Raw genomic sequence first — 72,089 nt, forward strand, 5'->3', positions numbered from 1 at the left:
CTCCCATATATCTATTGCCAGTTCCTTTTGATTTGCATTGATCACTACAGGTATATGCTGGGCATGCGTTCCAGCTTGGGACACATCAATCCAGTATGGGAGCAAGTGATCTTCTGGTCCATGCGTTCCAGCGCTGGAGTGTGACACTCGTCACTTCAGGTCCAGGCGCTCCAGCAGTTAGGTTCTGAGGCGCACTGTTAAATGCATGTAATTTCCGAGCATGTGTTCTGCGGCTTGGCACGCCCTGCAGTATGCTTCTATCTATGAGTCCCAGCGTGGATCACATTCGAGAGATGGACCCGCGCATATCCAGTCATTAGCGATCTTGCAATGCGAAGAATGTGCAATACTATTGTATCTTTGTGTTTATTTAACAGGAAATGAGGGACTATTTGAGGAGTGGTCTGGCCAAGCAGCCTATTGAAAAGGATCCTCTGACAGAGGACATATGTACATCATATACCATGAGTCAACATCATTATATCGGGCCTCCTGATGAGCCAGTATTATAATTCACTCAACTCAAGTAAGGAGTGCACGAGCATTTTAGTGCTCGCTCATCACCAGTAAGGATGATTCTGAGAAAGGTCAGGAATCATCCTAGAACTGCATGGGAGGACCTGGTAAATGACCTGAAGAGAGCTGGGACCACAGTCTCAAACTGTACCGTTAGTAACACATTACGCCGTCATGGATTAAAATCCTGCAGGTCATGCAAGGTCCCCCTGCTCACGCCAGCACATGTTCAGGACTCTTTGAAGTTCACCAATGACCATCTTGATGATCCTGAGGAGGCATAGAAGGTCATAAGGTCAGATGAGACCAGAATAGAACTTTTTGGTATCAACTCCACTCACCGTGTTTGGAGGAAGAAGGATGAGTACAACTCTAAGAACACTATCCCAACCTTGCAGCATGGTGGGGGAAACATCATACTTTTGGGGGTGCTTTTCTGTAAAGGGGACAGGATGACTACACCCTATTGTAGAGAGGATGGACGAGGTCATGTATTGAGATATTTTGGACAACAACCTCCTTCCCTCAGTAAGAGCATTGAAGATGGGTCATGACTGGATCTTCCAGCATGACAATGACCCAAAAACACAGCTAGAGCACCTAAGCAGTGGCTTCGTAAGAAGCCTTTCAAGGTCTTGGAATGGCTTAGCCAATCTCCAGACCAGAACCTAATAGAAAATCTTTGGAGGGAGATGAAATTCAGTGGTTCCCAACGATAGCCTCAAAGCCTGAAAGATTTGGAGATGATCTGCAAGATTCTGTCTCTCAAAGTTGAACTGTACCCACGATAAAAATTACAGCCCGCTCAATTGTATGTAGGTCAAAAACTTGCAATATCGGTAGTGTATCAAATACTTATTTTCCCCACTGTATATTTACTGTGATGAAACATTAGGTTTTCAATATGGGTGCGTGAAAATCGGACAGCACTCGCATGGTCTGAGTACTGTGAGATTTTTTCTCGCACCAGTTCATTTGCATTGGCGAGTCTCGTCCGATATCCGGAGAAAAAAATTGCAGATGAGCAGGGACTCGTAGAATAAAATTAGTAAGAATGCGATATGATTTTTTTTAATCAGATTGCCCTTGTCAGTTTTTTCTCGTAAATGAGTATAAGCACTAACCATCCCGCTTCATTGTCTACTGAAACGCTCGCTGCTCACAATGAAAGAGGAAGCTTTGCACCCTGACCATGTGGAGATGGAATAATAAATTAAATAGGATGATACTACTCAGTCCAGCCTCATCTCATTTCAGTGCAGACTGAGTGATACTAAGGAGAAGGAGGCTGAAGTGGAACAGGAGATGGTTGCCTGCGCTACAGAGGGTACATGCCACTTCAGCTTCATCTCATCTGTTCAGCGTGGATGGGCTGAAGAGGAGAAGGAGGAGAGGGAAAAGGAAGAGAAGATGGATTTTCGTCCCCATGGTGTGGACAGGGAAGTCTTGCCTGTTGGGAGTCTGTCACACATGGCTGACTTTATGTCCCACTGCCTTTCCCATGACCCTCAAGTTATAAGCATTTTGGCCAACACTGATTACTGGTTGTTTTACCCTTCTTGATCCATGCTTCTAGGAGAACTTTCCATCTTTCCTTCCTACAGCGGAGAACGGCTAGTAAAATCGTGCAATACCAGAAGCCCCTAGTTGAACAAGTAGTACAAAAATTCCCATCTGACAACACTGACAGCAAAGGTCATAGTTCCGTGGACAACCAAGGAGTAGAAATGAGGGAGACACACACCAAGGCCAACAGAGGCAGGTGAAGATTATCAAAGGTCTGGAACTGTTTCATTAGACCCTCACAGTGCCCAGGCCCTGATGCGCGGGCTACTCTAACAAGGAGGGAAAAGTTTTTTGAAGATGGTGAAAGAGTACCTAGATGACCATAGCAGCCCCCTCAGTGATTCACCTGTGTGGTATAACTATTGGGTATCCAAGCAGGACAAGTGGCATGAACTGTCTCCCGCTATGTCTTAGAGGAGTTGGCCTACCCTGCCCCTAGTACTTTGTGAGAGTGGGTTTTTATTGTTGCCACGGGCATATTAACTGATAAGTTGCTGCCTGTCAACTGAAAATGCTTACAAGCTGACTCTTATCAAAATGAAAAAGGCCTGGATTGACTCAGACTTCTCAGCCTCACCGAATGACAGCAACGGAAGATAAATCCAATTCTAATGTTCATTATTTACTGATCCAATCCCATGCACCCCTTCCCTCCCAAAAAAGGGTATACGGTTCTTTTTATTTTGTGTCCTACTCTCCCACCATATCTTCATGCGACCCTCGCTGTTAATTTTTGCATCTACAATTGCATTATATATATATAGTATATATACACTGCTCCAAAAAATAAGGGGAACACTTAAACAAGAGAATAAAACTCCAAGTGAATCAAACTTATGTGAAATCAAACTGTCCACTTAGGAAGCAACACTGATTAACAATCAATTTCACATGCTGTTGTGCAAATGGAATAGACAACAAATGGAAATTATTGGCAATTATCAAGACACACTCAATAAAAAAAGTGGTTCTGTAGGTGGGGACCACAGACCACATCTCAGTACCAATGCTTTTTGGCTGATGTTTTGGTCACTTTTGAATGTTGGTTGTGCTTTCACACTTGTGGTAGCATGAGACAGACTCTACAACCCACACAAGTGGCTCAGGTAGTGCAGCTCATCCAGGATGGCACATCAATGTGAGCTGTTTCAAGAAGGTTTGCTGTGTCAGCGTAGTGTCCAGAGGCTGGAGGCGCTACCAGGAGATAGGCCAGTACACCAGGAGACGTAGAGGGGGACATAGGAGGGCAACAACCCAGCAGCAGGACCGCTACCTCAGCTTTTGTGCAAGGAGGAACAGGAAGAGCACTGCCAGAGCCCTGCAAAATGACCTCCAGCAGGCCACAAATGTGCATGTGTCTGCACAAATAGTTAGAAACCGACATCATGAGGATGGTCTGAGTGCTCGACTTCCACAGATGGGGGTTGTGCTCACAGCCCAACACCATGCAGGACTCTTGGCATTTGCCACAGAACACCAGGATTGGCAAATTCGCCACTGGTGCCCTGTGCTCTTCACAGATGAAAGCAGGTTCACACTGAGCACATGTGACAGATGGGACAAAGTCTGGAGATGCTGTGGAGAGCGATCTGCTGCCTGCAACATCCTTCAGCATGACCGGTTTGGCAGTGGGTCAGTAATGGTGTGGGGTAGCATTTCTTTGGAGGGCCGCACAGCCCTCCATGTGCTCGCCAGAGGTAGCCTGACTGCCATTAGGTACCGAGATGAGATCCTCAGACCCCTTGTGAGACCATATGCTGATGTGGTTGGCCCTGGGTTCCTCCTAATGCAGGACAATGCCAGACCTCATGTGGCTGGAGTGTCAGCAGTTCCTGCAAGATGAAGGCATTCAAGCTATGGACTGGCCCGTTAGTTCCCCAGACCTAAATCCGATTGAGCACATTGTGGATATCATGTCTTGCTCCATCCACCAACGTCACGTTGCACCAGACTGTCCAGGAATTGGCGGATGCTTTAGTCCAGGTCTGGGAGGAGATCCCTCAAGAGACCATCCACCGCCTCATCAGGAGCATGCCTAGGCGTTGTAGGGAGGTCATACAGGCACGTGGAGGCCACACACACTACTGAGCATCATTTCCTTGTCTTGAGGCCTTTCCACTGAAGTTGGATCAGCCTGCAATTTGATTTTCCACTTTGATTTTGAGCATCATTCCAACTCCAGACCTCCATGGGATATTAGTTGTGATTTACATTAATCATTTTTAGATTTTACTGTTCTCAATGCATTCCACTATATATTGAATACAGATTTACAACTGGAATATTTCATTCAGTGATATCTAGGATGTGGGATTTTAATGTTCCCTTTATTTTTTTGAGCAGTGTATAAAACTCCTGGCAAAAATTATGGAATCACCGGCCTTGGAGGATGTTCATTGAGTTGTTTAATTTTGTAGAAAAAGGCAGGTCACAGACATGGCACAAAACTAGAATCATAGAATGGTAGAGTTGGAAGGGACCTCCTGGGTCATCTGGTCCAACCCCCTGCTCAAAGCAGGATTCACTAAATCATCCCAGACAGATGTCTGTCCAGCCTCTGTTTGAAGACTTCCATTGAAGGAGAACTCACCACCTCTCGTGGCAGCCTGTTCCACTCATTGATCACCCTAATTGTCAAAAAGTTTTTTCTAATATCTAATCTGTGTCTCCTCCCATTCAGTTTCATCCCATTGCATCTAGTCTTTACTTATGCAAATGAGAATAAAGATGATCCTTGTCACCTTAATGAATAACATGGCGTATGATTTTTCATGTTCCCCTGTTAGCACACACGCTGTGGGTTCTAACCCCCCCTTCCTTTTCCCACTGCCTTCGCTTTGCCTAGGCACAATGCCTGTGTAACTGAAACCCAGCGGGGAGCCTTGAAACTCTTCTCTGCTTTCCCTCTCCCGTCAATTAACCCAGAGCTGGCTCAGTCCACAAGAAGCATGAGACCTTGAAACTCCTCCCTGCTCCTTTCTTTGTCTAACTCCATGTGGTTGCTGTGTATGGGAGAGATATTCAATAAGCCCTACAATGCCGCCAGTATATAACAGGAATATTCTGGAAACATATTCGGAATGTGATTTAATAGAGCTTCACAACAGGGCCTCTTGAATGAGTCTGGCACCAAGAGAACCAGAGAAACGGATTTCTACTGAACCGTGTGGGATAGTTAAATCACGTTTGGATTCAATAGAAAGCTAATTTCGATATAAGATGAAGGATGTGTGTGCCATGATTCTGCTAGGTTCGCAAGCACATCTAGGAGTTTTATAAGTTTTCGTACCAAAATGTGCACCCTGGCAGCTAGGGGAGGGCGCAGGCAAACCAGCCCCTTTAGTGATGTCACAAGCCTGCAGGTATAAGTTACAGCACTCAACCCAGCCTTTTTCTTGCCTGGGATTTCACTACAGAAAGACCCCCTGATGCACTGGGATATTTGGCTCCCCCTACCAGCATGGTTAGCTGAAATGATCTAAGCAAATGTGTGTTTTACTTTCTTTAATCCATTTTTTTTATAATTGTTGTACATATTTTAAATTGTCTCATATTGTAAAATCTTTATATACCTTTTTTAAACACTGCCTAGTCTTTTATGGAGTAAAATATATAAAAAAGGTGGGTACCGCTGGCAGCAATGGAACGGGGTTTTATAAGATATTGTCTGGCTGCGGCCTGAGCATTTATAATTCCCTCACTGCAGTGTGCCTGCCAGCCAGTCCACAGTGAAGCAGCCCGTCTGGCGACTAATTAGCCTAGATGTAGTTCCCTGACTGACCTGAGGCTAAGGGGGGCGCCAGAGAGCTGCAAGTTCCGAAGTGGAACTGGAAAGTGGGATATACATAAATCCCTGCTGTTTGTGATATTATAGCAGCAGTGGGATAACTAAAATAAGCCCCTGAGTTAAATTGATATGTCAATAGCCTTGTTTGTGTTTTCATCACATTGTAGCAGTGGTGGGATAAATAAGATAAGCCCCCCTGCACATGTGATAGCCGTGTGCTGGCCAAAGGTCACCTCCAATCTGTAATATATTGGTGGCAGCACGGCGGGAATCGTGACATTTTGGTGGCAGCAGTGGGATCATAGAGCATTAGTGATCTGGTTTGAGCAATCATTCCTCTCACTAAAACTGGCACGGTTCTCCCGGGGACCCAGCCTCAATAGTTTGGAGAACGAACTCAGTGTTTATTAGTTCTGAGACAATTATATGTACTTGTGATTATCCCCTACCCTTCTCTTCGTTTTTCTATCCTATCATTTATTTGGCAACCATGGCTGCAAAAGGAGAAGCCTGGTATACCCAGCAGAAAAAGGACACTCTTGTTGGAGTTTGCATGTACCATGGCCCGGACCCCCCGTGGCAAATCCAAGGCTGAAATGGTCACTGAACTGGTGCAATTCAAAGCAGACCAAGCCTGGCCACAGAGCCCAGAGGCCGCAGAAACCAGCACAAGCAGAGGTGGTGCTGCAGCAGGGGGTCCAACCACTAGCAACCTGTAATAATTATAGGGGTAACTCAGGAGACTCTTGGCGTGGAACAAGACAACTACAGGACACAGTTTTATAAGTGGTAAAGTCTGTATTATCACACGGTGATTCAAACAGGTGCAGAGAGAAACTCAAGTCCACAGCACTTGGTGCAAATAATAAACGCAGCTTAGCAGTCTATAGGAAACTTCAGAGGAAAATGCAATCACGCAGAAAGTCTATGAAGCACAATTATTCTTGAGGATACTTGACACGAATAAGTCCTTGCTTAGTCCACAACACAGATAGATATGCTTATAAAGGCAGTTCAAATAATATCTTAGCTCAATCAGGGAGGTCTGGGTAATAGTCTCAGGTTCTTGCAGAGCAGCAACAGCTTACATGTCCAGCAAATGCAGAAGGAAGCAAACACGAGCATCAGATGAAGGAGGATTACTGGAACTGGTGTATGCAGCAGGAACTCAGAGCAGAGTAGCAGGATAACCCCACAGGTTCACAGGAGCAGGTATATAGCCAGGGAGTCACTAGAGGTCAGGAGCTGGATGCAAAGCAGAATACTCTAGCACAGACTGAAGGCTGGGGTGGAGTTTTATAGCAGGAAGACACAGTGCACATGAAACCAAAGACGCCATCTTGGAAAAGGGCAGTAATGCACAAAAGCTAATAAAAAATGTTCAGAGTCCTGACATTACTCCCTCCTTAGAAGCGGCCTCAGGACGATCCTGGACCTGGTTTCTCAGGGAATCTCTGATGAAAACGAGAAATCTTCTGTTGGGCATTGATGTTTTCCACAGGTTCCCAAGAGTCTTCCTCAGGGGGATATCCCTGCCATCTTATCAGATATTGGAGCCGATTCCTGCGAATCCTGGAATCAACAATTTCCTCCACCACAAATTGTTCTTGCCCATCAATCACCACAGGCTGCGGAGGTGGCACAACACATCCCTGGAAGGTATTAGGAGATACAGGCTTTAGTAAAGATACATGAAAAACTGGGTGTACCTTCATAGTCCTAGGCAGCTTCAGCCGGCAGGCCACAGAGCTCACAATACCGTTGATCTTGAAAGGGCCAATGAATTTCTGTCCAAGTTTTTGTGAAGGAACGTTTAACTTCAGATTCTTAGTTGCTAACCACACGGAATATCCTACCTTGAACATGGGTGCAGGTTTACGGAATCTATCAGCCAATCTCTTATAACGTTCTTGAGCTGTGGTCAGGGATTCCTTCAGAACCTCCAGATTTTGCCTCATCGCAGTCAGCCTTTCCTCCACTGCCGGAACCGGAGAATTAATTGGAGACCTAGGTAAGATACACGGATGATAACCCAGATTGGCAAAGAAAGGTGTAAATTTAGTGGAGGCGCTCTGAGAATTGTTATATGCAAATTCGGCTAACGGCAGCAACTCCAACCAATCATCCTGGAGATGGCTGGCATAGCATCTTAGATATTGTTCCAGCGTCTGGTTGGTACGCTCAGTCTGACCATTTGTCTGGGGATGGTAAGCGGAAGAGACAGACATTAATATTGAGTGCAGAGCAAAACCCCTTCCAGAATCTTGAAGTGAACTGCACTCCACGGTCAGAGATGATCTCATCCGGAACCCCATGCAACCGAAAGACATTCTGTATAACCAAGTTCACTGTATCTTTAGCTGAGGGAAGGCCGGTGCACGGAACAAAATGAGCAGCTTTAGTCAGGCGATAAATTACCACCAGGATTGTACTCATGCCCCCCAATGTAGGCAGCTCCACAATAAAGTCCATTGATATAGACCCCCAAGGGCGGGACGGAACAGGTAATGGTTGTAGAAGACCCGTAGGTGCCACATGAGGAGTCTTGTAATGAGCACATACCTCGCAAGAGAGAACATGGTCCTTGGTATCCTTCAGGCAAGTTGGCCACCAGAAGAATCGGCTCAGGAACTCTTGTGTCTTCTGTACCCCCCTGTGACCAGCCAACTTGGAGTCATGTACCAACTTGAGGATCTGCAGACGGACGACCTCAGGGTTGTAGATACGTCGATCTCTGAACCACATGCCACCCTTAAAGACAAGATTAATATCCACAGGTGGGTTGGCCAGAAATACATCACCATCATAGGCCTCCCTGCACTCCTTCCACAAGTCCTGATCGTGGATAACTCCGATGAAATTGGCATCAGATAGAATGGTCTTGGACGGGGCTCCAGGTACGGAATCCGCAGCATGGATTCGGGATAAAGCATCAGCCTTCCCATTACGAGAACCTGGACGGTACGAGATAACGTTAAATTGATTTAAAAATAAGTTCCAATGAGCCTGACGAGGAGAAAGACATCTAGCGGATCTAAGAAACTCTAAATTGCGATGGTCAGTTAGCACTATGATCTGTTGTGCAGCTCCTTGCAGATGATGTCTCCATTCTTTGAAAGCCGCAATAATAGCCAGCAATTCCTTGTCTCCCACGTCGTAATTCTTCTCTGCTGAGGTTAGTCTACGGGAAAAGAAAGCACAAGGATGTAGCAGACCCTTCTCTCCAGTTCTTTGGGAGAGAATAGCCGCCAAAGCATTATCAGAAGCGTCCACCTCCACAATGAAAGAAAGTGTTGGATCTGGGTGTATCAACAGCAGTGCTGATGTGAAACAGATCTTAAGCCGATCAAAGGCTTCTTGAGCCTGTGATGACCACTTAAAGGGCTTTTCCTTCTTTGTCAAGGAAGTAATGGGAAGGACAATATCAGAAAAATTTCGAATGAAGCGTCTGTAGAAATTTGCAAAACCAATAAAACGTTGGACCTCCTTAACGTTCTTGGGTACCGGCCAGTCAAGGATAGCCTGAATCTTACCAGATTCCATGTTCAGCCCCTGGGGAGAGATGATATAACCTAAGAACTGTATCCCAGAACGATGGAACTCGCATTTCTCCGGCTTAATATACAGATGGTTCTCTTTCAGACGTCTTAAAACAGTTTTGACATGTTCTTCATGTTCCTGTAGAGAGTCAGAAAAGATTAGTATATCGTCCAAATAGATCACTACAAACTGGTCCAACAAATCTCTGAAAATGTCATTAGCAAGGTATTGAAACGTTGCAGGGGCATTACAAAGCCCGAAGGGCATCACAAGAGATTCAAAGTGTCCATACCGGCATCTGAATGCTGTCTTCCACTCATCCCCTGGACAAATACACACCAAATGATAAGCCCCACGAAGATCCAGTTTAGAGAACACCTTAGCATGGTGGACTCTTTCCAGTAATTCGGGAATCAGAGGCAAAGGGTAACGGTTTCGTACGGTTACCTTATTGAGTTCCCGATAGTCAACACAGGGTCTCATCCTTCTTCTTTACAAAAAAGATAGGTGCCCCTGCTGGTGAGGAAGGACGTATGAAGCCTTTGGCCAGATTTTCATCAATATACTCTTTTAAGGCTTGAAGCTCAGGTGCCGCCAAAGGGTATACGTTACCAAAAGGAATAGCTGCCCCAGGAAGCAACTCAATGGGACAGTCATAATGCCTGTGAGGAAGCTGATCTGCATTCTTCTTGTCACAGATGTCAGAGAACTCTTTATATGCTGGAGGTAAAGAAAATACCTGTACATGTGGTTCCGTAGCCGTGGACTCAGGGACAGCTTCTGTTAACGCTGAGTTGCTCCTTGTTGGAAAGAATCTCCTTGGTCTCCCAGTTGATAATTGGGTTGAGAACGCAACCAAGGAATGCATAAAATCACAGGAAAATGAGAAGAAATTAGCAAGAAAGAAAGTTGCTCCTGATGATTAGGCTCCAACAAAATTTCAAGGGGTACAGTCTCCTGATCCACAGGCCCAGAGATTAAAGGTGACCCATCCACTGTTTCCATGGTAATTGGAGAGGCTCTTTGCTGAATTTCAATACCATGTTCCTTGGCAAATGCGATATCCATGAAATTGCCACCTGCACCAGAGTCAATCATAGCTGCACTGGAAATCCAATGTCCTGAACACAGGATCTTAATAGGGAGAGAACAGTGAGAGTTCTTTTCCTTAAGCTCCTTGGGGGGTGAAGTCATAGAAAGTGAATGGAATACAGCGTTTAAAGGCAGGCTACATTCAGAGATGTCAGATTCATCATCACAGTTGTCATACACCGCTGCTAGCACCTTGTTAGGCCGTCTGGGACACTTAGGACAATTGATCAGAAAGTGGTCAGACAGGCCGCAGTAGAAACATAGACTTTCAAGAAGGCAATGCTCCCGGCGCTCATTGATCTCGTGCCTCTGAACGGAATCAATTTGCATGGGCACCTCCTCCACCTCCCGAGATGTTTTACCTGCAGGCACTTTGGAAGGAAGGGAAAAGTTAGAAATACGGTTATATGCAGCAAACTTCTCCTGCCTACGCTCAGTAAGGCAAATGTCAATGCGCACACAATGCTGTATAAATGTCTCTAGCTCTTGTGGTGACTCTGGCGAGCTAGTTCATCTTTTACAATACTAGACAGACCCCTTTTAAAAATAGGCAATTGTGCATAACTGTCCCATTTGGTATCTACCGCTAATCTCCTGAATTCAGTAGCATACTCAATAACAGAAGGTTTTGCCTGGCGTAAAGACAATAAAGCAGATTCAGCGGTTACACGGCGATTAGGATAATCAAACATTAATGCCATAGCGGCCAAGAAATCATCCAAGTTATTTAACCATGGGTCACGAGACTCAATCATCGGATTCGCCCAGGCGAGCGCTCGTGCGGTCAGCAGCATTATTACACACAATACTTTGGATCTATCATTAGGAAAACGGTCAGCATGCACATCAAAATATAGCATACATTGATTCACAAAGCCACGAAATTTGTCGCGATCACCATTAAATCTGAATGGGGGCAACTTAGGTGGGCTTGCTGGTGGCGGTTGCCCGGAGGGAAAAGTCGCTTGTGCAGCTATTTGCGTGCTTATGTCCAGAAAAGCCCATCCATACTGGGACTCTATGCCAGCAAGTTTGTTTTCCTGGGCTGCCATGCAGGTGCTTAAGTCCTGCAAAGTCTGTCCAAACACTTGTTGATTGTGTTCAAAGCTTCCAAACTTCTTTTGCAGACCTTCCACATCTTTCTGCAGTGATCTAATTATGGAAAACACCTGCTATTGTCTGCTTTCTGCAGTCATTGTTCCAGCAGTCTCCTTTTTTTTTAGGCTAGAGTATCCTGTAATAATTATAGGGGATAACTCAGGAGACTCTCTGCGTGGAACAAGACAACTACAGGACAGTTTTATAAGTGGTAAAGTCTATATTATCACACGGTGATTCAAACAGGTGCAGAGAGAAACTCAAGTCCAGAACACTTGGAGTAAATATTAAATGCAGCTTAGCAATCTATAGGAAACTTCAGAGGAAAATGCAATCACGCAGAAAGTCTGTGAAGCACAATTATTCTTGAGGATACTTGACACGAATAAGTCCTTGCTTAGTCCAAAACACAGATAGATATGCTTATAAGGCAGTTCAAATAATATCTTAGCTCAACCAGGGACGCCTGGGTAATAGTCTCAGGTTTTTGCAGAGCAGCAACAGCTTACATGTCCAGCAAATGCAGATGGAAGTAAACACGAGCATCAGATGAAGGAGGATTACTGGAAACTGGTGTTTGCAGCAGGAAACTCAGAGCAGAGTAGCAGGATCACCACACAGGTTCACAGGAGCAGGTATATAGCCGGGGAGTCAGAGTCAGGAGCTGGATGCAAGGCAGAATACTCTAGCACAGACTGAAGACTGGGGTGGAGTTTTATAGCAGGAAGACACAGTGCACATGAGACCAAAGACACCATCTTGCAAAAGGGCAGTAATGCACAAAAGGTAATAAAAAATGTTCAGAGTCCTGACAGTAAGCCTTATTAATGAAGTATATGTATGTCTTAAAAAAATGCCAGTCAGATAAAATGAGCCCAAGATTGATCCTCAACCATAATGGTCGCAGTGTGGAAGCTGACTGCCAGCCCCTCTTCCACACTGCGACCAATATGGGAGAGGATCAATCTTGGGCTAATTGATGTGACTAGAGGTTTTTTAAGACATACCTATACTTCATTATACAGCTTATTAGCCTTAAGAACTTGAATCCTCTGGTCTGACTTTATCGGTGTTATTTATTTAATAAATGCTTTTTTGTATTTTGTAGACAGTAGTTTTTCGAAGTTTGCATGTAATTAGGAGTTCTTGTTAATATTTCCAGATTTTGTACGATACTTTTATTGCTCTTATCTATATATTTACATTTTTCTTTGTTGTGTATAATTGCATAACTTTTTGTTGTAGAAATACACAGTCCTTTTATCTAATAGTACCTACCAGTATTTATATGCACAACTAACTTTTACAATTAAACTAGTGTGAATAGGCACAAGGTCTACAGTATTTTAATCCTGTTCCCTTCACCCCTTTATCCACACTGCCCACAGATCATTCTATATGTTATACTATCTTATGGGTCCTCTTTGTACTGACTGGTGTGAACAGGTACAAGGCCCAAAGCTAGCTCACACTGTTCACCAGTCAATTTTCAATTTTACCATGGTGTAGCAGCGTGAATATTCATAATACTTATTTAGTTTTCTGGTAATTGTCTTATTCACTGCAGATAAAACCTAACACTTGCGCCACTATTTTCATTTTATACTTCTAAATAACACATAGAACAGTACCAGCAAAATACCCAAGATGGTGCAAATTACAGTCTCACCCACTGACTTGCTGGGATAAGAGCAGCTGTGACTTCAGAGCTTCCAGGGCCAACTACCTCTCCCTCGGACAGCTTAGGAAGCTGACAGTCCATTGAGGTACAAGTCCAGGTGCCGGAAAGGTCACAACCTGGCTTCTCCGAACATCTCCATGGAGCTAGGTTACCGGTGAGTCCCATTCCTGCCTTTCACAAATGTATCCACGGGCCTCCGGTGACCGGTGGGTCCAAATCCTGACTACCCCAAATGTATTCATGAGTTCAGTGATGGTAAATGAAGCAGATGTATATTTTTTCAGCTGGGGCCTCGCTGGCATCCTGTAGAATGTCAGATCTGTGTCACTCGTGATAAAGCCACGATTTTGCAGCTATCCTGTAAAGTGTTCCTAGCTGTGGTTATGTAAAGAGTCTCTGGTTCTATGGATCTCTTGGCTGTCTGGATGTATATTGTTAGAGGCATATCCCACTTATATAGCTCACAATTGTTGTCTTTCAAGCCAGCATCCAGAGGTCAAGAGGAAGACGTGATGAGGTTAACTGGTATCGTTTGACCATTTAATCTATTTGCATAGTTCTTATTCCTTTGTTTTGTAAGTCAACAAGCCACAAGACCCAGAGACCCACACAATGGTCATTCAATAAATAAAGCAAACATCCATTGTTCAATGACCCTGCATCAGTTTCTTGCAAAGAAAGCAGACAATAAGTTGTAGGAGCTGATGTAAGAGGCAAACATTAGCCATTTAAAATGAACAAAAATCAACGTTTAAGACTCATGACAACAGCGTATGGTTTTTGACCACCTGAAGAACAACTGCATAAATTCAAAAGTCGTCCTATAGATAACAGTCTATTCCTCCTGGCTTACTGAAAACAGACATCTGGTTAATTAAAATAAAATGCAGTGTCATCACACCCTCATTTAAATTTTTGCTAGACCTTGCACTTAGTGCATAGATTTTATGAGTCTAGAAGTCCCACTTCCTAACAATTTTAAAAGAATGTTTATGAGACCCTCCTTTATGTCTAATACAGGGTGTATCAGAGTCCTTCTTCCTTCTAATTTTTGGAAGTTCTTGCATTGTCCGCATAGAATTTGTGATTTTCAGAGTCCCTTCATAAAGTAAACAGGATGTGTCTCACCATGTCACACACCACATGTCCAGATAAGGTATTTAAATTACATTTACAATTAATGTTTTTTTTCACCATTGAAAGCAATGAGAAAATGGAAAAATGCAGCAAAGAGGCGACGTGTAAACACAAATTAAGGGGTGAAAGAAGCTTTTTTTTTTTTGCTTTTAAATTGCCTTATATACAAGAACGAATGTTTTTACTTGTAAAACACATTTTATTTTCGTAATGCAAATGCTGAACCGACAAATCACAATGGCGCTAGTCACAATGTGCCTGAAGCCAAAGCAGCAGGCAATCCGACAGGTGTGGTGTGTAAAATTGCCTTAAAACCGGTAAATAAACGAACAGTAAAAGAAAGATTGCTGTGCTGAGAGGCACTTACAGGTGCACGTGTGGTCCTGTAAAGGGTGGTCGGACTTGCGTGGTAGTTTCCTGCCCAGTGTCCACTTGTATTAGATGCGGGAGCATCCTCCCAAAGCTGCAACACCCCGTGATAACGCAGGTGTTCATAGCGGTTAGCCTCAGCCGATGGTGCCGCTGTAGGAGTAGCGTGGTGAGCGGGGGACGTGACTGAACGGTGATGTCACCTGTCCGTTAATGACAGACGTGTGTAAGGGCCAATCCCCCTGTACATTTTATTTTCGGTTTTGGATGTTTTGTTGTCACTCCTTCAAAGTGGCGTAATACTCCGACAACATTGACCCCAAAAGCGACCCAAGAGTCAGAGATGCATCCAGCCATCTTCCCCAAGCTGTTCTCATTCCAATTTAGCGCTGTTTTCATCCATTTCAGCAATTTTTCTGCCCCCTCAGTCTTCCTGGAAAAGTCTGCTGAGCATGCGACCTGTTGACTCACATATCGAGCACTCAAGTATTTTAGTGCTCGCTCATCGCTAATAATGACTGCTATCTGTGTGGGGTTTTTGATGTTTAAAAGGGTTGTCCACTACTAGGAAAACCCCTTCTTATTCCTCATGATTGGTCTATTTAACCCCTTAAGAAGCAGGGTAATTTCTGTTATTGAGTTTCCATTTTTTGCTCCCCTTCTTCATACAGCCATAGCTTTTTTATTTTTCCCTCAATATGGCCATGTGAGGGCTTGTTTTTTGCAGGACAAGTTGTACTTTAGAAATGCACCATTTATTTTACCATACCATGTAAGGGAAAATGGGGAAAAAAAATCCAAATGTGCAATTCCACAACAGTTTTTGTGATTTTTTACCATGTTCACTAAATGCTAAAACTGATCTGACATTATGATTCTCCAGGTCATTACAAGCTCACAGACACTAAACTTTTTTATTTAAGTGGTGAAAAAAAATTCCAAAGTTTGTAAAAAAAAAAAAAAAGTTGCCATTTTCCGAGACCCATAGCGTCTCCATTTTTCAGGACCTGGGGCTGGATGAGGGCTTATTTTTTGAGAACCGGTCTGACGTTTTTATTGTTACCATTTTGGTGTAGATATGATCTTTTGATTGCCCGTTAATGCATTTTTTGCATTTTATAGCAATATTGCAGTGACCCAAAAAAATAATTCTGGCGTTTTCAATTTTTTTCTCGCTACACAGTTTACTGATTGGATAAATTATTTTTATATATTGATAGAGCAGGCGATTCTGAATGCGGTGATCCCAAATATGTGTATATTTGGTTTCTTTTTAATTTTTTTTAATTTTTTTTTATTAATGGGGTGATTTGAACTTTTATATATTTTTTTTTAAACATTTTTTTTTTTTTTTTTTAACTATCTATTTGCTTCAATAGTCCCCATGGGAGACTAGAAACTGCACTTGTCTGATTGCTTCTGCTACATAGAAGCCATGAGCGCCGACCGCTGGGCGATGCTTATAGCTATATGGCTATGACAACCACAGGAGTCTCCTGCTGACTCGGGTTGTCATGCCAACCCATTGGCAACCCGCGGTTATGAGGGAGGACTCTATCCGTCACTGGACGTTAAGGGGTTAAAATAAAAATATTTATAGTCACCTCCTATGCTGGAGGGGCTTCACCCCTGTGTGGATTCTATGATGTTTAACAAGTTGTGATTTCGTCACAAAACGTTTTCCACATTCTGAACAGGAAAAGGCTTCTGCCCTGTGTGGGTTTTCTGGTGTTTATCAAGATTCGATTTCCGGTTAAAACATTTCCCACAATGAGAACATGAAAAAGGCTTTTCCCCTGTGTGGATTCTATTGTGACTAACAAGGAGATATTTCTGTACAAAATATTTTCCACATTCTGAGCATGAAAAAGGCTTCTCCCCTGTGTGGGTTCTCTGGTGTCTAACAAGAGCTGATTTTTTCACAAAACATTTTCCACATTCTAAACAGAAAAAAGGCTTCTCCCCTGTGTGGAGTCTCTGGTGTGTAACAAGATATGATTTTGTCACAAAACATTTTCCACATTCTGAACAGAAAAAAGGTTTCTCCCCTGTGTGGCGTCTCTGATGTTCGATAAGATGTGATTTCTCTACAAAACATTTCTCACATTCTAAACATGAAAAAGGCTTCTCCCCTGTGTGAGTTCTATGGTGGCTATCAAGATGCGCTTTCGTGTTAAAACATTTCCCACATTCTGAACATGAAAAAGGCTTATCCCCTGTGTGGTTTCTCTGATGGCTATCAAGATTCACTTTCTGGATAAAGCATTTCCCACATTCTGAACAGGAAAAAGGCTTTTCTCCTGTGTGGATTCTTTGGTGTCGATCAAGATGATGTTTCCTGTTAAAACATTTCCCACATTCTGGACATGAAAAAGACTTCCTTGCTTTAGGAGCAGTTTGTTTTTTAATGCCTCTTTTGGGTCTTTGATTTTCCTTAGTAGTCGGTAGTGAATCAGATGACAGATCTTTGCTGTGAAGGGATGATAGTATATCTGGAGTAATGGCATTCACTTCAATTGTATCCTGTGAGATCTCAAGATCATCTGATTTTAAAATTGAAGATGTCAGCTGTCCCTCTGATCCCCAGGTACAGTCATCTGTCAAGAATAAAGCCAATTATTTTTTCAATAAAATATCCTTGAACTTTATATTTTTGAACATTTCTTCTAAAACTGTCTGTAAAAATGTAAAGTTGATGTATATACTCGAGTATAAGTAGAGGTTTTCAGCAGATTTTTTTTGTGCTGAAATCACTCCCCTCAGCTTATACTCGAGTGAGGTGTCCAGAACATAGAGGGGGAGAGGCAGCGCAGAGCAGCGGGTCACAGAGGTAGGACCCGGCTGCTGCAGCTAACTCCGGTGCCCGCTGCTAAAAAGAAATGAATATTCATTTCTCTGTAAAAGCTCGCGCAGTGTCAGCTGCAGCAGCCGGGAGGTCACGTGTGCTGCTACTTAACAGAGATGAATATTCATTCTGAATATTAATTTCTCTGAAGTAGGCTTCTTTCACACTTCCGTCAGTACAGAGTCGTGGCGAAGTGTCGGCGCGACGTACCTACGGACGTTGTGAAAATTCGGCACAACGTGTGTAGCGTATGCAGTTTTTCAATGCATTCGCTGCCCATTCTAAAGTCCCGGGGAGGAGAGGGCGGAGTTCCAGCCGCGCATGCGCGGTAGGAAATGCAGGACCCGACGTATGAAAAAACGTTCCCTTGAACGTTTTTTCGTGACGACGGTCCGCCAAAACACGACGCATCCACTGCATGACGGACGCGACGTATGGCCATACGTCGCGATCCGTTGGCAATACAAGTATATGGGAAAAAAACGCATCCTGCGGGCACATTTGCAGGATGCGTTTTTTTCCCAAAACGATGCATTGCGACGGAGGCCAAACGACGCAAGTGTGAAAGTAGCCGTAGCGGCACACATGACTGCCTGGCAGTTGACGCTGTGTGCGCTACTTAATACTCACTTCCCCACACACATAGTTCCGGCATTGGGAGCGGTGAGTATTCCGGAAGCTGTGCTCTGCTTGTGAGCAGCGCATGACGTCCCTGCCATGCAATACTTACAAGCATAAAGCAGCTGCTGGCATCGAGACAAGACGCTGCGACGGAGCGCAGGAATGTAAGTGTACTGCAGGGGTGAACCTAGCCTCTCTGCCGCCTGAGGCGAATTGCAAAACGGCGCCCCCCATAGTAAATTTTTTTAAATCGGTAGAAATTAATCTGGTTCATACAGATTTCTTTCTATCCTGTAAACATTTGTGCAATAGTGGTCATTTGAATTTAGAGAAATAGAAAAAATTAGGTCCGAACACAAGTACCGTATTTTCCGGCCTATAAGACTACTTTTTAACCCCTGAAAATCATCTCAAAAGTCGGGGCTCGTCTTATACGCCGGGTACGGCGTGTGCAGGGAGTGGTCCGGTATGGTTCCCAGGATCTGTAGGAGAGGAGATTCTCCTTCAGGCCCTGGGATCCATATTCGTGTAAAAAAAAGAATAAAAATAAAAAAATATGGGATATACTCACCCTCCGACGGCCCGCAGCTCTCAGCGGTGCAAGTGGCGGCCTCCATTCCTAAGGATGCAATAAGCGAAGGACCTTCGATGGCGTCGCATGACCGTGACGTCATCGAAGGTCCTTTGCTCATTGCATCCTTAGGAACGGAGGCCGGCCCTTGCACCGATGAGAGCTGCGTGCTGTCGGAGGGTGAGTATATCCCATATTTTATATTTGTATTCTTTTTTTTTTTTTTTACATTAATATGGATCCCAGTGCCTGAAGGAGAGTCTCCTCTCCTCAGATCCTGGGAACCATCCGCACCGCACACGCGGTATAAGATGACTGGGCGTATAAGATGACCCCCATCTTATACAGCGAGTATATCCCAAACTCCATATTTTATATGGAAAAGTTGGGGGTCGTCATACGCCCAGTCGTCTTATACACCAGAAAATACGGTACATCAGCGCCATCACCGTACATACAAGAACCACACAGAAGAATCCAGAACAAGGATCATTAATGGCAATGGCGGGCCTGGCACAAGCATACAGACAGACAATGATGGCTGCACAGCGGTGGTCCTGTAGCAGGGCCGGACTGGGACAAAAAAGCAGCCCTGCCATACAAACCACTCCAGCCCACATAATACGTTATAACACGTCCCACCCCAGATCAATGATTTTTTGCTATACTTTGTCATGCTCCTCACCACTCTCTTATAGGAGATATTTTAAGAGCCACATGTGAATGGTGCTGCAGTGTGTATGATCGCCCACAGCTCCGTTTACATGGTGCTCTTCAAAGCTATTTTTCTCAGGATCATGGGGGTCCCCGCAATAAGGTCCACAACAAACAGAAAGTCATCCCCTATCCAGAAGATAGGGGAGAACTTCCAAATTTGAGATAGCTTAAACAGGTTTTTCATGACTTGCGGTATTTTTATTACATTTATAGGAATGTAGAAAATAAACCAATAATGACAATCCAGTACTCCAATGCTCGGGCAAACAAGTGTATAAATCAGGCATGATTTTTTATCAGATAGCACACTGACCGATGTTATACAATGGGGCCACGCAGAGAAACATTTTTTTTCTCAAACTGATCCGGCGTGAGAAATTCAGATCATGCTGCGATTTGGCTCTGCAATTGAATGACTCACCCATTCTAGTCTATGGGTGGGAGAAAAAAATGGATACCTCAGTATAACATCCAGTATTTACGGTTACATTACAATTCTATAACATAGGGGACTGTAAATAATCCTGTAAAAGATTAATAACTGCTCAGAAGAAAAACTGACTGCAAACAGAAAACAAGTGAGAAAAAATATCATCCCATTCTCCTGGATAAAAACAGATACTTATATATGATGTACAGGGAAATATCGGTATAGTACAATGCCAAAGATTTTACTTCTTACATTACATGAGCAATATCTATTATGAATTCTACAACAGCTCAGAAACTGGCGAATCCTCTCAGCGCACAGTGCGAGTCCTGGGAGGATTAGAAAGTCTGTAGTCACAGAGTGACACACAGAGTGAGTGTAGCCAGTATAGTCCTCCATACAGTATTATAGGCACCACGTAGTCCTCCATACAGAATTATGGGCACCGCATAGACCTCCATACAGAATTATGGGCACCGCATAGACCTCCATACAGAATTATGGGCACCGCATAGTCCTCCATACAGTATAATGGGCCCACATAATGCTCCATACAGTATTATAGGCACCACGTAGTCCTCCATACAGAATTATGGGCACCGCATAGTCCTCCATACAGTATTATAGGCACCACGTAGTCCTCCATACAGAATTATGGGCACCGCATAGACCTCCATACAGAATTATGGTCACCGCATAGACCTCTATACAGTATAATGGGCCCACATAATGCTCCATACAGTATTATGGGCCCCATATATTACTCCATACAGTATCATGGGCCCCAAATATTACTTCATACAGTATAATGGGCCCTATATACTCCATACATAAAAAAATTAAATACTTCTCCCTGTAGCCTGTTGCTCTGGTCTCCTCAGCGTATTCTGACCTTTTGCACTGCCCGACACAAAGGATACGCTGTAGTGATGTAATTGCGCCCTCTGCGCTAAGACGTCACAGAGCTCAGACACAGAGGGGGAATGATGGGAGAGCGAGCATCAGCGGGTGGCTCCCTCACTCATCATTTTTTCAACTGTGTTGGCGCTGGTACTGGGGCCCCATGACTTACGAGCTCCATAGCATGCCATGTCCACAACGGTTTGTGGACTCTGGCACTTGCCAACTTGCGCCAAGTGGTGATGTCAGTCCTGATGTGTCATAAGTGAGCACCACCAAAAATTAAGAAGTGAGTGAAATGCTTTTAGGACACACACCCTTAAATCAAAGGGATTTATAAAAAGAAAATAATCAGTACACAGATTAAATAAGAGAAAAGTGGAGGAATACTTATTAGCCCATTCGGTAACATCTCAATTCCACAGCAGAGAAATGTTCAGTTATGGATCTGAAACGTTGCCACATGGGCTAATAGTCCTCCACTTTCCACAATTAATCGGAGTGCTTTATATATATATATATATATATATATATATATATATATATATATATATATATATATATATATACACACATATACACACATATACACACACACAGGGCTCAAGTGTGCAAGACAATACAGACACTGCTGTGGATGTGGCACAATTACTTGGGCGCAGTTATTATCACCATAGACACAGTTTTTTATAGTGCTCAAGTGTGCAACAGAGTACAGACTTATAGGACTATATACTAGGGCGCAGACCCACAGCTACTGTATCACTACACAATTGTATAAGTAGTGTGCAACTCCGAGATCCAATCCTGTGCATGTGAACAGCGCTATACATTACATACACATACATGCACAGTGCAGCAGCATATAGAGATGCTGGGCAGGATGCCAGTGGGAGCAAACATTGCCTGCTGTGTGCACACAGGCAGAGACAAGGCTGAGGAGTCTGATGGAGGGAAGCGGTGAACTATGATGGAGTCACGGAGCCGTGCAGCAGAGCATGGGCAGGAGATGTTTACTTACTGCTCTGCGAGTCCCAGCAATCAGCAATGTGTGTCCCCAGGGTCGGGAGACAGGGCACTGCTGCTGGTAAGGTAGCAGTCACGTTAGGTTCTGAGTGCCAGCAAGGCAAGGGTCTGCAGGAATTACAGGGAGAGTCGGCAACAGCACCACGTGTTCTGACCGCCACTCTGCCGCCCCCTGGCTTGAGGGATGAGCTGCCGCCTGAAGCAAAGTGCTCAACTTGCTTCATGATAGCAGCGGCCCTGGTGTAATGGTTTATTTTTTTTTATGTTTTTTGATGGGAGCCAATCATACAAGGATAGGGATGGGGCCGTGCATACAAGGATAGGGATGGGGCCGTGCATACAAGGATAGGGATGGGGCCATGCATACAAGGATAGGGATGGGGCCATGCATACAAGGATAGGGATGGAGCCGTGCATACAAGGATAGGAATGGGGCCGTGCATACAAGGATAGGGATGGGGCCGTTCATACAAGGATAGGAATGGGGCCGTGCATAGAAGGATAGGGATGGGGCCGTGCATAGAAGGATAGGGATGGGTCCGTGCATACAAGGATAGGGATGGGGCCAATCATACCAGGATAGGGATAAGAAGCCTTACATACAAGGATAGGGATGGAGCCATGCATACAAGGATAGGGATGAGGGGACAATGCATACCCGGCTTATACTCGAGTTAATAAGTTTCCCAATTTTTTTAGGTAAAATTAGGTCACGGCTTAAACTCGAGTATATACGGTATATAAAAATAGCTTTATTGATTTATTCTCATTTGCACAAGGAAATACTAAAAGCAATGGGATGAAACTGAAGTGGAGGAGACACAGATTGGATATTAGAAAAAAACCTTTTGACAGTGAGGGTGATCAATGAGTGGAACAGGCTGCCACGAGAGGTGGTGAGTTCTTCTTCAATGGAAATGTTCAAATAGCAATATGACTTTTATAAACTAATCCATCTATATCCACTTTCACAAAGTCAAAGCTTCCCATCGCTTCTGAGCCTTTCAGTGTGCCCAAATCAAAATTAGGACCCATGTAGCTGTCATTATTAGGCTGCCGTCACACTATCAGTATTTGGTCAGTATTTTACATCAGTAATTGTAAGCCAAAACCAGGAGTGGAACAAATAATACTGACCAAATACTGATAGTGTGACGGCAGCCTTATAGTGAGAAGAACCCACTTAATTTTCGGTGTGTGTCACTTGGAGCGCAATCTGGGCACTATGTGGTGAGTAATAAAATGGCGTATTCACAGTTTTCACTCTCCAACATCCACTGCGCGCTAATTTTTGGAAAGTGGCTGTGGAGTCAAAATAGTCACTACTATAGATTAATTCACTGAAGGTTAATGTAGCACCACAGGTAACCGGTTGCTACAGTGATGTTGCTTTTCCTTTGGGGAAGGTAATGTCATGATTAGTGTTGAGCGATACCGTCCGATACTTGAAAGTATCGGTATCGGAAAGTATCGGCCGATACCGGCAAAGTATCGGATCTAATCCGATACCGATACCAATACAAGTCAATGGGACTCATGTATCGGACGGTATTCCTGATGGTTCCCAGGGTCTGAAGGAGAGGAAACTCTCCTTCAGGCCCTGGGAACCATATTAATGTGTAAAATAAAGAATTAAAATAAAAAATATTGCTATACTCACCTCTCCGACGCAGCCTGGACCTCAACGAGGGAACCGGCAGCGTTGTTTGCTTAAAATTCGCGCTTTTCCTTCCTTACGTGAAGTCCCGGCTTGTGATTGGTCGCGTGCCGCCCATGTGGCCGCGACGCGACCAATCACAGCAAGCCGTGACGTAATTTTAGGTCCTTCAGGATTTTAAAATTACGTTCTGGCTTGTGATTGGCTTGTGATTTTAAAATGCGCGCGTGTCCAGCCTCCCGTGACGTCACGGCTTGTGATTGGTCGCGTCGCCCATGTGACCGCGACGCGACCAATCACAAGCCAGAACGTAATTTTAAAATCCTGAAGGACCTAAAATTACTTCACGGCTTGCTGTGATTGGTCGCGTCGCGGCCACATGGGCGGCACGCGACCAATCACAAGCCGGGACTTCAAGTAAGGAAGTAAACGCGCGAATTTTAAGCAAACAACGCTGCCGGTTCCCTCGCTGAGGTCCAGGCTGCGTATAGCAATATTTTTTATTTTAATTCTTTATTTTACACATTAATGTTGTTTCGATACCGATACCCGATACCACAAAAGTATCGGATCTCGGTATCGGAATTCCGATACAGCAAATATCGGCCGATACCCGATACTTGCGGTATCGGAATGCTCAACACTAGTCATGATCAGAGGCAAGGGAGTTCTCTTCACCAGGTAAGGCACCCACATGCAACACATTCTGAATCCAGGCCAGGAGGGGGAGCTCAAGACACGGATTCAGGGGAGCGTCCCACAGCTATATGTAACCCGACCTGGAGGAGGAGATAGATTAGTTGGAGAGGAACACCGAACAGGAAGGACGTCTAGGAGAGCTGCAGAGCAGGAGAGAGGTCTGACAGCCAAGAGGGAGCTGCAGCCTATGGGAAAAGAGAAAGAACCTGGAGGGTTGGATGTGGAGTACCTGGAGAGGAAAGGAGCAAAGGAGAGGAACAGGGCTCAGAGAGGAACTGTGACCGGGCACCCTCAGAGCCGAAGCGCAGGAACCAGGTACCGGAAGCCCAAGGCTTTTGTGGAACTCTAGGACACAGAGCAGAACCGGAGGGCCAGGAACAGTATGTAATTGGCCCACACCTCGCCTGAGACGCAGCAGCACCTAAGGAGCCCGGGGCATGATAGAGTCCCTGTAAAACGGCTCGAGCTGCCCGTCAAGCAGGTACCTGTCCCAGGACAGGGGAAAAGTGGAGGACCCTGTAGGAAACTTCAGGCAGCAGGGACTTCAACTTCAAGAGGCACTAGAGGAAAGGCTCACGGACCTCACCCGGAGAAGGGGACACTCCATTGCCTCTGAGCTGGCCGGGCCATACCACCACCCGTGCCTGGTGCCCTGGACTGTGGCCAGCCAACTGCAGTAAACCAGGTAAAGACTTACAACTTGTGCCCTATCTTTATTCACCGGCACATACCATTCACGCCTTACATCTTAGGATCCTGCTTGACCTGTGGGAAATGTAACATCAGTGCTGCCACAAGATCCTCCAGAGGACACCTTTAACCCTGCTGTTCTGTTTAGATTTCACATAAAAAAATTGTACCAAATAAAGTAAACAAAAATTAAAAAAAAAAAAATTCCCACAGAGAGTACCCCCCTAATGACGAAAAGTCAGGGACCCTCAAGTCTCAGAATCACACGCTGAATTTTTATAACATTATAGAATTTCAAAAACGGTCATTTTTGACCAACAGAACAGCAGGGTTAAAGCAGCGTCGGTCCCACTATTGACTGAACTCCACAGGTGGCGTCACGACAGACTTTAACCCCTCTCTCACCTTAGATGTACTATCCCGTCGACGTGACCTGGGCCTATCTGACCCTCGACGGGATAGTACGTCCAGAGCGATCGGCCGCGCTCACGGGGGGAGCGCGGCTGATCGCGGCCGGGTGTCAGCTGACTATCGCAGCTGACATCCGGCACTATGTACCAGGAGCGGTCACAGACCGCCCCCGGCACATTAACCCCTGGCACACTGCGATCAAACATGATCGCAGTGTTCCGGCGGTATAGGGAAGCATCGCGCAGGGAGGGGGCTTCCTGCGTGCTTCCCTGATACCCTCGGAGCAACGCGATGTGATCGCATTGCTAAGAGGGTCTCTTACCTCTTATCCCTGCAGGCCCCGGATCTAAAATGGCCGCGGGGCTGCATCCGGGTCCTGCAGGGACTACTTCCAGGTCCAGAGCAGGCGCTGGTAAGCCTGCAGCGCTGTAAGTCAGATCGCTGATCTGACAGAGTGCTGTGCAGACTGTCAGATCAGCGATCTGTGATGTCCCCCCCTGGGACAAAGTAAAAAAAAAAAAATTTCACATATGTAAAAAAAAATTTCCTAAATAAAGAAAAAAAAATGTATATATATTATTCCCATAAATACATTTCTTTATCTAAATTAAAAAAAGCAATAAAAGTACACATATTTAGTATCGCAGTGTACGTAATGACCCAACCTATAAAACTGTCCCACTAGTTAACCCCTTCAGTGAACACCGTAAGAAAAAAAAAAAAACGAGGCAAAAAAGAACGCTTTATTATCGTACCGCCGAACAAAAAGTGGCATAACACGCGATCAAAAACACGGATATAAATAACGATGGTACCGCTGAAAACGTCATCTTGTCCCGTAAAAAACGAGCCACCATACACCATCATAAGCAAAAAAATAAAGTTATAGTCCTCAGAATAAAGCGATGCCAAATTAAATAATTTTTCTATAAAATAGCTTTTATCGTATAAAAGCGCCAAAACATAAAAAAAATGATATAAATGAGGTATCGCTGTAATCGTACTGACCCGAAGAATAAAACTGCTTTATCAATTTTACCAAACGTGGAATGGTATAAACGCCTCCCCCAAAAGAAATTCATGAATAGCTGGTTTTTGGTCATTCTGCCTCACAAAAATCGGAATAAAAAGCGATCAAAAACTGTCACGTGTCTGAATAGGTTACCAATAAAAATATCAACTCGTCCTGCAAAAAACAAGACCTCACATGACTCTGTGGACCAAAATATGGAAAAATTATAGGTCTCAAAATGTGGAGACGCAAAAACTTTTTTGCTATAAAAAGCGTCTTTTAGTGTGTGACAGCTGCCAATCATAAAAATCCGTTATAAAAAAAAGCTATAAAAGTAAATCTAACCCCCCTTCATCACCCCCTTAGTTAGGGAAAAATAATAAAATAAAAAAAATGTATTTATTTCCATTTTCCCATTAGGACTAGGGTTAGGGCTAGGGTTAGGGTTGGAGCTAAAGTTAGGGTTAGGGTTGGCGCTAAAGTTAGGGTTTGGGTTACATTTACGGTTGGGATTAGGGTTGGGATTAGAGTTAGGGGTGTGTCAGGGTTAGGGGTGTGGTTAGGGTTACCGTTGGGATTAGGGTTAGGGGTGTGTTTGGATTAGGGTTTCAGGTAGAATTGGGGAGTTTCCACTGTTCAGGCACATCAGGGGCTCTCCAAACGTGACATGGCATCCGATCTCAATTCCAGCCAATTCTGCTTTAAAAAAGTAAAACAGTGATCCTTCCCTTCCGAGCTCTCCCGTGCGCCCAAACAGGGGTTTACCCCAACATATGAGGTATCAGCGTACTCGGGACAAATTGGACAACAACTTTTGGGGTCCAAGTTCTCTTGTTATCCTTGGGAAAATAAAAATTTGGGGGGCTAAAAATCATTTTTGTGGGGAAAAAAAGATTTTTTATTTTCACGGCTCTGCGTTGTAAACTGTAATGAAACACTTGGGGGTTCAAAGTTCTCACAACACATCTAGATAAGTTCCTTGGGAGGTCTAGCTTCCAATATGGGGTCACTTGTGGGGGGGTTTCTACTGTTTGGGTACATCAGGGGCTCTACAAATGCAACGTGATGCCTGCAGACCAATCCATCTAAGTCTGCATTCCAAATGGCGCTCCTTCCCTTCCGAGCTCTGCCATGCACCCAAACAGTGGTTCCCCCCCACATATGGGGTATCAGCATACTCAGGACAAATTGGACAACAACTATTGGGGTCCAATTTATCCTGTTACCCTTGTGAAAATACAAAACTGGGAGCTTAAAAATCATTTTTGTGAAAAAAAAATATATATTTTCACGGCTCTGCGTTATAAACTGTAGTGAAACACTTGGGGGTTCAAAGCTCTCAAAACACATCTAGATAAGTTCCTTAGGGGGTCTACTTTCCAAAATGGTGTCAATTGTGGGGGGGTTTAATGTTTAGGCACATCAGGGGCTCTCCAAACACGACATGGTGTCCCATCTCAATTCCAGTCAATTTTGCATTGAAAAGTAAAATGGCGCTCCTTCCCTTCCGACCTCTGCTATGCACTCAAACAGTGGTTTACCCCCACATATGGGATATCAGCGTACCCAGAACAAACTGCACAACAATTTTTGGGGTCCAATTTCTTCTCTTACCCTTGGGAAAATAAAAAATTGGGGGCGAAAAGATAATTTTTGTGAAAAAATCTGATTTTTTATTTTTACGGCTCTGCATTATAAACTTCTGTGAAGCACTTGGTGGGTCAAAGTGCTCACCACACATCTAGATAAATTCCTTAGGGGGTCTAGTTTCCAAAATGGTGTCACTTGTGGGGGGTTTCAATGTTTAGGCACATCAGGGGCTCTCCAAACTCAACATGGCGTCCCATCTCAATTCCAGTCAATTTTGCATTGAAAAGTAAAATGGCGCTCCTTTCCTTCCGAGCTCTGCCATGCGCCCAAACAGTGGTTTACCCCCACATATGGGGTATCAGCATACTCAGGACAAATTGATCAACAACTTTTGGGGTCCATTTTCTCCTGTTACCCTTGGTAAAATAAAACAAATTGGAGCTGAAATAAATTTTGTGTGAAAAAAAGTTAAATGTTCATTTTTATTTAAACATTCCAAAAATTCCTGTGAAACACCTGAAGGGTTAATAAACTTCTTCAATGTGGTTTTGAGCACCTTGAGTGGTGCAGTTTTTAGAATGGTGTCACACTTGGGTATTTTCTATCATATAGACCCCTCAAAATGACTTCAAATGAGATGTGGTCCCTAAAAAAAAAATGGTGTTGTAAAAATGAGAAATTTCTGGTCAACTTTTAACCCTTATAACTCCCTAACAAAAAAAAAATTTTGGTTCCAAAATTGTGCTGATGTAAAGTAGACATGTGGGAAATGTTACTTATTAAGTATTTTGCGTGACATATCTCTGTAATTTAAGGGCATAAAAATTCAAAGTTGGAAAATTGCAAAATTTTCAAAATTTTTGCCAATTTTCCATTTTTTCACAAATAAACGCAAGTTATATCGAATAAATTTTATCACTATCATGAAGTACAATATGTCACGAGAAAACAGTGTCAGAATCGCTAAGATCTGTTGAAGCGTTCCAGAGTTATAACCTCATAAAGGGACAGTGGTCAGAATTGTAAAAATTGGCCCGGTCATTAACGTGCAAACCTCCCTTGGGGGTAAAGGGGTTAAACACTTTTCCCTTAAAAGACCGTTCCCCTTTAACGTTGAGGCCCAGGGCCACGAACCGGGTCACAGCCACCGTGACATTCCCCCTCGAGACCGGACCCGATACAGAGTACCCCACTGCCCTGGGGGCGACTCATTATCATTTCCAAAATGAAGTCACTTTATGAGGTTTTAAACGGCTCTGGTTTTCTGCATTTTGTCATATTAAGGCTTGTGAAAATGGTGTGTACCAACTCACCTGGGATCCGTACCTGCCACCTCTACTTCTGTCACCAGGCATGGCCTCATTCATTCTGCAGGCAGCACTGGGGATGGAGGAGATATCGGAACCAGAAGCTCTGGATGGTGCAGGCTCTGTTCAGCCACTTAGATTAGGGTTGCTGTGAACTGTAGCACCATCCAGTCAGGCATTATGGGTGTGTGTGCTGTCCATCTGGAGTCATGTGCTTCCTGCTTTTGCCAATTGGAAAGCACCCCACCCTACTAAAGCTCAAAGCAAATTGCAGGAAGATGCCAGATACAGCCTTGTTCTCCTCTGGTTCAGTCCTCTGTGCTAAGCTGCTGTGACCCCTTAATCTTGCTTCTTATGATTTTGTATTTTCTCTGCCCTCGTGGATCTGACCCAACTACTTGACTATTCGTCATCCCACCTCACTCCACAGAACAGCAGGTAACACCATGGCCCAAGCCTAGGGATCTCTGTGTAAGAACAGATCCATGTAAAGAATGTTGAGCAAGGCAATCCTTGGGATCTGCAAAGCTGAGTAGATAGTGCCAAGCCCGATTGTGGTAGCCATATTTTGAGCTGCCAGGTAACCAATACATTGTGTCTGGAATCTATTCCAACAAGATATGCATTCAAATAGCTAAATGGCGATCCTTCCCTTCTTAACCCTGCCATGTGCCCAGACAGTAGTGTACAACCGTATTCAGGGCGTTATTGGATTCAAGAGATGTTGGAAAAAAATTTGTGAGGTCCATTTGTTTCCTATTATACTTTGTGAAGAATGGGAGTATTTTGGGCAGTAACTACTGTAGTCAAAAACTGTGACTATGGACAATAACACATCTATCAACATATTCAAACTCAACAGTCTTCATCAGTAAAATATGAGTAGTGGTATCAACTCTCTGGAGTAATTAGAGTATGGGGCTCGGTGGCTCTGACAATCTAAACTATCGTAAGGGCCAATATTTTCTATCAGATGAGTTTCAAGAAAAAATATTAGACATTTAAAGAGAACTTTTTATAATACTGCAGAGCTGGGGCATCTTCAATTTAGATCTCGCACATTTGGAAGCGGCAATGGAGACTTTAAAAAAAAAAAATACCAGGGAGTTCCAAACTTACAAACTCACCTAACTGAGGCAAGCTGATCCTGCCACAATCAAACTATCAACGAGAATGAACATGTAAAAAAAAAAAAAAAAAAAAAAAAAGGAAGAACAAAAAGTATGTTACATCTCCCCAAAAAAAGTATGTACGAGGGGAGAACTCCAACACTAAACTGGAGTTGCACTCATTTATGGTGGACCATTGGAGATACTATGAGTCCTGACCAGAAGAGTAGAGAAAGTATTAGCGCCTCCATTTCAGGAGAGATTGTGCAGTAATCTGAATTCCTTATGATTGAAAACATAATGGAATTTATGACATGGAGTGAATCTATGAAACCAGGACTCGAGCCATGCCAACACATCTCTTGCAGGCGTGAATAAATGTATATTACAGCCATGAACCACGCACAGCTTAGAGATATATCATGGCTCAAGTGTAATGTTTTTTTGTAGTTTATCACAATCCTCCGTGAAATTAGTTAGTTTTTAATACAAATTGAAAAGTCAGGAGAAAGGGAAACTCTGTTATTGTACAGAAATTCACACTTGGCCTCACTGCACATTTAATGTTGTCGACGATAAAAGCAAAGTTTGGCCAGAAAGACTGGACCTGGTCTTGTACGGACCACATGAGCACATTCAGCAGCACAGGAGGGAGAGAAGGTAGATTCATCCAATAAGATATCAGGGTTCTAGGAAGTCAACAGCATCATTACCCTCCGCTTTCTCTTACAGGACCATCATAATATCTTGTCAGCACATTCTACATACGTTGTTATTTGGCTTTGAAGTCTACAGACCTGGGCAGGTAACGATCAGCGTGTTCTAATCCCTGGGGGTAGGTGGATCCTGTGTAAGAAGGTGGCGGGGACCCTCGTGTGCCTTCTCTCTCCAGGACTCTGTTCGCACGTTCACATGTGGCACCTCACTGTGTATTACTGTTCATATATTGTTATGTGATGTAATGTTTATACACGTACAGTACAGACCAAAAGTTTGGACACACCTTCTCATTTAAAGATTTTTCTGTATTTTCATGACTATGAAAATTGTAAATTCACACTGAAGACATCAAAACTATGAATTAAAACATGTGGAATTATATACTTTACAAAAAAGTGTAAAGCAACTGAAAATATGTCTTATATTCTAGGTTCTTCAAAGTAGCCACCTTTTGCTTTGATGACAGCTTTGCACACTCTTGGCGAGCTTCAAGAGGTAGTCACCGGAAATGGGCTTCCAACAATCTTGAAGGAGTTCCCAGAGATGCTTAGCACTTGCTGGCCCTTTGCCTTCACTCTGCGGACCAGCTCACCCCAATCCATCTCGATTGGGTTCAGGTCTGGTGACTGTGGAGGCCAGGTCATCTGGCGTAGCACCCCATCACTCTCCTTTTTGGTCAAATAGCCCTTACACAGCCTAGAGGTGTGTTTGGGGTTATTGTCCTGTTGAAAAATAAATGATGGTCCAACTAAACGCAAACCGGATGGAATAGCATGCCGCTGCAAGATGCTGTGGTAGCCATGCTGGTTCAGTATGCCTTCTATTTTGAATAAATCCCCAACAGTGTCACCAGCAAAGCACCCCCACACCATCACACCTCCTCCTCCATGCTTCACGGTGGGAACCAGGCATGTAGAGTCCATCCGTTCACCTTTTCTGCGTCGCACAAAGACACGGTGGTTGGAACCAAAGATCTCAAATTTGGACTCATCTGACCAAAGCACAGATTTCCACTGGTCTAATGTCCATTCCTTGTGTTCTTTAGCTCAAACAAGTCTCTTCTGCTTATTGCCTGTCCTTAGCAGTGGTTTCCTAGCAGCTATTTTACCATGAAGGCCTGCTGCACAAAGTCTCCTCTTAACAGTTGTTGTAGAGATGTGTCTGCTGCTAGAACTGTGTGGCATTGACCTGGTCTCTAATCTGAGCTGCTATTAACCTGCGATTTCTGAGGCTGGTGACTCATACTATACTTATCCTCAGAAGCAGAGGTGACTCTTGGTCTTCCTTTCCTGGGGCGGTCCTCATGTGAGCCAGTTTCTTTGTAGCGCTTGATGGTTTTTGCAACTGCACTTGGGGACACTTTCAAAGTTTTCCCAATTTTTCGGACTGACTGACCTTCATTTCTTAAAGTAATGATGGCCACTCGTTTTTCTTTACTTAGCTGCTTTTTTCTTGCTATAATACAAATTCTAACAGTCTATGCAGTAGGATTATCAGCTGTGTATCCACCAGACTTCTGCTCAACACAACTGATGGTCCCAACCCCATTTATAAGGCAAGAAATCCCACTTATTAAACCTGACAGGGCACACCTGTGAAGTGAAAACCATTCCCAGTGACTACCTCTTGAAGGTCATCAAAAGAATACCAAGAGTGGGCAAAGCAGTCATCAAAGCAAAAGGTTGCTACTTTGAAGAACCTAGAATATAAGACATATTTTCAGTTGCTTTACACTTTTTTGTAAAGTATATAATTCCACATGTTTTAATTCATAGTTTTGATGCCTTCAGTGTGAATTTACAGTTTTCATAGTCATGAAAATACAGAAAAATCTTTAAAAGAGAAGGTGTGTCCAAACTTTTGGTCTGTACTGTATGTATATAAACATTACATCACATTACTATACACATACATATATATATATATATATATATATAATTAGACTAAGGGGTACTTCCGGGGGGGGGGGGGGATAATTTAAGCACCTCTTAACTATGCAGCATCAATAGTAAAAACATATAGTGTTAAAAATAATAAAATAAAAAAACCCCAAAACATTATATTCTCACCTTCCGGCGTCCGCGACAGCCTTTCCCAAGAATGCATTGCGGCAATGACCAGAGACCGCTACATGATCACGGGTTATTGCCCAAATGCATTACTGGGAACGGAGGGTAGCGACGAGCATCGCTAAAGGCCTCGGCTGGATCCGGAGGCGGACGGAAGCTGAGCATATACCGTATATACGTACTCGAGTATAAGCCGAGATTTTCAGCCCAAATTTTTGGGCTGAAAGTGCCCCTCTCGGCTTATACTCGAGTCACGGTCGGCAGTGGGGTCGGCGGGTGAGGGGGAGAGAGCGTGTGGCATATACTCACCTAGTCCCGGCGCTCCTGGCGCTCCCCCTGCCCGTCCCACGGTCTTCGGTGCCGCAGCTTGTCCCCTGTTCAGCGGTCACATGGTACCGCTCATTAGAGAAATGAATATGGACTCCACTCCCATAGGGGTGGAGCCGCAAATTCATTCCTCTAATCAGCGGTAACGGTGACCGCTGACAGAGGAAGAGGCTGCGGCACCCGGAGACCAGCTGTCCGGGAGAAGGAGCCAGGGACGCCGGGAGCAGGTGAGTATTACATAGTTACCTGTCCCCGTTCCACACGCCGCTCTGTCTTCCCGTCCTCTTGCTCTGACTGTTCAGGGGCGCGATGACGTACTAGTGTGCGCGCCGCCCTCTGCCTGATCAGTCAGTGCAGAGAGACGCCGGGACGGGACGCTGAGGAGCTGCAAGCAAGAGAGGTGAGTATGTGTTTTTTCTTTTTTATTGCAGCAGCAGCAATGGCACAGATTTATGTGGAGCATCTATGGGGCCATAATCAAAGGTGCAGAGCATTATATATGGCACAGCTATCTATGGGGCCATAATCAAAGGTGCAGGGCATTATATATGGCACAGCTATCTATGGGGCCATAATCAAAGGTGCAGGGCATTATATATGGCACAGCTATCTATGGGGCCATAATCAAAGGTGCAGGGCATTGTATATGGCACAGCTATCTATGGGGCCATAATCAAAGGTGCAGAGCATTGTATATGGCACAGCTATCTATGGGGCCATAATCAAAGGTGCAGGGCATTATATATGGCACAGCTATCTATGGGGCCATAATCAAAGGTGCAGAGCATTGTATATGGCACAGCTATCTATGGGGCCATAATCAAAGGTGCAGGGCATTATATATGGCACAGCTATATATGGGGCCATAATCAAAGGTGCAGGGCATTGTATATGGCACAGCTATCTATGGGGCCATAATCAAAGGTGCAGAGCATTGTATGTGGCACAGCTATCTATGGGGCCATAATCAAAGGTGCAGAGCATTTTATATGGCACAGCCATCTATGGGGCCATAATCAAAGGTGCAGAGCATTTTATATGGCACAGCTATCTATGGGGCCATAATCAAAGGTGCAGAGCATTTTATATGGCAGAGCTATCTATGGGGCCATAATCAAAGGTGCAGAGCATTTTATATGGCAGAGCCATCTATGGGGCCATAATCAAAGGTGCAGAGCATTGTATATGGCACAGCTATCTATGGGGCCATAATCAAAGGTGCAGAGCATTTTATATGGCAGAGCTATCTATGGGGCCATAATCAAAGGTGCAGGGCATTATATATGGCACAGCTATCTATGGGGCCATAATCAAAGGTGCAGAGCATTGTATATGGCACAGCTATCTATGGGGCCCATAATCAAAGGTGCAGGGCATTATATATGGCACAGCTATCTATGGGGCCATAATCAAAGGTGCAGAGCATTATATATGGCACAGCTATCTATGGGGCCATAATCAAAGGTGCAGAGCATTGTATATGGCACAGCTATCTATGGGGCCATAATCAAAGGTGCAGAGTATTGTATATGGCACAGCTATCTATGGGGCCATAATCAAAGGTGCAGAGCATTATATATGGCACAGCTATCTATGGGGCCATAATCAAAGGTGCAGAGCATTGTATATGGCACAGCTATCTATGGGGCCATAATCAAAGGTGCAGAGTATTGTATATGGCACAGCTATCTATGGGGCCATAATCAAAGCTGCAGAGCATTTTATATGGCACAGCTTTCTATGGAGCATCTATGGGGCCATAATCAAAGGTGCAAAGCATTGTATATGGCACAGCTTTCTATGGGGCCATAATCAAAGGTGCAGAGCATTGTATATGGCACAGCTTTCTATGGAGCATCTATGGGGCCATAATGAACGGTGCAGAGCATTATATATGGCACAGCTTTATGTGGAGCATCTATGGGGCCATAATGAACGGTATGGAGCATCTATTTTTAATTTTGAAATTCACCGGTAGCTGCTGCATATCCCACCCTAGGCTTATACTCGAGTCAATAAGTTTTCCCAGTTTTTTGTGGCAAAATTAGGGGGTCGGCTTATACTCGGGTCGGCTTATACTCGAGTATATACGGTAACTATTTTTTATTTTAATTGTTTTTTTAATTCTAGATTACCCGATGCGTTAGAATCAGGCCACCAGTATATATATATATATATATATATATATATATATATATATATATATATATATATATATATATATATATATATATATATATATATATATATATATATATATATATATATACACACACACATACACACAATGGGTTCGGTTTATAGGATTGCTGCTAGAATAGGATATAGGATAGGCTAGAACTGTAGTGGGGCTAGATTAGAGGGGGGCACAGTAGTGATAGATGATAACATAGAATACAGCAGGAGGTAGGCAGCACATGGGGTTAACTAAAGGGGAGGTACAGCAAGGAGAAGGGAAGTATAATCAGGATACTTTCTGATTAGAGACAGACACCCAGGCAGCCTTGCCAAGGGCAGGGTGCATGCAGTGTATGAGACAGCTACAGGTCATGGGTGTAAAGCTGCGGATGGCAATAAGGGGCCCCAGGCTGGAGAATAGTACAGTCGGGCATCAGCTCAATAGGATCATCCTCAGGGCGGTTCTGGGGTCTACGACTGGGGCGGGAGTTAGTAAGATGGAACTCCCGGCACATTTGCAAGATGGAATCGGACAAGGGGATGACAGGGAGCTGGTGATGCAGGAAGTACGGAAGGGACACAGATTGTCAAGAGATGGCATGGATTGCCGGGAGAGAAGAAGGAGAGGTTACAGAGGAAATGGAGTCTGCCCAGAAGGAAGGGAAAGTGCAGGATGTGATGCTTTGTGTGAAATGTGCTGCAAATGTGATGGGTGCCCATGTTATCAGTAAAGTTCAACTGTTTGAAAAGGACTGTGACGCTGCCGTGTTTTATGGAACCTGGAATCCTGAAGCTGGAGTGAAAGAAACCAAGGGAACTCCAGCAACTGAAATGAGTACTCTGCTGCACACATCACACACACAAAAGAAAGGACTATTTCATATGCGGGGCGCCAGTTGTGGAAACACTTCAGCTCGTTGCCACGACTACCACCCTGGCCGCCTTACACCTGCAGGTTGTAAGCGCTATACAAAAGAGTTTTCACAATTTCACAAAGCCATTTAAACATTTTCGAATGGAGGAGAATATTATGCTCTACAGGCAAAATGGGGATCACATGATTGTTCCACGTCCGAACTACACCATTGATAAAGCAGCCACAGCCGGTGACTGAGAAGAATCTGTGACTTCTCTGCATTTAGTGGTTACTACTCACCTGGGTAGCCATATGTAGGAGTCTCCTCTTTACACCGCTCATCAGCCCTCACATATGTCTCTGTAGTATTAATATGGGTCAGATCTTCATCCTGAAATAAATATTGTAAAAGTCACAGACAGATGGAGAAAGTCACATCTAAAATCAGCTCTAATCCTTCCATCTCCACCGTTCTCATGAAACCAGTATGAAACATGTAATACTGGTGGATAAAACAAGACTGAGCACAAGACCTTCACCACCGTCTACACATCATAGGGGAGATCTCAGGACACCTTCTCTCCATCTACCTGATGATTCTGAGAGACATTTGGATCTTCTTGTTTACAGTCCTGTGGAAGAAGAGGACGGGGACATCTCTCTGGTGTTGTCCTCTTACTGGATAGATCTGGAGGAAACACATACAGGGACTGAATTAATTCCTTACATACAGATAATACAGATAATTATAGGCTGTGTGTATTTAATCCTTACCTGGTGATGTGAGGGGCTGGGGAACCTCCATCACGACGTCATTGTACAGATCTTTGTGTCCTTCTAAATACTCCCACTCCTCCATGGAGAAATAGACGGCGACATCCTGACACCTTATAGGAACCTGACACATACAATGATACCGTCATCACTCCGATCCCTTCATAGTGTTACTGTATAATGTCCCAGCATTCCCAGCAGTGTCACCTCTCCAGTCAGCAGCTCGATCATCTTGTAGGTGAGTTCTAGGATCTTTTGTTCATTGATGTCCTCATGTATCAGTGGGTGAGGTGGAGGCTCTGTGATTGGGCTCAGGGGTCTTTCCCATCCCTCAGACACAGGGGTCTGACAGCGCTCACTAGAAATTTTTTTCACTACTGTGTAATCCTGGTTAAGGAGAGACACATTAATAAATGTCACTACAGACATTTCCAGGTCCGTGACCTCGAGTTCTGTCCAACAGTTTTATTGCCATAAATAAGAATTATGTAATGTGACGCCATCAAAATCTCTCACCTCTCCAGTAAGACGGAAGAGGATCTCTAGGGTGAGGTGTAATATCCTCTCTGCCATCTTGTCCCTCTTCATATCCATCCTTGATGGGTAGTTAAGAAAAATTCTCTTAATATAGAAGATGTCTACTGAAAGGATCGGATATTGTAGGGACCTGAATAGGAAGACGATGAGAGGATGAATCATTACAAAGAATTCTAATAATAAAATTACTGGAGATAACAAGGGAAACATTTCAGAAGACAGAACGTGTAGATGTTGTATTCTCTAGTCTTGTATGGACTGGAACATAAGCTGAGTTACTGAGTAAGACATTTCCTCCATGCAACCAATCACTGGCTATGTTACTCACTGCTTCGGCAATTAATTTGCTGTAGGAATCACAAGTTAGTTGGGACTGCACAGAAAATACAGAGTCTGGCGGGGACCCAAGCAGCAATTACCGTATTTTTCAGACCACAAGATGTACTTTTTCCCCAAAAATTTTTTGGTGGAAAATGGGGGTGCGTCTTCTAGTCGGAATATACTTACAATCAGTGTGACGGCAGCAGGAGTCGGGTGATTCTATGGTGGTCCAACACTGCAGGGGCCTAGGCTGGTGCGGCAGTATTCGGCGGTGTGCAGTGGTGCGGGGCTCCGCCAACATTTTTGGAAAGCCCGGAGCACAGCACATCCACACTGCTGCCATGCGGTGGCCCCTGGTAAAATGGCCTCTGGGAAAATGGCCGCCGGGTTGGCACATGCACACATTGAGATCTCAGGAGATAAGATCTTGGAGCCGAGATCTCAATTTCCGGCGGCATTTTCCCAGAGGCCATTTTACCGGAGGCCACCGCATCGCAGCAGTGGGGGTGTGCGGGGCTCGAGGGCTTTCACAAAATGACAGCGTAGCCCCCGCAACCCTGAACACCGACGAACCTGCCGCACCAGCCTGGGATGGGATTTCCCAGAGGCCACTGCTTCACAGCAATGAATGTGCGGGTGCTCCGGGCTTTCAGAAAATGTTGGAGGAGCCACCGCACCACGAGAACCACAGAACCTACCACATCAGTCCACGATAGGAATCATATCATTGCCGGACCACCAAACACCCCCTGTGACCACCCTCCACCAGCGCTACAGATTTCCCACAGTAAGCTGAATTCTACAGTAAGACGGACCACCATTTGACTTTTTTTTTTCCACATTTTCCCTCTGAAAATTTGGGGTGCGTCTTATGGTCCGGTGCATCTTATAGTCCGAAAAATATGGTATATTTTTATTATTTTACAACATTGTTTTTTCTCTGACATCTACTAATAAAACCCATAAAGTTTAGACAACAAATAGTTTGTTCCTCGGAGTCGGCAGCTCAATACTTTTCTCATAGACTCATCTTCCATAACGCTAATTCTCGTCTCATTTACAGACCCTGGAATCGGCATTAGCAATACTGCAGGAGATATTCATTACACGTGACAGGAGAAATAACTACTTCATGATGAGGATGACACCTTCATCTTCTACTACGGCTCTAGAAACATATTTGTCCAGAGTCGGTCACTGACTCCATCCCCACCGGCCATCTATATGAAGGTTTCCCGTCTTGCCTGCACTGTAATCTTCTATCACGTTAGATCTCATGTCTGATTCACACACAGAAGTTTAAGGCTTTTATAAAAGCTTTTTTGTTTTCAAAAACACCACGGTCAGAAATTACCATATTTTTGGGATTATAAGACACACTGGACCATCAGACGCACCTAGGTTTTAAATTTTATATATCCAGCTCTGGCAAAAATTAAGAGACCACTGCAAAATTTCCATTTTCTCTGATTTTTCTCTTTATAGGTATATTTTTGAGTAAAACGTACATTGTTGTTTTATTTTAAAAAGTAGTGACAACATGTCTCCGAAATTTAAAGCTAAAAATGTTGTATTTATTTTCAGCAAATGAGAAATTGACAAAATAATAAAAAAGAAACAGTGCTTTCAGACCTCAAATAATGCAAAGAAAACAAGTTCTTATTCATGTAGAAACAACAATACTAAAATTTTAACTCAGGAAGAGTTCAGAAATGAATATTTGGTGGAATAACCATGATTTTTAATCACAGTTTTCATGCGTCTTGGCATGTTTTCCACCAGTCTTTTCTAACTGCTTTTGGGTGACCTTATACCACTCCTGGAACAAAAATTTAAGCAGTTCTTCTTTGTTTGATGGCTTGTGACTATCCATCTTCCTCTTCATTACATTCCAGAGGTTTTCAATGGGGCTCAGGTCTGGAGATTGGGCTGTCCATGACAGGGTCTTGATGTGGTGCTCCTTCATTCACACATTGATTGACCTAGCTGTGTGGCATGGGGCATTGTCCTGCTGGAAAAACCAGCCCCCAGAGTAAGGGAGCATTGCCTGTGCAGAAGGAAGCAAGTGGTTTTCAAGGATAACCTTGCATGCAGCTTGATTCATACTTCCTTCTCATGGTTTAACCTGCCCAATTCCAGCCTTGCTGAAGCATCCCAGATCATCACCAATCCTCCACGAAATGTGGGTGCAAGACGCTGTGGCTTGTACGCCTCTCCAGGTCTCTGTCTAACCATTAGACGACCAGGTGTTGGGCAAAGCTGAAAATTAGATGCATCAGAGAAGATTACCTTACTCCAGTCCTCTATGGTCCAATTCTTAGGGTCTTTGGCAAACGTCAGCCTGGCTTTCCTTTGCTTCTCATTGATGAAAGGCTTTTTTCTAGCTTTACATGACTTGAGTCCTGCCTCTAGGAGCATGTTACGAACTGTTCTTGCCGTGCTCTTCACCCCAGCTGCCATTTGCCATTCCTTTTGTAGGTCACTTGATGTCATCCTGGGGTTGCTGAGTGACATTCGAATAAGATGACGGTCATCCCGGTCAGTGGAGAGTCGCTTCCGCCCTCTGCCGGTCTGTAGCTTTGTTGTCCCCAATGTCTGCTGCTTGACCTTGTTGTAATGGACTACAGTCCGTCTACTACTAAAGCCAGAATTGAGCCCTTCTGTTGCTTACTCAAGACTTTTCTTTTCAACTCCTTTGACATGGTTAAAAATTATTTTTTAATTCAAATTAATTTTGGACTATTTCTAGCACTTGTTTGGTCATCCAGCTTGTCCTATTGCAAGAGGATTGTGAAGGCTACAGTGTTTTTTATACTTTCCCTCATTAAATAAGATTTGGTCAGGTGATCACCTAATCAGAAGCACATTAAGGTGTAAGAGGTGTACTTTGGTTGGAATTGAACTGACTCTGGAATGGAATGGCTGTCACACATGTAGAGATGGTGATTTTTAGAAAACTGTGCAGTGGTCTCTTAATTTTTGCCAGAGCTGTATATGTTCCAATCCTGATATAAGTGTCTCCATTCAGGTATATATAACATCTATCATGGTATGCATGTCCTCATTCAGTTATATATGGCCACCAATCCAGGTATACGTGCCCCCCCATTGAGTATACATGGCCCCTTATCCTGGTGCATATGGCCCCCACCCCCATCCTGGTTTACATGGTTAACCATCTTGGTATATATGGCTTGCCCCCATCCCGGTATACATGGGACCACATCCTGGTTTACATGGCCTCCATCCCCATCCTGGTATACATGGCCCCCATCTCCATCATAGTATACATGGCCCCTATCCCCAACCTCATATACAGTACATGGCCACTAACCCCATTTTGGTAAACATGGCTTCCCTCATTATCATGGTATAGATGCCACCCAATCCTGGTAAACATGGCCCCATCGCGCTGCTCACATAAAAAGTAAACTATTTTACTCACCTTCCCTCTGCTCAGCACCATGTTTGATTCCATCAGCTGATTTCAGAGGGTAAGCAGTGCACTATGTGTAAGTAGCCTCCACACGCCGAGGTCAGCTGCCAGAATATTCACTGCTCCCCACGCCCATGTTCTTGGGCGTGGGGAGCAGTGAATATTCATTTTCTGTAATAGTGGTTGGGCGATCATGTGTGCCCGCTATTAAAGAGAATGAATATTCACTGCTCCACAGGCCCAGTGAGAGGGACTATGGGCGTGGGCAGACGTGTTAGCTGCAGCTGCTGGCTCCTGCCTCCTGTAACCTGCTCCTCTGTCTCTGCCACTCCCCCCTGGCCCATAGCCACTATAAGGTACATCTGGGCTATAAGACGCACCCTTTTTCCAAAAATTTTGGGAGGGAAAAAGTGCGTGTTATTGTCCAAAAAATATGGTACTTGACACCAAAGTCTCCATATACAGTGTTTTATGGGGTTTATTTCTGGCCTTAGGCTTTCCTACATTACAAGAAAAACGCCAGAAAAAAAGCAAATATTAAAATGTTTAAAAAAAGAAAATAGACACCAACAATTCTTGTAAGAAGAAAAGAAACATAAAAAAGCAGAATACACATTCTATTATTTTTTAACACGCTAAACATTTGTTTTTAAATTAACTCTTTTGGTCCCCAGAACATAGATGTACACCACAGGGACAGAACAGGTGACAGCCACGGCACAGCAGGAATGCAAAGAAGCTGCGTAGAGCCAGGGAGAGCCCTGGCCAGTGGCGTCCCTGGATACGAGCGGTAACCCTGATGAAGGACGCCGCTCCTTCGATACGCATCGGATACCCTCTTAGTCTCAGCACTGCTACGTAGTTCCTTTGATGTCACACGCCAGGCTTTCCCACTGGCCACTCCTCCCCGCTCGTATCCTCGGACGCCACCGGCCGGGGCTCTCCCTGGCTCTACGCAGCTTCTTTGCATTCCTGCTGTGCCGCAGCTGCCACTAGTCTGCCTTCTTGCCATCTGAACACCAGGACCTCCACCACGGATCTTTTCAGGCATCAACATATAAAGCAGCACCACATCCACAACGCCTTTGGATCCTGATGAGTCCCCAGCCGGCCCTACCGGTGTATGTGGCTTACACGATTTACATTTGTGCATAGATACGCCACACACCCATACCCTGTAGTGTGGAGAGCGCCTTAGTCGGGTTAATATCCTTTGGGTTGGCAATACATGCGTGAGGCACAGGATTCCCTAGGCGCACATAGTGGAAGCCTGAATGCACGACTATTTTCATATAGTCATTCATCCCTATTCAACAGGGGTCCTAATCAGAAACCCCCCACACAAGCCCCCAGTAGGTGCACTTCCTTTCCTCTCATTTTTTGACCCAATTCCCTTCACGGTTGTCATACCCTCCAGCGCGGTTTCCGCTTCACTATCATAATTGGTTACAATACACGACAGTTCTGGCACCTATCTGTCTCGATTCCAGCTGCTGCGGGAAGCATTCAGGAGTTAGCGCTTGTGTGTTTTTCCTATATACAACCCTGGCAGTTTAACCACTTGCTCCTGTCAAAAGCACACATGGCATCTTCGGCTGAATGCCCTCCGCCCCTGAGTACTCGATAGTATGGGGCGGCCTAGATACTAAGATACTTACATGCCTAATAATGGTCAAACAACAGAATCTCAAATACAGATACCATTATAAGAAATCGGGATTAAAGCAACCCGTATACTTATGGGTACAACCCTGCGGAGCTCCCAAACAACATTCAACCACCAAAACATGGAGCAAAAACAAAACCAAAGAAAAAGTTTTCTTGATTAGAATAAAATTGTATACTGTTATTGCAAAAATTGAGTAAAAACAGAAGTCATTAAGTTATAAATATGTATAAACAGAGCTACTCGAAAATGGGCACAGATGCCAAGATCTACAAATGCTACAGACAAGACATACTTGGATCGCCCCCATGGGGCCGTGGGTTAGTCGGTACCGGGTCCTGCGGTTCACAGGGGGATGTCACGGTGGCTGACCCGGTCCGTGGCCCTGGGACGTCTGTGTAAAAGGAAAAGGTCTTTAAAGAGATAGAGTTTATTTTCATGACGCCACCTGTGGTATTCGGTCAGGATGACCGATGCTGCTTTAAGGGGTCCGCTGGGGTGATGTTATGGCAGCTAGATGGTATACCTTCCCAAAGGTGAAGTATATCCCCAGGGCTTCCCGGTGTGTAGATGGTGGATGGTGAGAGGCGCAGAGAAGAACAAGGACACAAGGTTGCAGTCTCTTTACCTTTACTGAAGACTTCAGCAACCACAGTCCAGGGCACCAGATCACAGGGCAGGCAGAGTCCGGCCGGTTTGGAGGCAAGTCCAGAGTCCCCTTGTCCAGGTGGAAATCAGTAGCCTTCCTGTTGTGAATTCTGTTGTGGGTTCTGCTCTTGGGCTCCCTCCGGTGGTTATAAGTGGTAGTGCTGCTGTTTGTCCTTCACAACAGTCATCAGCTGCTTCCACTTTGGGGGTTATTTAGTCTGGCTCCTTCCTTTATTGAGTGCCAGTTGTCCATTGTTTTCTAGGGATCCACATCTCTGCTTGGTTTCTCCTTCTGGATTGTCCAAATCATCAAAGATAAGTCCTGGCTCTGTTTTTGCAGTCCACATGCGGTGGACTTAATAGTTCTGTGAATTGCTATGTTTTTTCTTGTCCAGCTTTGTCTGTGTTAAGATTTACTCAGCCAAGTTGGAAGCTCTGGAGTCACTGAGTTACCCTCCATGCCTTTAGTTAGGTGTGGAGATTTTTGTATTCTCTGTGGTGGATTTTGTAGTATTTTTTATACTGACCGCACAGTACTCTTTCCTGTCTTTTCTTTCTAGGTAGCGTGGCCTCCTTTGCTAAATTCTGTTTTCAGTCTGCGTTTGTAATTTCCCTCTCCTCTAACAGTCAATATTTGTGGGGGGCTGCCTTGTCTTTGGGAATTTTCTCTGAGGCAAGATAGTATTCCTGTTTCTTTCTTTAGGTGTAATTAGTCCTCCGGCCGTGACAAGGTGTCTAGGGAGTGACAGGAACATCCCACGGCTACTTCTAGTTGATGTGTTAAGTTCAGGGTCTGCGGTCAGTATAGAGGCCACCTACTCCAGAGCTCGTCCATGCTGCTCCTAGGCCACCGGTTCATAACAGTACAACTGGCCAACAATGAGTTAACCGCATCTCAAAAGAAGGGAAAGAAAGTGCTGAGCCATTTTTTTTTTCTGTACTCTGTTGTGTTTTTTTTTTCCCTCTTCACTTCTGGGTGGCTCAGGAGTTAGGCGTTGACATGGATGTTCAGGGACTTGCTTCTCGGGTGGATCAACTTGCTGCTAGAGTACAGGGTATTTCTGATTATATCGTGCAGACTCCTGTTTTAGAGCCTAGAATTCCTACCCCCGATCTGTTCTTCGGGGACAGGTCCAAATTTTTGAGCTTTAAAAATAACTGTAAACTGTTTTTTGCTCTTAAGCCCTGTTCCTCTGGTGATCCCATCCAGCAGGTAAAAATTGTCATTTCTCTGTTGCGTGGTGACCCGCAGGATTGGGCATTTTCCCTGGAATCTGGGAATCCGGCCTTGCTTAATGTAGACACCTTTTTTCAGGCGCTTGGGTTATTGTATGATGAACCTAACTCTGTAGAGCATGCTGAGAAAACACTTTTGGCCCTGTGTCAGGGTCAAGAAGTGGCAGAGTCATATTGCCAGAAATTCGGAAAATGGTCTGTGCTTACTAAGTGGAATGAGGATGCTTTGGCGGCAATTTTCAGAAAGGGTCTTTCTGAATCTGTTAAAGATGTTATGGTGGGGTTCCCCACGCCTGCAGGTCTGAGTGATTCTATGTCTCTGGCCATTCAAATTGATCGGCGCTTGCGTGAGCGCAGAGTTGTGCACACTATGGCGTTGTCTTCCGAGCGGAGTCCTGAGCCTATGCAGTGTGATAGGATTGTGTCTAGAGTGGAACGCCAAGGATTCAGACGTCAGAATAGGTTGTGCTTTTACTGCGGCGATTCTGCTCATGTTATTTCTGATTGCCCTAAGCGTGCCAAGAGAATCGCTAATTCCGTTACCATCAGTACTGTACAACCTAAATTTCTGTTATCTGTGACCCTGATCTGCTCATTATCGTCATTCTCTGTCATGGCATTTGTGGATTCAGGCGCCACTTTAAATTTAATGGACTTAGAATTTGCCAGACGTTGTGGTTTTTCCTTACAGCCTTTGCGGAGTCCTATCCCTTTGAGGGGGATTGATGCTACACCATTGGCTAAAAATAGACCTCAGTTTTGGACACAGTTAACCATGTGCATGGTGCCAGCCCATCAGGAAGATTGTCGCTTCCTGGTGTTACATAATTTGCATGATGCTGTTGTGCTGGGGTTTCCATGGTTACAGGTACATAATCCGGTGTTGGATTGGAAATCTATGTCTGTGACTAGTTGGGGTTGTCAGGGGGTTCACGATGACGTTCCTCTGATGTCAATTTCCTCCTCCCCCTCTTCTGAAATTCCTGAGTTTCTGTCAGATTTCCAGGATGTTTTCGATGAGCCCAAGTCCAATTCCCTTCCACCGCATAGGGACTGTGATTGTGCTATTGATTTGATTTCAGGCTGTAAGTTTCCTAAGGGCCGACTTTTCAACCTGTCTATGCCTGAACATGCCGCCATGCGGAGCTATGTAAGGGAGTCTTTGGAGAAGGGGCATATTCGGCCATCTTCTTCTCCATTAGGAGCAGGTTTTTTTTTTGTTGCCAAGAAGGATGGCCTCCTTGAGACCCTGTATTGATTATCGCCTCTTGAATAAGATCACGGTCAAATTCCAATACCCTTTGCCTTTGCTTTCTGATTTGTTTGCCAGAATTAAGGGGGCTAGTTGGTTTACTAAGATTGACCTTCGAGGGGCATATAATCTGGTTCGTATTAAGCAGGGTGACGAATGGAAAACTGCGTTTAATACGCCCGAGGGCCATTTTGAGTATCTTGTGATGCCATTCGGACTCTCTAATGCCCCATCTGTGTTTCAGTCCTTCATGCATGATATTTTTCGGAATTATCTTGATAAATTCATGATTGTATATTTGGATGATATTTTGATTTTTTCAGATGATTGGGAGTCTCATGTGAAACAAGTTAGGATGGTATTTCAGGTCCTTCGTGACAATGCCTTGTTTGTGAAGGGGTCTAAGTGCCTCTTTGGAGTACAGAAGGTTTCTTTTTTGGGCTTCATTTTTTCTCCATCATCTATAGAAATGGATCCGGCTAAGGTTCAGGCCATTCATGATTGGATGCAGCCCACATCCGTGAAGAGCCTTCAGAAATTTTTGGGCTTTGCTAATTTTTATCGCCGTTTCATTGCCAACTTCTCCAGTGTGGTTAAACCCCTGACCGATTTGACGAGGAAGGGCGCTGATGTAGCTAATTGGTCCTCTGAGGCCGTTTCTGCCTTTCAGGAGCTTAAGCGCCGATTTACTTCTGCCCCTGTGTTGCGTCAGCCGGATGTTTCTCTTCCTTTTCAGGTTGAGGTTGACGCTTCTGAGATTCGGGCAGGGGCCGTTTCGTCTCAGAGGAATTCTGATGGTTCCTTGATGAAACCGTGTGCCTTCTTTTCTCGAAAGTTTTCGCCTGCGGAACGCAATTATGATGTCGGCAATCGTGAGTTGTTGGCTATGAAGTGGGCATTTGAGGAGTGGCGACATTGGTTTGAGGGGGCCAAGCACCGTATTGTGGTCTTGATTGATCATAAGAATCTGATTTACCTCGAGTCTGCCAAACGGCTGAATCCTAGACAGGCCCGATGGTCCCTGTTTTTCTCCCGTTTTGATTTTGTTGTCTCGTATCTTCCAGGTTCTAAGAATGTTAAGGCTGATGCCCTCTCTAGGAGTTTCTTGCCCGATTCCCCTGGGATTCTTGAGCCGGTTGGTATTCTTAAGGAGGGGGTGATTCTTTCTGCCATCTCCCCTGATTTGCGACGGGCTCTTCAGGAGTTTCAGGCTGATAAACCTGATCGCTGTCCAGCGGGGAAACTGTTTGTTCCTGACAGATGGACTAGTAAAGTGATTTCTAAGGTTCACTGTTCTGTGTTGGCTGGCCATCCTGGGATTTTTGGTACCAGAGATTTGGTTAGTAGGTCGTTTTGGTGGCCTTCTTTGTCACGGGATGTGCGTTCTTTTGTGCAGTCCTGTGGGACTTGTGTGCGGGCCAAACCTTGCTGCTCCCGCGCCAGTGGGTTGCTTTTGCCTTTGCCGGTCCCTGAGAGGCCTTGGACGCATATTTCTATGGATTTTATTTCGGATCTTCCTGTTTCCCAGAGGATGTCTGTTATCTGGGTGGTCTGTGACCGGTTTTCTAAGATGGTTCATTTGGTACCTTTGCCTAAGTTGCCTTCCTCTTCTGAGTTGGTTCCGTTGTTTTTTCAGCAAGTGGTTCGTTTGCATGGCATTCCGGAGAATATTGTCCCCGATAGAGGTTCCCAGTTTGTTTCTAGGTTTTGGCGGTCCTTTTGTGCTAAGCTGGGCATTGATTTGTCTTTTTTCTTCCACATTTCATCCTCAGACAAACGGCCAAACCGAGCGAACTAACCAGACTTTGGAAACTTATTTGAGATGCTTTGTGTCTGCTGATCAGGATGATTGGGTGGCTTTCTTGCCATTGGCCGAGTTTGCCCTTAATAATCGGGCTAGTTCTGCTACCTTGGTGTCACCATTCTTTTGTAATTCTGGGTTTCATCCTCGTTTTTCTTCAGGGCAGGTTGAGTCTTTTGATTGTCCTGGGGTGGACTCTGTGGTTGACAGGTTGCAGCAGATTTGGGCTCATGTTGTGGACAATTTGGTGTTGTCTCAGGAGGAGGCTCAGCGTTTTGCCAACCGTCGTCGGCGTGTGGGTTCCCGGCTTCGGGTTGGGGATTTGGTCTGGTTGTCTTCTCGTCATGTTCCGATGAAGGTTTCTTCCCTGAAGTTCAAGCCTCGGTTTATTGGTCCTTATAGGATTTCTGAGATTATCAATCCAGTGTCTTTTCGTTTGGCCCTTCCAGCCTCTTTTTCCATCCATAATGTTTTTCATAGATCTTTGTTGCGGAAATATGTGGTGCCCGTGGTTCCCTCTGTTGATCCTCCTGCCCCGGTGTTGATTGATGGGGAGTTGGAGTATGTTGTGGAGAAGATCTTGGATTCTCGTTTTTCTAGACGGAGGCTTCAGTATCTTGTCAAGTGGAAGGGTTATGGCCAGGAGGATAATTCTTGGGTTGTTGCCTCCGATGTTCATGCTGACGATTTGGTTCGTGCCTTTCATTTGGCTCGTCCTGATCGGCCTGGGGGCTCTGGTGAGGGTTCGGTGACCCCTCCTCAAGGGGGGGGTACTGTTGTGAATTCTGTTGTGGGTTCTGCTCTTGGGCTCCCTCCGGTGGTTATAAGTGGTAGTGCTGCTGTTTGTCCTTCACAACAGTCATCAGCTGCTTCCACTTTGGACGGGGCTATTTAGTCTGGCTCCTTTCTTTATTGAGTGCCAGTTGTCCATTGTTTCCTAGGGATCCACATCTCTGCTTGGTTTCTCCTTCTGGATTGTCCAAATCATCAAAGATAAGTCCTGGCTCTGTTTTTGCAGTCCACATGCGGTGGACTTAATAGTTCTGTGAATTGCTATGTTTTTTCTTGTCCAGCTTTGTCTGTGTTAAGATTTACTCAGCCAAGTTGGAAGCTCTGGAGTCACTGAGTTACCCTCCATGCCTTTAGTTAGGTGTGGAGATTTTTGTATTCTCTGTGGTGGATTTTGTAGTATTTTTTATACTGACCGCACAGTACTCTTTCCTGTCTTTTCTTTCTAGGTAGCGTGGCCTCCTTTGCTAAATTCTGTTTTCAGTCTGCGTTTGTAATTTCCCTCTCCTCTCACAGTCAATATTTGTGGGGGGCTGCCTTTCCTTTGGGAATTTTCTCTGAGGCAAGATAGTATTCCTGTTTCTTTCTTTAGGTGTAATTAGTCCTCCGGCCGTGACGAGGTGTCTAGGGAGTGACAGGAACATCCCACGGCTACTTCTAGTTGATGTGTTAAGTTCAGGGTCTGCGGTCAGTATAGAGGCCACCTACTCCAGAGCTCATCCATGCTGCTCCTAGGCCACCAGTTCATAACACCTTCCCTTGTGCTGCAGTGTTGTAGTTCCTCACTGCCTAAGGCTTCACGTAAGGTCCTCACAGATGTAATGTCTCTCTTTCTGTCCCCGTATAGGATTGGACAATACCCGTATGACTGGTGACTTGAGCTTGTTTATAGGGCCTCTTAGATAACCCGGCTCTGTAGTTGCCACCGTGCCTCCTGGGTGTAAGTGCATACAGGTAACTTGCAAATAGCTGTCCTGCTGGTCTCTGGAGCAAAGCATAAAGGTCCTTACTCCCTCGGTGTTCCGGCTACCGGGCTTCTGCGCCTCAGAAGGAGGCAGCCTGTGTAGGGCTGGTCCCCTTCTGGTATCCTCTCCTTTGCTGCGACTCCCTTCACGCTCGCTGCAATACAGTTCTGCCTTCTGAATGTCTCTTTCTGGGAGCTGCAGCTCTGAGGGCATGCACAGCTCCTTTGGACCCTCTGTCCACCTCAGACTACTGTCTGGAACTTTCTAACTTTCCCTACAGACTACCAGTTATATATATATATATATATATATAGGGAGTGACCTAATAAATAGGAGCAAAAGCTCCCTCTGGTGGTCTGGAGTGTGAAATGTGTTGCATGTTTGTGATACCTGGATGCAGTTATCCTTCTTTGCCTCCAAACGTAGAATCACTCTCCCCGAGAGGAAAGCAATACCACTGCTACGACCAGGACCCTGGGGCACTGCATACTCATGGGCAAAAGTAATACATAATAATCAGCAATATCCCAAATCAAAATATCAATCCAATCTAAAGTGCCAGTGCATAAGCTCCAGAGACATAGGGATGGCCACATCCTAAGTGTCCTAGAGGTAAGTATACAATAGTAACATAAAGATTTCTCACTGTTCTTCGATCAGTGACCTGTCATAGAAAACTCACCACCTAAAACACTAAGGGGCCATACATATTGTAAGTAGTCTCAGCCATATAGAAGTCTATCTGTAGCCACGCGCCCCGACGCACGTTTTGCAATGGCTTCCGGGGGGGGCTGGGATTTAATTAGAATCACCTGGAAAACTAATTATCGCATGTGTTTAAGATTGATTTCAGTGATACATTGAGCCCGGAGACACAATACTATCCAAGAGTTTATTTGAAAAACAAAACAATTAAATCTTTGACACTTAAATCCAATTTGCATAATAATTTGGAAACATTATCCTGTGTAAATGGCAAGCTGCTATTGTTGGAAAATTATACTATGTAGGGGATGGCGGTAATGTGGGAACATTATACTGTGTGTGTGGGAACCTGCTATTGTGGGAACATTATATTATGTAGGAGAATGGTGGTACTGTGGGAACATTACACTGTGTGTGGTGGGATGATGGTACTATGGAAACATACTGTGTGGAGAGAATGGCCGGACTGTGAGATTATACTATGTTTGGGGGTATTGTGAAACTGTGATAATATCTTTTGTGTGAGACATGCCAGTACGGTGGAAACTTTATACTGTGTGAGGGGAATCATATATACTGCATAAGGGGTGTAAAAACATGTGTCATAAGAAGAACAAATCCTCGGGCTGTGCGGCATTTGTACAAAAAGACTGCCATCTGCCATTCAGACAGGACCCTACGGAATCAATGGGAAGAGAAAGAGTTTCAGGAAGAAACAGTGTAGATGGTACACCAGGTCAGGTGACCTTGATGACACAGTTTCCTGTTATTATAAAGGCCATAGCCCCAAAGCTAGAACATATTTGGCACCAAGCAAAATAAACAGGGTGCCAGTGAACATTCTGAGGTACCAGGCCATGGTAAAGTGCCCAAGGCAGCTGGTTGTGGTGGCAGTACCCAGGCGGCACTAGACGAGTCTCAGAGTCCAGACTATGCCAGCCAAGGCCCGAGAACCACAACTGCACTGATCAAGACAAGGAGTACAGACTATGCCAGCCAAGGCCTGAGAACCAGACCTGCACTGGTCAAGACCTGGAGTCCAGACTTTGCATGTCAATTCCTGAGAACCTAACCTGCTCCGGTCAAGACTCAGAGGCCAGATTACGCCAGGCAAGAGCAGAGTCCCAGCTGTTGTTACTTCTGGTACAAGAGACGGATGTGCCAATGATCTGTGAGGAGAGTCTGCTCAGTAGTATACGCCTGCATTAAAGAGCAGGAGGCGCGAGTGAGATGGCCATTGCTTTCAGCCTGAAATCAGTACAGGTGTTGGTCCAGAGTAGTACAAGAGACAAGGTGAAAGCTGGTAGAAGTGAAGGCGGCCCAGCGAACCTTGATAGGCCATAAGTCCTCCTAATAAAGCCTAACGGGAAGAAACGGAGACCCCGCTATGGCCGGTGTTCGCAGAGTAGAGTGTTGTCGACTATATGTGTCAGGAAAATCACCCTTTTCAGTAGCTAAAGTAACATGTTGTTAGAGGCTGCTATTACAGTGAGAGTGAGACAGAGAATTGATTGTGTATCTGAGATAGATAGATAGATAGATAGATAGATAGATAGATAGATAGATAGATAGATAGATAGATAGATTTGCCTAAGGGTATGTGTCCACGTTCAGAATTGCATCAGGATTGGGTCAGGATTTTCCATCAGTATTTGTAAGCCAAAACCAGGAGTGGGTGATAAATGCAGAAGTGGTGCATATGTTTCTGTTATACTTTTCCTCTAATTGTTCCTTTCCTGGTTTTGGCTTACAAATACTGATGGAAAATCCTGATGCAATCCTGAACGTGGACACATACCCTAAGGGGTACTTCCGTCTGTTTGTCTGTCTGTAACGGAAATCCTGGGTCACTGATTGGTCCCGGCCGGCAGCGACCAATCAGCGAGATTGGGGCGGGATTTAAACACCGCTTTACTTTTTTTGCAGCATCAATAGTAAAAACACAGAATGTTAAAAATAATAATAAAAAAAAAATTATATTCTCACCTTCCGAAGTCTGCCGCCGTCCGCGCCAGCCTTTCCCGCTCCTCGAGCACAGGTCCCAAGAATGCATTGCGGCAATGACCCGAGATCAAGTGCCGGTCTCGCGAGACCGCTACATGATCACGGGTTATTGCCGCTAGGTATTACTGGGAACGGAACGTTGCGACGAGCTTCGGTAAAGGCCTTGGCTGGATTCGGGGGCTGACGGAAGGTGAGTATATAAGTATTTTTTATTTTAATTGTTTTTTTAACAGGGATATGGTGCCCACATTGCTATATACTGCGTGGGCTGTGTTATATACTGCGTGGGCTGTGCTATATACTGCGTGGGCTGTGTTATAAACTACTTGGGCTGTGCTGTATACTACGTGGCTTTTATTTACTGCGTGGGCTGTGCTATATACTACATGCCTGTGCTATATACTACGTACCTGTGTTATATACCACGTGGCCTGTGCTATATACTACGTGGCTGTTATACACTGCGTGGGCTGTGTTATATAGTACGTGGGCTGTGCTATATACTATGTGGGCTGTGCTATATACTGCGTGGGCTGTGCTATATACTAGGTGGCTGTGCAATATACTACGTGGCTATGCTATATACTACGTGGGAGCAGGGAGTGTTATATACCACGTGGCTATGTTATACACTGCGTGGGCTGTGCTATACACTGCGTGGGCTGTGCTATACACTGCGTGGGCTGTGCTATACACTGCGTGGGCTGTGCTATACACTGCGTGGGCTGTGCTATACACTGCGTGGGCTGTGCTATACACTGCGTGGGCTGTGCTATACACTGCGTGGGCTGTGCTATACACTGCGTGGGCTGTGCTATACACTGCGTGGGCTGTGCTATACACTGCGTGGGCTGTGCTATACACTGCGTGGGCTGTGCTATACACTGCGTGGGCTGTGCTATACACTGCGTGGGCTGTGCTATACACTGCGTGGGCTGTGCTATATACTACGTGGCTGTGCAATATACTACGTGGCTGTGCTATATACTACATGAACTGTTCTATACTACGTGGCTGTGCTATATACTACGTGGGCTGTGTTATATACTACGTGGCTGTGCATTCTAGAATACCCGATGCGTTAGAATTGGGCCACCATCTACTATTAAATATTTCACCTCGTAATCACCCTATTTTGCATTATTCACTGTTGCCATAGTGATCACAATACCCATTATCAGGAAATAAATAATTATATTGGTAACTTCCACCTTGTGTTTGTCGGTGTGTTGTATCCGGTCACCTGTTTACAGGGGCATTATACTGTGTGTGAGGCATCATATATACTGCAAAAGGGGCATATTGGGGGCATTACACTTTGTGGGGCCAAGAAAGGGGCCTGTACTATGAGAACAATCTGTTACCTCACTTCCTGTCCTCCATAGTTGGGTCGTATGTATCTATTACAGGAAGCAGAACAACAACGTTATGATTCTTATAAAGTGGCAACAACAACATCAAAAGAGTCTCAGGGCTGAAGGGGTTAATGTCCCCTGTGCTCAATAATAGGGAATCTCCAGCACCGACCTCCACCCGCAGAGCCGCACTCCACATAGAGAATAATGGAGCCTCCGGCACCGACCTCCACCCGCAGAGCCGCACTCCACATAGAGAATAATGGAGCCTCCAGCACCGACCTCCACCCGCAGAGCCGCACTCCACATAGAGAATAATGGAGCCTCCAGCACCGACCTCCACCCGCAGAGCCGCACTCCACATAGAGAATAATGGAGCCTCCAGCACCGATCTCCACCCGCAGAGCCGCACTCCACATAGAGAATAATGGAGCCTCCAGCACTGACCTCCACCCGCGGAGCCGCACTCCACATAGAGAATAATGGAACCTCCAGCACCGACCTCCACCCGCAGAGCCGCACTCCACAGAGAATAATGGAGCCTCCAGCACCGACCTCCACCCCCAGCATCCCACTCCACATAGGGAATAATGGAGCCTCCAGCACCGACCTCCGCCCGCAGAGCCGCACTCCACATAGAGGATAATGGAGCCTCCAGCACCGACCTCCACCCGCAGAGCCGCACTCCACCTAGAGAATAATGGAGCCTCCAGCACCGACCTCCACCCGCAGAGCCGCACTCCACATAGAGAATAATGGGGCCTCCAGCACCGACCTCCACCCGCAGAGCCGCACTCCACATAGAGAATAATGGAGCCTCCAGCACCGACCTACACCCGCAGAGCCGCACTCCACATAGAGAATAATGGAGCCTCCAGCACCGACCTCCACCCTCAGAGCCACACTCCACATAGAGAATAATGGGGCCTCCAGCACCGACCTCCACCCGCAGAGCCGCACTCCACATGTGGCTGCTCTGTGCGCACAGTACCTGTGATGAGGTCACAGGAGGGGAGGAGTCAGGGGTCACATGATCAGGGGCCTCAGTGTATGATATGCGGAGTGCAGACTATTTAGTGATGGGCAGTCCGGCTCTTTTTGGTGATCCGGCTCTTTCGGCTCGTGAACCGGCTCTTTTTTAACCCCTTCATGACCCAGCCTATTTTGTCCTTAATGACCTTGCCGTTTTTTGCAATTCTGACCAGTGTCCCTTTATGAGGTAGTAACTCAGGAACGCTTCAACGGATCCTAGCGATTCTGAGATTGTTTTTTCGTGACATATTGGGCTTCATGTTAGTGGTAAATTTAGGTCGATAATTTCTGAGTTTATTTGTGAAAAAAACGGAAATTTGGCGAAAATTTTGAAAATTTCGCAATTTTCACATTTTGAATTTTTATTCTGTTAAACCAGAGAGTTATGTGACACAAAATAGTTAATAAATAACATTTCCCACATGTCTACTTTACATCAGCACAATTTTGGAAACAAATTTTTTTTTTGCTAGGAAGTTATAAGGGTTAAAATTTGACCAGTGATTTCTCATTTTTACAACAAAATTTACAAAACCATTTTTTTTAGGGACCACCTCACATTTGAAGTCAGTTTGAGGGTTCTATATGGCTAAAAATACCCAAAAGTGACACCATTCTAAAAACTGCACCCCTCAAGGTGCTCAGAACCACATTCAAGAAGTTTATTAACCCTTCAGGTGTTTCACAGCAGCAGAAGCAACATGGAAGTAAAAAATGAACATTTAACTTTTTAGTCACAAAAATGATCTTTTAGCAACAATTTTTTTATTTTCCCAAGGGTAAAAGGAGAAACTGGACCATGGACGTTGTTGTACAATTTGTCCTGAGTACGCTGATACCTCATATGTGGGGGTAAACCACTGTTTGGGCGCACGGCAGGGCTCGGAAGGGAAGGAGCGCCATTTGACTTTTTGAATGAAAAATTGGCTCCAATCTTTAGCGGACACCTTGTCGCGTTTGGAGAGCCCCCGTGTGCCTAAACATTGGAGCTCCCCCACAAGTGACCCCATTTTGGAAACTAGACCCCCCAAGGAACTTATCTAGAAGCATAGTGAGCACTTTAAACCCCCAGGTGCTTCACAAATTGTTCCGTAAAAATGAAAAAGTACTTTTTTTTTCACAAAAAAATTATTTTAGCCTCAATTTTTTCATTTTCACATGGGCAACAGGATAAAATGGATCCTAAAATTTGTTGGACAATTTCTCCTGAGTACACCAATACCTCACATGTGGGGGTAAACCACTGTTTGGGCACATGGTAAGGCTCGGAAGGGAAGGAGCGCCATTTGACTTTTTGAATGAAAAATTATCTCCATCGTTAGCGGACACCATGTCGCGTTTGGAGAGCCCCCGTGTGCCTAAACATTGGAGCTCCCCCACAAGTGACCCCATTTTGGAAACTAGACCCCCCAAGGAACTTATCTAGAGGCATAGTGAGCACTTTAAACCCCCAGGTACTTCACAAATTGATCCGCAAAAATGAAAAAGTACTTTTTTTTCACACAAAATTTCTTTTAGCCTCAATTCTTTCATTTTCACATGGGCAACAGGATAAAATGGATCCTAAAATTTGTTGGGCAATTTCTCCTGAGTACGCCAATACCTCATATGTGGGGGTAAACCACTGTTTGGGTGCACGGCAAGGCTCGGAAGGGGAGGCGTGCCATTTGACTTTTTGAATGGAAAATTAGCTCCAATCGTTAGCGGACACCATGTCGCGTTTGGAGAGCCCCTGTGTGCCTAAACATTGGAGCTCCCCTACAAGTGACCTCATTTTGGAAACTAGACCCCCCAAGGAACTTATCTAGATGCATAGTGAGCACTTATAACCCCCAGGTGCTTCACAGAAGTTTATAACGCAGAGCCGTGAAAATAAAAAATAATTTTTCTTTTCTCAAAAATGATTTTTTAGCCCACAATTTTTTATTTAACCAAGGGTAACAGGAGAAATTGGACCCCAAAAGTTGTTGTCCAGTTTCTCCTGAGTATGCTGATACCCCATATGTGGGGGTAAACCACTGTTTTGGCACACGTTGGGGTTCGGAAGGGAAGTAGTGACGTTTTGAAATGCAGACTTTGATGGAATGCTCTGCGGGCGTCAGGTTGCGTTTGCAGAGCCCCTGATGTGCCTAAACAGTAGGAACTCCCCACAAGTGACTCCACTTTGGAAACTAGACCCCCAAGGGAACTTATCTAGATGTGTGGTGAGCACTTTGAACCCCCAAGTGCTTCACAGAAGTTTATAACGCAGAGCCGTGAAAATAATAAATGTGTTTCCTTTCCTCAAAAATATTTTTTAGCCCAGAATTTTTTATTTTTGCAAGAGTAACAGGAGAAATTGGACCCCAAAAGTTGTTGTCCAGTTTCTCCTGAGTATGCTGATACCCCATATGTGGGGGTAAACCACTGTTTTGGCACACGTCGGGGTTCGGAAGGGAAGTAGTGACGTTTTGAAATGCAGACTTTGATGGAATGCTCTGCGGGCGTCAGGTTGCGTTTGCAGAGCCCCTGATGTGCCTAAACAGTAGGAACTCCCCACAAGTGACTCCACTTTGGAAACTAGACCCCCAAGGGAACTTATCTAGATGTGTGGTGAGCACTTTGAACCCCCAAGTGCTTCACAGAAGTTTATAACGCAGAGCCGTGAAAATAATAAATGTGTTTCCTTTCCTCAAAAATATTTTTTAGCCCAAAATTTTTTATTTTTGCAAGAGTAACAGGAGAAATTGGACCCCAAAAGTTGTTGTCCAGTTTCTCCTGAGTATGCTGATACCCCATATGTGGGGGTAAACCACTGTTTTGGCACACGTCGGGGTTCGGAAGGGAAGTAGTGACGTTTTGAAATGCAGACTTTGATGGAATGCTCTGCGGGCGTCAGGTTGCGTTTGCAGAGCCCCTGATGTGCCTAAACAGTAGGAACTCCCCACAAGTGACTCCACTTTGGAAACTAGACCCCCAAGGGAACTTATCTAGATGTGTGGTGAGCACTTTGAACCCCCAAGTGCTTCACAGAAGTTTATAACGCAGAGCCGTGAAAATAATAAATGTGTTTCCTTTCCTCAAAAATATTTTTTAGCCCAGAATTTTTTATTTTTGCAAGAGTAACAGGAGAAATTGGACCCCAAAAGTTGTTGTCCAGTTTCTCCTGAGTACGCTGATACCCCATATGTGGGGGTAAACCACTGTTTGGGCATATGCCGGGGCTCAGAATGGAAGTAGTGACGTTTTGGAATGCAGACTTTGATGGAATGGTCTGCGGGCATCATGTTACGTGTGCAGAGCCCCTGATATGCCTAAACAGTAGAAACCCCCCACAATTGACCCCATTTTGGAAACTAGACCCCCCAAGGAACTTATCTAGATGTGTGGTGAGCACGTTCAACCCCCAAGTGCTTCACAGAAGTTTACAACGCAGAGCCGTGAAAATAAAAAATCATTTTTCTTTCCTCAAAAAAGATGTTTTAGCAAGCAATTTTTTATTTTCACAAGGGTAACAGGAGAAATTGGACCCCAATATTTGTTGCCCAGTTTGTTGTGAGTACGCTGATACCCCATATGTGGGGGTAGACCACTGTTTGGGCATATGCCGGGGCTCGGAAGGGAAGTAGTGGCATTTGAAATGCAGACTTTGATGGAATGGTCTGCGGGCTTCACGTTGCATTTGCAGAGCCCCTGATATGCCTAAACAGTAGAAACACCCCACAAGTGACCCCATTTTGGAAACTAGACCCCCCAAGGAACTTATCTAGTTGTGTGGTGAGCACTTTCAACCCCCAAGTGCTTCACAGAAGTTTATAACGCAGAGCCGTGAAAATAAAAAATAATTGTTCTTTCCTCAAAAATTATGTTTTAGCAAGTAATTTTTTATTTTTGCAAGGGTAACAGGAGAAATTGGACCCCAACAGTTGTTGCCCAGTTTGTCCTGAGTACACTGGTACCCCAAATGTGGGGGTAAACCACTGTTTGGGCGCACGTTGGGGCTTGGAAGGGAGGGAGCACCATTTGACTTTTTGAACGCAAGATTGGCTGGAATCAATGGTGGCGCCATGTTGCGTTTGGAGACCCCTGATGTGCCTAAACAGTGGAAACCCCTCAATTCTAACTTCAACACTAACCCCAGCACACCCCTAATCCTAATCCCAACTGTAGCCATAACCCTAATCACAACCCTATCCCCAACACACCCCTAACCACAACCCTAACCGCAACACACCCGTAACCCTAATTCCAACCCTAATCCCAACCCTAACCACAACTGTAACCCCAACACACCCCTAACCCTATCCGTAACCCTAACCACAAGCCTAATCTTAACCCTATTTCCAACCCTAGCCCTATTTCCAACCCTAACTCTAATTCCAACCCTAACCCTAAGGCTATGTGCCCACGTTGCGGATTCGTGTGAGATTTTTCCGCACGATTTTGTGAAAAATCTGCAGGTAAAAGGCACTGCGTTTTACCTGCAGATTTACAGCAGATTTCCAGTGTTTTTTTGTGCGGATTTCACCTGCGGATTCCTATTGAGGAACAGGTGTAAAACGCTGCGGAATCCGCACAAAGAATTGACATGCTGCGGAAAATACAACGCAGCGTTTCTGCACTGAATTTTCCGCACCATGGGCACAGTGGATTTGGTTTTCCATAGGTGTACATGGTACTGTAAACCTGATGGAAAACTGCCAATCCGCTGCGGATCCGCGGCCAATCCGCTGCGGATCCGCGGCCAATCCGCTGCGGATCCGCGGCCAATCCGCTGCGGATCCGCGGCAATCCGCTGCGGATCCGCGGCAAACCGCTGCGGATCCGCAGCCAAATCTGCACTGTGTGCACATGCCATAACCCTAACCCTACCCATAACCCTAACCCTAACCCTACCCCTAGTTCTAACCCTAGTTCTAACCCTAACCCTAGTGGAAAACGAAAAAAAAAAATAAAAAATTTCTTTATTTTATTATTGTCCCTATGGGGGTGATAAAGGGGGGGGTTTATTTATTATTTTTTTTATTTTGATCGCTGTGATAGAACCTACCACAGCGATCAAAATGTTCATGTAAGGAATCTGCCGGCTGGCAGATTCGGCGGGCGCACTGAGCATGCACCCGCCATTTTGGAAGATGGCGGCGCCCAGCGAGGAGACGTACGGACACCGGGAGGATCGGTAAGTATGAAGGGGTGGTGGGGGGGTGGATCGGAGCACGGGGGGGGTAATCGGAGCACAGGGGGGGTGAATACAAACAAGGAGGGAGCGGACAGGAGGACGGGGGAGCCGGCAGGCGGACGGAGGGGACCGGACCCCATAACGAAGGACTGGGGGACCGATCGGTGGGGTGGGGGGGGTCACTTGAGTATTTCCAGCCATGGCCGATGATATTGCAGCATCGGCCATGGCTGGATTGTAATATTTCACCAGTTTTTTAGGTGAAATATTACAAATCGCTCTGATTGGCAGTTTCACTTTCAATAGCCAATCAGAGCGATCGTAGCCACGGGGGGGTGAAGCCACCCCCCCCTGGGCTGAAGCACCACTCCCCCTGTCTCTGCAGATCGGGTAAAATCGGAGTTAACCCTTTCACCCGATCTGCAGGGACGCGATCATTCCATGACGCATACGCTGCGTCATAGGTCGGATTGGCACAGACTTTCATGACGCAGCGTATGCGTCAAAGGTCGGGAAGGGGTTAAATAAAACTAGATTTTACACTGTCATCGTTCCCAGTCTTTGCCTGTAAAGTGACAGTCTCATGATACACCTGTGTAAGTATCTAGTGAAGCAGTAAAGACTGGTTTTTAGCATTGCTGTTTCTGCAGATTGTTGGCTCTTGTGAACAGAGCCCGCGCTACTCGGTTGTAGTCCTAAGGCTGGGTTCACACTGCGTTAGCAGCAGCCCGCTCAGCACATACGGTAACAGGCTGCTGTTAACGCAAGTGCCGACGTTTACATCGCGCTAGCGCAGATAGAGCATCTTCTAGCTCTATCTGCGATAGCAGTGACTGACCCGGAAACGCTGCAGCCCGCGTCTCAGGGTCCGTCACTCAATGACAGCATATCCCTAGCGCACGCTCATTGTGGGTGTGCGCTAGTGATGCGTCCGACATTGGAGTCAATGGCGGCCGTAACGGACTGCATTACACCGCGTTTATGCTGCTGTGTAACGTAGTCCGTCTAACAGACGCCACTAAGACAATGTGAACCCAGCCTAACCTGTATTACTTTGTAATATGTGCCGTTTTTTGTACACGTCCTTTCTGAATTAGTAAGTGCTGCGCTATATGTTGGTGCTGTATAAGATTGTAATTCATAAAAATAACGGCGTGCTGCAAGCACTGTGCTAAGGCTACTTTCACACTAGCGTCGGTACGGGGCCGTCGCCATGCGTCAGCCCAATGTACCGACGCACGTTGTGAAAGAAATGAACAATGGGGGCAGCGGATGCAGTTTTTCAACACATCCGCTGCCCCATTGTAAGGTCCGGGGAGGAGGGGGCGCGGTCGAAAATGGCGGACGTGACGCACAAAAAAAGTTACATGGAACTTTTTTTGTGCCGACGGTCCACCAAAACACAACGCATCCGTCGCACGACGGATGCGATGTGTGGCCATACATCGCAATGCGTCGCTAATGAAAGTCTATGGAGAAAAAAAAGCATCATGCAGATAATTCTGCAGGATGCGTTTTTTCTCCAAAACAATGCATTGCGACGTACACCAAACAACGCTAGTGTGAAAGTAGCCTTACACGCACACTGTATACGCACACTGTACACATACACATACACTGTATACATACACAATGTATACACTGTACACACACACACTGTGCAAAGCATACGGAATAGTAAACTCAGTTTATTTCAACACAACGTGGAACAGAAATGTATAAATGCTACTATACCATGGTATCAACTTCTCCTGCTGGTGGTGCACAGCACTACAAATCCCAGCAAGTCAAACAGAATATGGCACTGCAACCCTAGTTACATACCAACTTTATTAACAGTTAAGTTACAGTAAATATGATTGAGGTAGTATTACAGATAGAACAAGTTTAAAGAGATTGTCCATGACTAACATTGATGGCCTGGCCTTAGGGTACCGTTACACTAAACAACTTACCAACGATCACGACCAGCGATACGACCTGGCCGTGATCGTTGGTAAGTCGTTGTGTGGTCGCTGGGGAGCTGTCACACAGACAGCTCTCCAGCGACCAACGATGCCGAAGTCCCCGGGTAACCAGGGTAAACATCGGTTTAGGGCTGTCCCACACGTCCAGATAATTCCGGTACCGGAATAAATCGGTACCGGAGTTATCCGTGTCCGTGTGCCTGGGAACTCACGGAGGCCATACGTGCGGCACACGTGTGCCACCCGTATGGCGAGTGGGTACCACACGGAGCGTGTGGTACCCACTCTGCATGGTGCTGAAGCTGCGATTCATATCTTCCCTGCAGCAACGTTTGCTGTAGAGAAAATATGAAGAATAGTGTTAAAAATAAAGATTTAGGTGTCCGACATCACTGGACTCACAGGCATTTCTTTACACCCCACAACTCACATCTCCCTCTCTCCTGCCTGCTCCTCCCACATGAGTCACAGTCACACTTCACTGAGCTCGCTGAATCTGATAGGCTGCAGGCGCCAGACAAGGAAGGAAAAAAAAAAAAAGATTCGGTTCACTCACACTGCAGAGCCGGCTCCCATCGTTCACAGCAGGGAGCCGGCTCTTTGTGTCGGCTCGTTCACGAACGACACATCACTAAGACTATTACTCACCCAGGGGTGGTCCCGCTGCGGTCCGGGTCCGATGGACGTCGTGGTCCGGTGTCTCCCATCTTCTTACGATGACGTCCTCTTCTTGTCTTCACGCTGCGGATCCCGCTTTGTCTTCCCTGTTGAGAGCAAAGTCCTGCAGGCGCTGGGGAAGGTCAGAGAGGCCCGGCGCCTGCGCACTGCAGCACTTTGTTCTGACCTTTTCCTTGGGGGACCAAGACTGCCTGGAAATGGCCATATACCATTTCCCTATCTCCTACCTTTATATTTGCTGTAGTTGCCATATGTCTGTGTCCCATGTGAGGGAATACGTCCTTTATATATAGGACTTTTGCTCTATGCATTGTGGAGCTGTGATGCCCTCAATATACTATTGTATATATGTAGTGAACCAGACCTCTGAATATCTTAGGAGAACCCCCCAGATATCTGCTTTGTACCTGCACAGACTCTATGGCTACAGCATTACATGCATTGTCGGCTGCTGATCGGTTATACTGGATAATTAGACATGGGATTTGGCGCTGTCAGGCAGTAATATTGGACATGTGCTCCTTTTTACTTGTATGGATTTTCTGTATTTGTATTAATAACATTTATTGATTTTACTTCATGGCTTAGACTTCTTGTTCTTTTTTTAAATCAGATATTTTTTATTAAAGTTTTCAGAACATAACAGAATTTTTTCCAAAATACCCCACAGTCTTTTCCCATTCCCAACAACAGACTTCTTGTTCTAGTTGGATACTATTTAAGTTCGGAAGTGCCATTGATTTAGGCCAGGCATGTCAAACTCAGGGTACCCCGAGGGCCACATGAGTAACAAGAGGTTGTTGCGAGGGCCGCACACAGCATCTAATGTCACACACGTATTTTAACAGCAGTCATGAAAACAAGATATGAAGTAGTAATATGTAACAGCAACATATATTTGCAGTGCGCAACTAATATATTTAACAAAAATACAGCAATTGAAAACTAAACATTTATTTGCTATCATTTTTTTCAATCATTAGTGTTTTGTCCTGAGGCTTGACACCTCTTTGTGCTAACAATTGTTGGTATATCAGGCTGAAATGACAACGCAGTGCCTACTTTGATCAAAGATGATAAGTGATGATCAGTCAGCCTTGTTCTCTGAGAAGATTTTGTTAGTTTCATAAAAGAAAATAACTGTTCGCAAATATAGGTTGAACCAAACATTGCCATAATCTTTGTGGCAAACTTTTTAAAGTTGTTAAACTTTTCAGGAAGGTATGAAAAGAAACCAGGTATTCCCACTTCAAGATACTTTGCTCTGAGTGTAGAATCAGATTGTATTTCTAAAAGTTCCATCTGCAGGCTTTCTTCTGCCTTTGCAACATCGAAGGTGAATGGTGCTGAGAATAATGCAAACTGATGTTCAAAAGATGAGAAATCACAAAATCTTTCCTGGAATTCCTTTGACAATAGCTTCAGATGACTGTCATACTTAGCAAAGATAAGTACAGACTCAGTATTAGCTGTGTTTTTTAACTCTCTGCACGTAGGAAAATGAACTAAATTTTCATTTGACAACTGCGACTTCCATAAGCTTAGTTTTGCAAGGAAGCACTTGATATGCTATGTCACAAGCGCTCAATGTAAGACTATGAGGCTATGTGCACTTATTGCAGATTCGTGTGCGGATTTCCTGTGTTTTTAGTCCGGATTTCACCTGCGTTTTACCACCTGTGGATTCCTATTGTGGAGCAGGTGTAAAACGCTGCGGAATCTGCAAAAAGAATTGACATGCTGCGGAAAATACAACGCAGCGTTTCCGCGCGGTATTTTCCGCACCATGTGCACTGCGGATTTGGTTTTCCATAGGTTTACATGGCACTGTAAACCAAACGGAAAACTGCTGCGAATCTGCAGCGGCCAATCCGCACCGTGTGCACACAGCCTGAGGCCGGTTTCACACGTCAGTGGCTCCGGTACGTGAGGTGACAGTTTCCTCCCGTACCGGAGATACTGACACACGTAGACCCATAAAAATCAATGCATCTGTTCAGATGTCATTGATTTTTTGCGGACCGTGTCTCCGTGTGCCAAACACGGAGACATGTCAGTGTTCGTGGGAGCGCACGTATTACACGGACCCAATAGAGTCAATGGGTCCGTGTAAAACACGTACCTCACACGGACATTCTCCGTCTGGGGTCCGTGTGCGTGCAGGAGACAGCGCTACAGTAAGCGCTGTCCCCCCCACATGGTGCTGAAGCCGCCATTCATATGTTCCCTGCAGCAGCGCTTGCTGCAGAGAAAATATGAATAATAGTGTTTAAAATAAAGATCTATGTGTCCGCCGCCCCCCCACCCCCTGTGCGCCCCCCCGCTGTTCTGAAAATACTCACCCGCTCCCACGTTGGCGGTCACTCCTTCCTCTCTGCCCCGCGCCTCCTACTGTATGCGGTCACGTGGGGCCGCTCATTTACAATCATGAATAGTCGGCTCCGCCCCTATGGGAGGTGGAACCACATATTCATGACTGTAAATGATCGGCCCCACGTGACCGCATACACTAGAAGCCGCGGCCAGACCAGGAAGCAGCGAGGGAGGCGGGTAAGTATTTTCTGAACAGCGGGGGGGGCGCACAGGGGGTGGGGGGGCGGCGGACACATAGATCTTTATTTTAAACACTATTCTTCATATTTTCTCTGCAGCAAACGCTGCTGCAGGGAACATGAATCGCGGCTTCAGCGCGATGCAGGGTACCACACGCGTGGGTACCACACGCTCCGTGTGGTACCCACTCGCCATACGGGCGGCACACGTGTGCCGCACGTATGGCCTACGTGAGTTCCCAGGCACACGGACACGGATAACTCCGGTACCGATTTATTCCGGTACCGGAATTATCTGGACGTGTGGGACAGCCCTGACAGTGAGAGAGAGGCCAGAACGAGGCTCCCATAGACTCACATTGATTAGTGACCTCTGCGCTGCTCCATGAAACACTGGAGCCTTGGACAGGCCACAAACTGCAGGAGACAGAGCCGAGCGGAGACTAAAACAGATGAAAACGCCAGAAGGTGAGTATCAGACAGAGGGCAGGGGACGCGGATTTTCAGCACCGCTCCAGCAATGAAATAAAAAAATATGCTGGAGTGGTGCTGTAAATGTGATGCAGCTCTTGGTTACTGTATGGGGGCTCCTTATACTAATACTTATAAAAGACCCAGGTGGTATGTATCAAAAGCCCCCGACCTCCCATCCCCAGCCTCCCCAGACAGCAAATATTATGTGATGGAGTACATATAATATCAGAACTAAACATTATAATATTCAGCCCCCAGTGACCTGTCCCCCCTCCCCCACTTCAGCCCCAATACCCCCATCATCTCATATCCACCCCTCAGTGCCCTGTCCCACCTCACTCACCTTCTGCCCTCACAATACCCCCATGGTCTCACATTCACCCCCCAGTACCCTGTCTCCCCTCCCCACAATACCCCCATGGTCTCACATTCACCCCCCAGTACCCTGTCCCCCCTCACTCACTTTCAGCCCCCACAATACCCCAACGGTCTCAGTGACATACCTGAATTTAATAAACCTAATAAGTTCCATCCCCGACACTTACTGATAAAGTTTGCACTGCAGGCAGGACCAGGAAGTGTAAGTGAAATGCAAGGTGGGCACTAGGACCCAGCGTGCCTGAGCCAATCCCAGCGTGCACAGAGTGAAGAAAACTGCAGCCAGGAAAAGCTTCATGATCAGGTCAGAGGGGCGAAACCATTCACTGCAGGGGGGAGACTCTGCAGCCGGCCACTGTGCTAGCAGCGTGCAGAGTCTCCGTCAGACGGGAGCAGACATTATACTGCTCTGCTCCTATGCGGTGTTCTGCCTCGTCACAGAAGTGGCCCTGCCCTGGCTCCCAGTGGACCCCTTCATGTGACAGGGCCCGGGGCGATGGCCCCCTCTGCCCCCCAGTAGCTACGCTAACAGCACCAATGGCAGGTTACATACAGATGGTGTTCCACCAGTTCATAGAGTAACAGCTCTCCATTTGCATCACAATTATTTATAATCTGAGTGCTCTCCCCTCTCTTTAGTTTTTAATGGTTACATACAGGAGGGCCACTCACTTGCTTGGACTTTGCCTGTGCGGCAGTGGGTCCCTTCTTCCTCAGCACGGTCACAGTATCCCAGTCACTCTCAGCCATGACTCTTCCTCCGCTCACAACAAAACTGACTTAGGACGGTGATCAGCAGCCACGCGAGCCACAGATGTACAAAAGTCACGATCAGCACTTCCGGGTCGTCATTCATTGGCCCATATCCCTGCATATGACCTGCTTACGTGATCAGCAGCCGACCAAAGTACACGCGTCATGGATTGACACGGAGCTAGTTGGTCGGCTGCTGATCACGTAAGCAGGTCATATGCAGGGATATGGGCCAATGAATGACGACCCGGAAGTGCTGATCATGAAGTTTTGAGCATCTGCGGCCTGCACAAAAGTCTCAAACTTTGTGTTTAGAGACAAAGTTTGAGACTTTTGTGAGGGCCACAGATATGCCTGTAAAGGGCCGCATGCGGCCCTCGGGACGCGTGTTTGACATGCCTGATTTAGGCCATTCTTTCTCTATAGATGGTATTGCTTTTATAATGGAGGTGGATGCCTCATGCGTCGGTGCTGGAGCTGTCCTATTTCAAAAGGATGCTCAAGGTCGGAAGCATCCTTTCTTCTTTTTCTCTAAGACCTTCACACCAGCGGAGAGGAATTATTCCAACGGGGACAGGAAGTTGCTAGCTATGAAGTTGGCCTTTTCGGAGTGGAGACACCTCCTGGAGGGGGCTCATTTTCCCTTCCAAGTGTACACCGACCACAAAAATCTGGTTTATTTACAGACAACCCAGCGACTAAACTCTCGCCAGGCTAGATGGTCCTTGTTCTTCTCCCACTTCCACTTCACCCTCCATTATCTTTCCGGGGAGAAGAACATCCGTGCCGACGCTCTCTCCCATTCCGTAGTGTCATCAGTGGAGGAGGAGCCTCGGCTAATTGTCCCCTCAGAGAGCCTGAGAACTGTGGCCCAGGTCTCCTTAGAGTCTGTGCCTCCAGGCAAGACTTTTGTTCCACCTGATTTGTGACCAGAGGTTCTCTCTTGGGCTCACTCTTCCAGGGTGGTTGGACATTTTGGGACCAAGAGGACATCTGAGCTCCTGGCGAGGATGTACTGGTGGTCACATATGGCCCGTGACATCGGAGACTATATTCGGGCGTGTGTCTCCAGCGCCAAGAATCGGTCTCCTCAGCAACGGCCTGCTTTACCTCCTGCCGGTGGGGGAAAGGCCCTGGGAAATGGTCAGGATGGACATTGTGGTGGGCTTACCCAAGTCTCCTAGTTGCAAAGTTATCTGGGTAGTCACAGACCATTTTTCCAAAATGGTGCACTTGGTTCCTCTTCCTCGGCTACCTTCTGCACAGGCCTTGGCGGCGTTGTTCATTAAGCACGTTTTTCGCCTACACGGTATGCCTGACAAAATTGGCAGTGACCGGGGTCCCCAGTTTGCTTCTCGGTTCTGGAGAGAGCTCTGCCGTCTACTCAGCATTCAGCTGAATCTCTCTTCAGCTTAACATCCCGAGACGAAGGGGTTTGTAAAAAGGGCCAGCCAGACCCTGGTCACATACCTGCAACATTTTGTTTTGGCCAGGCAGGATGACTGGGCATCCTTGCTACCGTGGGCAGAATTTGCACTGAACAATGCCATAGCCGACTCTACTGGACAGACCCCATTCCTCCTTAACTACGGCCAGCATCTGCGTGTCCCTGTGCCTATGCCCGTGTTGTCCACCAATTCTAGGGTGGCAGACTGGGCGGTGGAGGCACGTGACATTTGGGACAGCGCACAGGATGCCATCCGGGCCTCCAAGGAGAGAATGAGGGTTTCCGCCGATGCCCACCGGCGCCCCACTCCGACTTTTGCTCCTGGCGACTCAGTGTGGCTATCCGCCCTTAACATCAGGCTGCGAGTTGAGTACACTAAGTTTGTGCCTCGTTACAGAGATCCCTTCCAGGTCCTGGAACAGGTCAACCCTGTAGTCTATCGCCTGGCCCTTCCTCCATGCCATGGTATCACCGATACCTTTAATTTGTCCCTCTTAAAGCCCGTCAACATGTCCCGGTTTTCTGAGTCACCTGCTGGGAGGTGAATGCTATCGGGTGCAAGGTAGTTATGAGGCAAAAAGTACTATCTGGTGGACTTGAAGGGTTATGGTACCGAGGACAGGACCTGGGAGCCTATTGAGCACATTCGGGCTCCTCAGCTCATTGCAGCTTTCGAGCGTACTGAGGCCCAAGTAGGGGGACCATGTTAGGTGTCGAGTTCCCGCTGCTGCACAGGAGGAATCTCGCACCATATCCTCTGCGGTCTCCCATTCTTCCCCAGCCGTAGTGGAGTCTGCTCACCAGAGACGTCGGTCCCAGCATCTGGCTGAAGCTGATACTGTGCATCTGGTTACAGCTGCCGTCCCAGGTTCAGCCTTTGTAACCAGCATTGATCAGCAGCGAGCAGATGTTCCAGGGACTAACTCCTGCTTTTTATCTACTTAGCACGCCCGTGGGACGACCTCTCATTGGAGGTTGGAGGTCACATGCCCAGGTCCTGTAGCTGCTCTGATTGCACTACCAGGAAGGCTGCAACTATAAAAGTTTTGCATGGCCGCTTGGCCATGCGCTAGTATAGACTTGACTATGTATGTGTGTGCTGAGAGATTGATACTGGTGAATGCTCCTAAATGATCCCCATCCCTTTGGTTGTTGAGTGGAGCAAGCAGTCAGCGCCTAATAATGGCTTCTCAGCTACATTAACACTACTGGTCAGTGTAGGGTGGGAATTGCCGCGTGATCTCAACATCTGACTCAGGGCATCCTCAGCCGCAGGCTCAAAAGCCATCGAGGGTCAGAACGAGATCAATCACCAGCGTAGTGGGGGTGAATTTCAGGGATCCCACTAGCGTCCATCTGCTGTATCCTGTGACTGCTAACAGGGACAAGCGTTTCTCCGTGTCTCTATGAAGCAACAGAGTTCATGTCAGTTCATACTGGGTGACGAAACCTGTGTTTATTCTAGCGTTGTACCGCCAAATAGTGCCACCATTACCTAGCTGCAGGTTCCATCTCTGCATGGTGGACCCCGGGCTGCGAAAGCACCTTATTACTATCTTTATAATTATTTGTTGCGTTCTGCCAGCCCTAACAGGGAGTTTAGCTTAAGATATTTGATAGCATCATCACTCCTATACTGCTGCATGGTGGCGAGGTTTTAGGCCCAGCAACTAACCCAGGCCACACAAAGTGGGATTCCAGCCCAACTGAAGTCTTCCACCTGGAGTTCTGCAAATATCTCCTCCAAGTACATCGCAGCAACTCAAACAGAGCCTGTACGGCATAGTTCCCCTTATGGCTAACTATAAACTAGAGGGCGCTATCACACCAGGTGCACATGCAGTGCAGCAACCCCAGCTTCTACCATCATAAAGCCCTACTGAGCCAAAGCCCAGAGAAAGCCACAAACCCCAGCAGCCAGTCCCGCTAAAGTCAGCAACACAACCTGACAAAAGCTGAAATAAAGAAGATCTCAGAGAGCTGCAAGATGCAATCTATAAAGGGTTGGCAGAGTGAACTAGAGAACTCCCAGAAACTCACTATCTACCGGTCACTGCGGAGGAACTATACTCTGGCCCCACATCTGGAGAGGTTACACCACCCCAAAGACAGGCAGACAGTGAGCCTATACAGACTTAGTGCCCACAGTCTAGAGGTGGAAACGGTGTCACCGACAGACATACAAGCCACGGGAGAACAGACTGTGCCAGCAGGGGGCACTGGAGGATGAGGCGCACTTCTTGGTTCCCTGCAACAAATACTCAGCAGTGAGGGCCTCCCACTTCCAGAGACTTTCCATTCATAACCCGGACTTCCCATCCATGGACGAGGAGAGGAAACTGTGCATCCTACTGGGGGAAGAGGAATCAACAGTGGAGATGGCCGCCCGATGAGTCACCATATGTCATAAGCTGAGAGGAACGTAAAACCCCCACATGGACTATTATTTCCCAAATTGTGCCCCAACATGCCATTCCCATAATCCCCAATCCCCTCCCCTTTCACATCTATTTCCTTGCTTTGCCAACACTAAATGTATTTTGTTCCTGCCAATAAAGCCTATTTGAGTTTGAGTCTGTGCTGGTTGTCATGGTGCTGGATGAGGGGTAGATTATGTGTGGGGTCAGCAGGGGTTTACAGTGTGGATGTAGCAGAGCCGTGTGTGTACGAGGTATACGTAGCGGAGCCGCGTGTGTATGGGGTGTACAGAGCAAAGCCGCGTATGTACGAGGTGTACGGAGTGGAGCCATGTGTGTACGAGGTGTATGGAGCGGAGCCGTGTGTGTACGAGGTGTACGGAGCAGAGCCGTGTGTGTACGAGGTGTACGCAGTGGAGCCGTGTGTGTATGAGGTGTATAGAGCGGAGCTGCACGTGTACGGAGCGAGGCCATGTGTGTACGAGGTGTACGGAGAGGAGCCGTGTGTGTATAAGGTGTATAGAGCAGAGCTGCGTGTGTACGGAGCGGAGCCATGGTGTACGAGGTGTACGGAGCGGAGCCGTGGTGTACGAGGGGTATGGAGCGAGGCCATGTGTGTACGAGGTGTATAGAGCGGAGCCGCGTGTGTACTAGGTGTGTGGAGCAGAACTGTGTGTGTACGGAACAGAGCTGCACGTGTATGGAGTGAAGCCGCACGTCTATGAGGTGTACGGAATAGAGCCGCACATATACAGAGCTAAGCCGCGCGTGTACGTGGTGTACGATGTGTGGGATGATGGCGGTACTGTGGAAACATTATACAGCATGTAGGGATATGGTGGTATTATGAGGTGATTGGTGTATGTTACCATGTATGTTATGGGGGGTTTACCGCACTATACACTGTGTGGGGGATTTTACACTGCACTGTTCTGTCAATAGACGATTGGTCCTCATCAAATAGGGAGGCACAAAACTAATATGTAAATGTAAAGTGCATCATCTGGAATGGTCTTATCCCACATAGACCGGTGACCACAGTGACAACTTTGGGTTAGAACAGTTAGTAATTTAAGAAAGAATAGAGGTACAGAGAGTAACATCAAGTGCATGTATACTAATGCCAGAAGCCTCGCCAACAAAATGGATGAATTAGAACTAATGTTGTTGGAGCATAATTATGACATGGTGGGGATATCTGAGACGTGGCTGGATGAGAGCCA

General features: G+C 45.7%; 1 protein-coding gene across 1 annotated transcript; it reads right to left on the reverse strand.

Moving 5' to 3' along the window:
* Positions 1 to 14,647: 14,647 nt before the first annotated feature.
* On the reverse strand, positions 14,648 to 38,179 carry LOC143766530 (uncharacterized). The gene is made up of 6 exons (XM_077254295.1): positions 37,812 to 38,179; positions 37,503 to 37,682; positions 37,296 to 37,419; positions 37,112 to 37,209; positions 36,822 to 36,912; positions 14,648 to 17,383 (listed from the first exon to the last, which is right to left on the reverse strand). Exons 1-6 carry the CDS (start codon positions 38,040 to 38,042, stop codon positions 16,455 to 16,457), a joined length of 1,653 nt encoding a protein of 550 aa, XP_077110410.1. The 5' UTR covers positions 38,043 to 38,179; the 3' UTR covers positions 14,648 to 16,454.
* Positions 38,180 to 72,089: the final 33,910 nt, after the last annotated feature.

Source organism: Ranitomeya variabilis, chromosome 4 (genome assembly GCF_051348905.1).
Source record: "Ranitomeya variabilis isolate aRanVar5 chromosome 4, aRanVar5.hap1, whole genome shotgun sequence".
In the NCBI taxonomy this organism is placed as follows: Eukaryota; Metazoa; Chordata; class Amphibia; order Anura; family Dendrobatidae; genus Ranitomeya; species Ranitomeya variabilis.

Excerpts from the sequence above, each read along its gene's own strand:
- LOC143766530 (XM_077254295.1), bottom strand. The coding sequence starts at position 38,042 with ATGTTTCCCTTGTTATCTCCAGTAATTTTATTATTAGAATTCTTTGTA. Across the intron at positions 37,683-37,811 it reads TCTTCCGTCTTACTGGAGAG|GATTACACAGTAGTGAAAAA; the intron begins GTGAGAGATTTT and ends CTCCTTAACCAG. Across the intron at positions 37,210-37,295 it reads CCAGCCCCTCACATCACCAG|ATCTATCCAGTAAGAGGACA; the intron begins GTAAGGATTAAA and ends TGTTTCCTCCAG.